At 44.0% G+C, this 72089-nt stretch overlaps 1 protein-coding gene across 1 annotated transcript; it reads left to right on the top strand.

Annotated features, from left to right (window-relative positions):
- Positions 1-37676: 37676 nt before the first annotated feature.
- On the top strand, positions 37677-43881 carry LOC141058065 (prostaglandin reductase 2-like). Its single transcript, XM_073554227.1, has 5 exons — positions 37677-37694; positions 37864-37945; positions 39466-39584; positions 42273-42464; positions 43711-43881. The coding sequence occupies exons 1-5, from the start codon at positions 37677-37679 to the stop codon at positions 43879-43881; spliced, it is 582 nt and encodes a 193-aa protein (XP_073410328.1).
- Positions 43882-72089: the final 28208 nt, after the last annotated feature.

The following is a 72089-nucleotide window of genomic DNA, read 5'->3' as shown; positions in this document are numbered from 1 at the left end:
TCACCTCTCGTATGATCTCTACTGCAGGGTTTGGGCCATAGAACGCCAATCTGTTCTTTACCTCCCTCTGGAATTCGGTCTCCTCCACATTCACATTGGGGGGCGCTGCACTGTCGTGTTCCATGATGGCTGCTATCAAATCCGCTTTTGCTTTGTTGCTGGCGATCAACCCTCGGGCTTCCACCAGATCTTTTAATGTAGCCCTCTTTAACTTCTGGTAGTTATTTTCCATTCACTCCTTTCCTCCTGTAGAAGGGTTATCATATCCCGCTGTCTGCCACCAGTGTAACGGGGTCTACCAAGCTGGAGCACCTCTTTCAGTACCACCCCGTGTTTTCAGAGGTCCGCTCTGCGTTGGCTGGAGTCAGAATGAATGACGCTGGCTGGAATTCCTTGGTTACATGGGCGCATATAAAAGATCACTGCTTCTCCACGTATTTCCAGTCCGACAACACTTTACTCACAGGACACATAATATATCACACAGATACAGAGGGCAGGCCAATAGAAAAGCGGCAGGCCAGACATGCATTACAAAAGCCGCAGGTGGCCGGAGCCTGCCGATGTTTACTGTGGGAATTACAAAGGTGGGGGGAGGGCGGACAAAAGGAGAATATCGTGTCCCCTCTGCCCAGGGGCGCAGCTTGTGGGCTGATGCATTAGGGACATGCATCTCACATAGAACCTATTATACATACATATAACTGCACAACATATTCTGGGTGCTGAGTGGTTCTGTAGCACGTAACAGTGAGTATAAAAACAGGGGTTAGGAACATTTAAAGCGCCACTCTAGCATTGAAAAAAAACCACTGAAGTGGTGTTGTAAGTACTTATAATTTAATGTTACAAACTTTGTGGCTTCCCCCATGTCAAGATTTTTTTGCAATTGTCTTATTTTATCACAATAATAAAATTCTGTGCTTTAGACTTGCAGAGTTTGTAAGTCAGGAAAAACTATTAAAATAAATTTAAAAAATTTAAATTAACCCCTTCACCCCCAAGGGTGGTTTGCACGTTCATGACCGGGCCAATTTTTACAATTCTGACCACTGTACCTTTATGAGGTCATAACTCTGGAACGCTTCCATGGATCCCGGTGATTCAGACATTGTTTTCTCGTGACATATTGTACTTCATGTTAGTGGTAAAATTTCATTCAAATAACTTGCGTTTATTTGTGAGAAAAACGGAAATTTGGCGAAAATTTTGAAAATTTCGGAATTTTCTAAGTTTGAATTTTTATGCCCTTAAATCACAGAGATATGGCACCCAAAAAACTTGATAACTAACATTTCCCACATGTTTACTTTACATCAGCACAATTTTGGAACCAAAATTTTTTTTTGTTAAGAAGTTATAAGGGTTAAAAGTTGACCAGCGATTTCTCATTTTTACAACACCATTTTATTGTTACGGACCACATCACATTTGAAGCCACTTTGAGGGGTCTATATGATAGAAAATACCCAAAAGTGACACCATTCTAAAAACTGCACCCCTTAAGGTGCTCAAAACCACATTCAAGAAGTTTATTAACCCTTTAGGTGCGTCACAGGAATTTTTTTGAATATTTAAAAAAAAAAAGGAACATCTAACTTTTTTCACAAAAAAAATACTTCAGGTTCAATTTTTTTTATTTTACCAAGGGTAACAGGAGAAATTGGACTGCAAAAGTTATTGTGCAATTTGTTCTGAGTACGCTGATACCTGATATGTGGGGGGGAACGACTGTTTCGGCACATGGCAGAGCTCAGAATGGAAGGAGCGCCGTTTGACTTTTTCAATGCAAAATTGTCTGGAATTCAGATCGGACGCCATGTCACGTTTGGAGAGTCCCTGATGTACATAAACAGTGGAAACCCCCTACAAGTGACCCCATTTTGGAAACTAGACCCCCCAAGGAACTTATCTAGATATGTGGTGAGAACTTTGAACCCACAAGGGCTTTACAGAAGTTTATAACATACAGCGGTACAATTAAAAAATCATATTTTTTCCACAAAAATGATCTTTTCACCCCAATTTTTATTTTCCCAAGGGTAACAGGACCCTAAAAGTTATTGTGCAATTTGTCCTGAGTACGCTGATACCCCATATGTGGGGGTAAACCACTATTTGGGCGCATGGCAGAGCTCGGAAGGGAAGCAGCGCCATTTGACGTTTTTGGCTGGAATTGAGATCGGACATCATGTCGCGATTGGAAAACCCCTGATGTACCAAAACAGTGGAAACCCCCGACAAATGACACCATTTTGGAAACTAGACCCCCTAAGGAACTTATCTAGATGTGTGGTGAGAACTTTGAACCCCCAAGGGCTTCACAGAAGTTTATAACATAAAGCCGTACAATTAAAAAATCATATTTTTTCCAAAAAAATGATCGTTTCACCCTCAATTCTTATTTTTCCAAGGGTAACAGGACCCTAAAAGTTATTGTGCAATTTGTCCTGAGTATGCTGATACCCCACATGTGTGGGTAAACCACTATTTGGGCGCATGGCAGAGCTCGGAAGGGAAGCAGCGCCATTTGACGTTTTTGGCTGGAATTGAGATCGGACACCATGTCGCGATTGGAAAACCCCTGATGTACCAAAACAGTAGAAACCCCCCACAAATGACACCATTTTGGAAACTAGACCCCCTAAGGAACTTATCTAGATGTGTGGTGAGCACTTTGAACCCCCCAGTGCTTCACAGAAGTTTATAACGCCCGTGAAAATAAAAAATTCGTATTTTTTCCACAAACATGATCTTTTAGTCACCATTTTTTTATTTTCCCAAGGGTACCAGGAGAAATTGGACCCCAAAAGTTGTTGTCCAATTTGTCCTGAGTATGCTGATACCCCATATGTGGGAGAAAACTACTGTATGGACACACGTCGGGGCTCGGAAGGGAAGTAGTGACGTTTTGGAATGCAGACTTTGATGGAATGGTCTGCGGGTGTCATGTTGCCTTTGGAGAGCCCCTAATGTACCTAAAGAGTGGAAACCCCCACAAATGACCCCATTTTGAAAACTAGACCACCTAAGGAACTTATCTAGATGTGAGGTGAGCACTTTGAACCCCCAAGGGCTTCACAGAAGTTTATAATGCCCGGGCATGAAAATAAAAAAATCGTATTTTTTCCACAAACATGATCAATTAGTCCCCAATTTTTATATTTTCCCAAGGGTAACAGGAGAAATTGAACCCCAAAAGTTGCTGTCCAATTTGTCCTGAGCACGCTGACGCCCCATATGTGGGAGAAAACTACTGTATGGACACACGTCGGGGCTCGGAAGGGAAGTAGTGACGTTTTGGAATGCAGACTTTGAGGGAATGTTCAGCGGGTGTCATGTTGCCTTTGGAGAGTCCCTAATGTACCTAAACAGTGGAAACCCCCCACAAATGACCCCATTTTGGAAACGAGACCCCCTAAGGAACTTATCTAGATGTGTGGTGAGCACTTTGGACCCCCAAGGGCTTCACATTAGTTTATAATGCCCGGGCATGAAAATAAAAAAATCGTATTTTTTCCACAAACATGATCAATTAGTCCCCAATTTTTTCATTTTCCCAAGGGTAACAGGAGAAATTGGACCCCAAAAGTTGCTGTCCAATTTGTCCTGAGTACGCTGACACCCCATATGTGGGAGAAAACTACTGTATGGACACACGTCGGGGCTCGGAAGGGAAGCAGTGACGTTTTGGAATGCAGATTTTGATGGAATGGTCTGCGGGTGTCATGTGCGTTTGGAGAGCCCCTGATGTACCTAAACTATTGAAACTTCCCACAAGTGACCCCATTTTGGACACTAGACCCCCCACGGAACTTATCTAGATGTGTGGTGAGCACTTTGAACCCCCAAGTGCTTCACAGAAGTTTATAACGCTCGGACGTGAAAATAAAAAAATCATTTTTTTCCACAAAAATGATATTTTTGCCCCCAATTTTTTATTTTCCTAAGGGTAACAGGAGAAATTGGACCCCAAAAATCGTTTTGCAATTTGTCCTGAGTAGGCTGATACCCTACATGTGGGGGTAAAACACTGTTTGGGCGCATGTCAGAGCTTTGAAGGGAAGGAGCACCATTTGACTTTTTCAACTCAGAATTGGCTGGAATTGAAATCAGATGCCATGTTGCATTTGGAGAGCCCCTGATGTGCCCAAACAGTGGAAACCCCCAATTCTAACTTCAACCCGAACCCCAACACACCCCTAACCCTAATCTCAGCCCTAGCCCTAACCCTAGCCCTAACCCTAACCCTAGCCCTAACCCTAACCGTAATGGAAAAATGAAAATAAATACATTTTTTTATTTTATTATTTTTCCCTAACTAAGGGGGTGATAACGGGGGGGTTTGATTTACTATTTATGGCGGTTTTTATGTTTGGCGGCTGTCGCACGCTAAAAGACGCTTTTTATTGTAAAAATAGTTTTTGCATCACCACATATTGAGAGCCATAATTTTTCGGTATTTTGACCCACTGAGTCATGTGTGATCTTATTTGTTGCGGGACGAGTTGACGTTTTTATTGGTACCATTTTCGGGCACGTGACTTTTTTTGATCACTTTTTATTCCGATTTTTGCGACGCAGAATGAACAAAAACCAGCGTTTCATGAATTTCTTTTGGGGGGGTGCGTTTACACCGTTCCGCGTGCGGTAAAATTGATAAAGCGGTTTTATTCTTCGGGTCAGTATGGTTACAGCGATACCTCATTTAGGTCTTTTTTTATGTTTTGTCGGTTTTATGCAATGAAAACTATTTTAGATAAAAAATAATTATTTTTGTATCGCTTTATTCTGCGAGCTGTAACTTTTTTTTTTTCGCTGATGATGCTGTGTGGTGGCTCGTTTTTTGCGGGAAAAGATGACGTTTTCAGCGGTACCATGGATATTTATATGCGTCTTTTTGATCGCGCGTTATTACACTTTTTGTTTGGCGGTATGATAATAAATCATTATTTTTTGCTTCGTTTTTTATTTTTATTTTTTAAGGGGTTCGCAAAAGAGGTTAACTAATGGGACAGTTTTATAGGGCGGGTCATTACGGACATGGCGATACCTAATATGTGTACTTTTATTTTTTTTTTTTTTATTTTCAAAAAATGGATTTATTTGGGGGAATATTTTTATTTTTTTTTGTAATTTATTTGGCGATTTTTTTTTTTAAATTATTTTAACACTTTTTTTTATTTTTTTTTTACTTTATTAAATAGTCCCAGGTGGGACATCACTGTTCTGTGACAGATCGCTAATCTGTCACATCACAGATCACTGTGACAGATCAGCGATCTGTCACAGGCAGTGCACAAGACTTCCTCATGCCTGCACTTTGCAGGCACTGAGGAAGCCAGCTTCCTGCAGGCCCCCGTCGCCATCTTGGATTCGGGGGCCTGCAGGAAAGGAGCCCCTGGCAGCAGCGCTGCACATTGCGCTGCCGTGGGGGGCTCAGGGAAGCACGGAGGGAGCCCCCTCCCTGCCGATGCTTCCCTGAGCCCCCCACGGCAGCGCAATGTGCAGCGCTGCTGTCGGGGGCTCCTTTCCTGCAGGCCCCCGAATCCAAGATGGCGACGGGGGCCTGCAGGAAGCTGGCTTCCTCAGTGCCTGCAAAGTGCCGCTGATCGCGGTAGACATACTATCCCATCCATGGGCATAGGGGCCCGAGTCCCATGGACGGGATAGTACGTCTGAAGTCAGGAAGGGGTTAAACAATATACACACGTGGTCAAAATTGTTGGTACCCCTCGTTTAATGACAGAAAAACCCACAATAACATAGTAACATAGTTATTAAGGTTTAACCCCTAAGCCCCAAGGGTGGTTTGCACGTTTATGACCGGGCCAATTTTTACAATTCTGACCACTGTCCCTTTATGAGGTTATAACTCTGAAACGCTTCCATGGATCCTGGTGATTCTGACATTGTTTTCTCGTGACATATTGTACTTCATGATAGTGGTAAAATTTCATTCATATAACTTGCGTTTGTGAAAAAAAACGGAAATTTGGCGAAAATTTCGCAATTTTCCCAATTTGAATTTTTATGCCCTTAAATCACAGAGATATGGCACACAAAAAACTTAATAAATAACATTTCCCACATGTTTACTTTATATCAGCACAATTTTGGAACCAAAATTTTTTTTTTGCTAGGAAGTTATAAGGGTTAAAAATTGACCAGCGATTTCTCATTTTTGCAACACCATTTTATTTTTACGGACCACATCACATTTGAAGACACTTTGAGGGGTCTATATGATAGAAAATACCCAAAAGTGATACCATACTAAAAACTGCACCCCTTAAGGTGCTCAAAAACACATTCAAGAAGTTTATTAACCCTTTAGGTGCATCACAGGAATTTTTTTGAATATTTAAAAAAAAATGAACATTTAACTTTTTTTCACAAAAAAAATACTTCAGGTTCAATTTTTTTTATTTTACCAATGGTAACAGGAGAAATTGGACTACAAAAGTTATTGTGCAATTTGTCCTGAGTACGCTGATACCTAATATGTGGGGGGGAACCACTGTTTCGGCACATGGCAGACCTCAGAAGGGAAGGAGCGCCGTTAGACTTTTTCAATGCAAAATTGGCTGGAATTCAGATCGGACAACGTGTCGCGTTTGGAGAGCCCCTGATGTAACTAAACAGTGGAAGCCTCCCACAAGTGACCCCATTTTGGAAACTAGACCCCCCAAGGAACTTATCTAGATATGTGGTGAGAACTTTGAACCCACAAGGGCTTCACAGAAGTTTATAAAATACACCCGTACAATTAAAAAATCATATTTTTTCCACAAAAATGATCTTTTTCACCCTCAATTCTTATTTTTCCAAGGGTACCAGGACCCTAAAAGATTTGGGCGCATGGCAGAGCTCGGAAGGGAAGCAGCGCCATTTGACGTTTTTGGCTGGAATTGAGATCAGACACCATGTCGTGTTTGGAAAGCCCATGATGTACCAAAACAGTAGAAACCCCCCACAAATGACACCATTTTGGAAACTAGACCCCCCAAAGGAACTTATCTAGATGTGTGGTGAGCACTTTGAACCCCCCAGTGTTTCACAGAAGTTTATAACGCCCGGGCGTGAAAATAAAAATATCGTATTTTTTCAACAAACATCATCTTTTAGTCCCCATTTTTTATTTTCCCAAGGGTAACAGGAGAAATTGGACTCCAAAAGTTGTTGTCCAATTTGTCCTGAGTACCCTGATACCTCATATGTGGGAGAAAACTACTGTATGGGCACACATCGGGGCTCGGAAGGGAAGTAGTGACGTTTTGGAATGCAGACTTTGATGGAATGGTCCGCGGGTGTCATGTTGCCTTTGGAGAGCCCCTAATGTACCTAAAGAGTGGAAACCCCCACAAATGACCCCATTTTGAAAACTAGACCCCCTAAGGAACTTATCTAGATGTGAGGTGAGCACTTTGAACCCCCAAGGGCTTCACAGAAGTTTATAATGCCCGGGCATGAAAATAAAAAAATCGTATTTTTTCCACAAACATGATCAATTAGTCCCCAATTTTTATATTTTCCCAAGGGTAACAGGAGAAATTGAACCCCAAAAGTTGCTGTCCAATTTGTCCTGAGCACGCTGACGCCCCATATGTGGGAGAAAACTACTGTATGGACACACGTCGGGGCTCGGAAGGGAAGCAGTGACGTTTTGGAATGCAGACTTTGAGGGAATGTTCAGCGGGTGTCATGTTGCCTTTGGAGAGCCCCTGATGTACCTAAACAGTGGAAACCCCCCACAAATGACCCCATTTTGGAAACGAGACCCCCTAAGGAACTTATCTAGATGTGTGCTTCACAGAAGTTTATAAACGCAGAGTCGTGAAAATAAAAATTCATTTTTTTTCCTCAAAAATGATTTTTTAGCCTGCTATTTTTTATTTTCCCAAGGGTAACAGGAGAAATTGAACAACAAAAGTAGTTGTGCAATTTGTCCTGCGTACGCTGATACCCCATATGTGGGGGGGAAACCACTGTTTGGGCGCATGGGAGAGCCTGGAAGGGAAGGAGCACCATTTTGGAATGCAGACTTTGATGGAATGTTCTTGGGGCGTCATGTTGCGTTTGCAGAGTCCCTGATGTGCCTAAACAGTAGAAACCCCCACAAGTGACCCCATTTTGGAAACTAGACCCCCAAGGAGCTTATCTAGATGTGTGGTGAGCACTTTGAACCCCCAAGTGCTTCACAGATGTTTATAAACGCAGAGCCATGAAAATAAAAAATCATTCTAAGGCTAATTTCACACTAGCGTACGGGCGAGGTGCGGAGGGCTGCAGACTCTCTATGCAGTTCCGCCCACAGCCGCACCTCCTCCCGTAAGCTCCGCCTACTTCGGCATGCGTACCCTATCTTTTGCATTAGGTATGCAGGCTGTGCCGATGTATGCGGATGCCTCCGCATGCGTCATTTTGACGGTGCGGCGACCCGCGTCAAACACCATGTTTTGGTGTGGTCGCCGCACTGTCAAAACGACACATGCGGAGGCATCCGCATACATCGGCACGGCCTGCATACCCAATGCAAAAGATAGGGTACGCTTGCCGAGGTAGGCGGAGCTGACGGGAGGTGCTGCGGCCGTGGACGGAGCTGCACAGAGGAAGTCTGCAGCCCTCCGCACCTCGGGCACATGCTAGTGTAAAACTAGCCTTACCCTAACCTTAATTCTAAGGGTGTGTACACACATTGCGGATTCTGCTGCGGATCCGCAGCGGATTTGTCCCTGTGGATCCGCAGCAGTTTCTGCTGCGTTGTACAGTACCTTCATTTTCTATGGAAAATGAAAAATGCAATGCACATGCTGCAGATTTTTCTGTGCAGATTTGCTGTGGTTTGAAATCCGCCACATGTCACTTCTTTATGCAGAATTCGCAGCGGTTGACACCTGCTCCATTACAGGTGTCAAACCGCAGGGGAAAAATGCAGGCTAATCTGCAATCCGCAGGTAAAATGCAGGTTATTTGACCTGCACATTTACCTGTGGATTTTGCCAAATCTACGCAGAAAAATCTGCAGCAGAATCCGCAGTGTGTGCACACACTCCCTAGCCCTAAGGGTGTGTGCATACGCTGCGTAATGCTCTACGGATTTTTCCCCGTGGATTTGAGAAAAACCGCAGGTAAATCCGCAGATCAAAAGTCCTGCAGATTATCTGCAGTTTTTCTGCGGTTTTGCCTGCGGATTTCCCCTGCGGTTTGACACCCTGTCATTGAGCAGGTGCCAAACCGCAGCAGAATCCGCACAAAGAATTGACATGCTGCGGATTTGAAACCGCAGAAAATCCTCACGGAAAAATCCGCAGCATGTGCACTGCGGATTTCATTTTAGATAGATTAGAATAGTACTGTACACCGCAGCAGAAACTGCTGCGGGCCCGCAGGACAAACTCTGCTGCGGATCCGCAGCAGAATCTGCAGCGTGTGCACACACCCTAATTCTAACCCTAACCACAACCCTAGCCCTAACCCTAATTTTAACCCTAGCCCTAATGAAAAATTTGAAAAAAAAAAATTATGTATTAGTGTGTGTGTGTGTGTGTGTGCTTTTTTTTTCTTTTTTTATTTTGATCACTGTGATCAAAATAAATGTATGGAATCTGCCGTTTGGCAGATTCCAGGCGGGCGCACTGCGCATGAGCCGCCCGCCATTTTCCAAGATGGCGGCGCCCAGGACCACAGGAAGGGACCCAGGACCATCGGTGAATATAAGGGGGGGATCGGGGACCCTATTTCTTTCTCCTCTGATGTGCGATCACATCAGAGGAGAGAGAAATTTAATTGAAAATCGCAGCTTTATTTTTTTTTTCGGTCGCCGTTAGGTTAATAACGGCGATCGCAAAAACGGGGTCGGTAAAATCTGACCCGATTCATGTTCTCTGGGGTCTCGGCTACCCCCGGCAGCCGAGACCCCGGAGAAAATCTGACACTGGGGGGCACTATTCACTTAAATCACAGCGCCGTTAATTATGGGCGCTGTGGTTTATGTACCCTTAATAACCGCCGTTAAAAGGCGTATCGGCGGTCGTTAAGGGGTTAAGGAAACTAGTGTATATACCCTGTAATATTATACTTTTCAAGAAAGGCATCCAGTCCCTTCTTAAATTTTAGTAGGGAATCACTCATTACAACATCATATGGCAGAGAGTTCCATAGTCTCACTGCTCTTACAGTAAAGAATCCGTGTCTGTGACTATGCTTAAACCTTCTTTCCTCAAGACGTAGAGGCTGCCCCCTTGTCCCTGTCACAGGTCTAAGAGTAAAAAGATCATTAGAAAGGTCTTTATACTGTCCCCGCATATATTTATACATTGTAATAAGATCACCCCTAAGCCTTTGTTTTTCCAAACTAAATAACCCCAAGTGTAATAACCTGTCGTGGTATTGCAGACCCCCCAGTTCTCTAATAACCTTGGTCGCTCTTCTCTGCACCCGCTCCAGTTCAGCTATGTCTTTCTTATACACCGGAGACCAGAACTGTACACAGTATTCTAAGTGAGGTCGCACTAGTGACTTATATAGGGGTAAAATTATGTTCTCCTCATGAGCATCTATGCCTCTTTTAATGCATCCCATTATTTTATTTGCCCTTGCAGCAGCTGCCTGACACTGGCCACTAAATGTGAGTTTGTCGTCTACCCATACACCCATGTCTTTTTCAGTGACAGTTTTGCCCAGTGTTCTACAATTAAGCACATAATTATACATCTTGTTTGTTCTACCCAAGTGCATGACCTTACATTTATCCCTTTTAAACCTCATTTATTTATTCCCATACGGTATATATTGTGCACGGGTCCTATTTAGGATGCTAATAAACATCTCCCATTTTCTTTGTGTATTTTTATGTCTCAGGATATCGCCCCAGTTAATTGCACCAAGATCATCTCTCATCCGTTGGAAATTTGCTTTCCTGGTTTAATGTCCTTGTAACACCTCTACTACACATCTTATTAAAGGATACATGAAAACTTATTAATTTGTGATCACTATTACCCAAGTGACCCTCAACCCTTACATTTGATATGCGGTCTGGCCTGTTGGTTAAAATTAGGTCTAGCAGTGCCCCCCCTCTTGTTGGGTCCTGAACCAGTTGTGAAAGGTAATTGTCTCTCATAGTTGTCAGAAACCCATTACCTTTGCTGGAACTGCAGGTTTCGGTTCCCCAATGTATTTCAGGGTAGGTGAAGTCCCCCATAATAATGACTTCTCCTTGAGTCGCAGCTTCATCTATTTGCTTTAAGAGGATTTTCTCTGTTGCTTCCATTATTTTTGGAGACTTATAATAATAATAATCTTTATTTTTATATAGCGCTAACATATTCTGCAGCGCTTTACAGTTTGCACACATTATCATCACTGTCCCCAATGGGGCTCACAATCTAAATTCCCTATCAGTATGTCTTTGGAATGTGGGAGGAAACCAGAGTACCCGGAGGAAACCCACACAAACACGGGGAGAACATACAAACTCCCTGCAGATGTTGTCCTTGGTGGGATTGGTGGGACTTATAACAAGCCCCTATCAGTAATTTATTATTTTTTTTCCCCCTCCCCTTATCTCCCCCCACAGGGACTCTACATTTTCATTAGATTCATATATATTATCACGCAGGATGGGTTTTAAAGATGATTTTACATGTAAATACACGCCTACCCCTCGCTTATTTGTACGGTCATTTCTGAACAGACTATAGTCCTGTAAATTAACCGCCCAGTCATGGCTCTCATCCAGCCATGTCTCAGATGTCCCCATCATGTCATAATTATGTTCCAACAAAATTAATTTTAATTCCTTCATTTTGTTGGCGAGGCTTCTGGCATTAGTATACATGCACTTTATGTACCTTTCTGTACCTCTATTCTATCTTAAATTATTAACTGAACTAACTCCACCCCCCACCCCCAATTTCATTATTTGTGCCCAGGTCTCTATCTGCACTGTCTACCCCTCCTATAAAAGGAATACCATCCCCTCCAGTCCCTAGTTTAAACACTCCTCCAACCTTCTAGTCATTTTCTCCCCTAGCACAGCTGCACCCTCCCCATTGAGGTGCAGACCGTCCCTAGCGAAGAACCTGTAGCCAACTGAGAAGTCGGCCCAGTTCTCCAGGAACCCAAACCCCTCCTTCCTACACCAATTCCTGAGCCACTAATTAACCTCCCTAATCTCCCGTTGCCTCTCTGGCGTGGCACGTGGTACAGGAAGTATTTCCGAAAATACCAGCTTGGAGGTCCTTGCTTTAAGCTTGCAGCCTAATTCCCTTAAATCATCTTTAAGGACCTTCCACCTACCTCTAACTTTGTCATTTGTGCCAATGTGTACCATGACCACTGGATCCTCACCAGCCCCTCCCAAACCCCATAACCTCCCTCTCCAACATCACTGAAGGAGAGCTTAATTGCCTCTTCTCCAAATCGCACCTCACAACCTGTGCACTTGACCCCATCCCATCCCACCTCCTCCCCAACCTCAACACCACACTTATCCCTTCCCTAACACACCTCTTCAACCTATCGCTAACATCTGGTACCTTCTCTTCTGCTTTTAAACATGCCACAATCACGCCTATCCTTTAAAAGCCAACCCTCGACCCAACCGCTATGTCCAGCTATCGCCCAATATCACTGCTCCCACTCGCTTCCAAACTCCTGGAGCTGCACGTCCACGCTGAACTTTCCTCCCACCTCTCATCTAACTTGCTCTTTGACAATCTACAATATGGTTTCCGCCCTCATCACTCCACTGGGACAGCCCTGACCAAAATTACTAACGACCTACTTACAGACAAAGCAAACGGACAATACTCTATACTTCTGCTTCTAGACCTGTCCTCTGCATTAGACACAGTTGACCATTGCCTCCTACTACAGATCCTCTCCTCCTTTGGCATCAAAGACCTCGCCCTATACTGGATCACCTTATATCTTTCAAACCGCACATTCAGCGTCTCCCACACTACCTCCTCATCCTACCCTCTCTCTGTTGGAGTCCCCCAAGGCTCTGTTCTAGGACCCCTACTCTCCTCAATTTATACCCTTGGCCTGGGTCAACTCATAAAGTCCCATGGATTCCAAGTACCACCTTTATGCTGACGACACTCAGATCTACCTCTCTGGCCCATACGTCACCTTTATGCTGCCCAGAATCCCAGAGTGTCTATCAGCCTTATCCTCCTTCTTCTCCTCTCGCTTCCTCAAGCTCAATGTGGACAAACCTGAATTCATCATCTTTCCTCCATCTAACAGATCTTCCTTACCTGACCTATCTATCACAATTAATGACATCACACTTTCCCCAGTACTGGAAGTCCGCTGCCTCGGAGTAACCCTTGACTCTTCCCTGTCCTTCAAACGGCACATCCAAGCTCTGTCTACCTCCTGTCGCCTCCAGCTCAAAAATATTTCCAGAATCCGTCCTTTCCTCAACCCTCAATCTACTAAAATGCTTGTGTACGCCCTCATCTCCCGCCTTGATTACTGCAAAATCCTTTTCTGTGGTCTCCCTGCTAACACCCTCGCACCTATCCAGTCCATCCTTAACTCTGCTGCCCGACTAATTCATCTCTCTACTCGCTACTCCTCCACTTCTCCCCTCTGCAAATCTCTTTATTGGCTTCCATTCCCTCAGCGTATCCAGTTCAAATTACTAATACTGACCTACAAGGCCATCTATAACCTGTCTCCCCCATATGTCTCTGAACTAATCTCCCGATACCTTTCCTCACGCAATCTACGGTCATCCCAAGACCTCCTTCTCTCCTCCACACTTATTCGTTCCTCACCCAACCGTCTCCAAGACTTCTCCCGAATAGCCCCCATCCTCTGGAATTCTTTGCCCCAACACGTCCGACTATCAACCACATTCGGATCCTTCAGACGGAACCTGAAAACACACCTCTTCAAGAAAGCCTACAGCCTGCAATGACCCCGATATCACCGCAACCAACACCGGAACTGCTGTAACCCACCAACCTACTGTCTCCTTCCTCACCATCCTGTAGCACGTAAGCCCGAAAGGGCAGGGTCCTCTCTCCACTCTGTATCAGTCTGTCATTGTAAGTTTGTTTACTGTAAGTGATATCTGTAATTTGTATGTAACCCCTTCTTATGTACAGCACCATGGAATTAATGGTGCTATATTAATAAATAATAATTATAAATTATGCACTATCAATTATATTCTTCTTATATGAGGTCTGTATTTTTATGGTAATTTCTATATCAACATATGATGTATATTCATTACTTTGATATTTAATATAAATTCTTGCACTATTATTTAATTCATTTTTTCAAATATTTATAGTGATTTTATTTTTCGGATGTGATATGAATTTTATTTAGTCACCTTTTATATTTATTATGCTTAATGTATTATTCATGGTGCTATTGGCCTCCTATAATTGATTTTTTAGCCCTGGTTTAATGTTTCTTGCCACCTGATCTGGCTGCTTTCTTGCCCCCGCACATACAATTCTTGGTTGTTTTTAATTATATTCAATAAATATTGTTTTTAATTTATTATTGAGCTATTGTGCTTCCTTTGTTTATTTTAAATATTGTTATTATATATATTTTTATGGGTTTATCAGTTGATGATTTCTTCACCCCTTCACCCCCAAGGGTGGTTTGCACGTTCATGACCGGGCCAATTTTTACAATTCTGACCACTGTACCTTTATGAGGCCATAACTCTGGAACGCTTCTATGGATCCCGGTGATTCTGACATTGTTTTCTCGTGACATATTGTACTTCATGTTAGTGGTAAAATTTAATTCAAATAACTTGCGTTTATTTGTGAGAAAAATGGAAATTTGGCGAAAATTTTGAAAATTTCGCAATTTTCCAACTTTGAATTTTTATGCCCTTAAATCACAGAGATATGGCACCCAAAAAACTTGATAACTAACATTTCCCACATGTTTACTTTACATCAGCACAATTTTGGAACCAAAATTTTTTTTTGTTAGGAAGTTATAAGGGTTAAAAGTTGACCAGCGATTTCTCATTTTTACAACACCATTTTATTGTTACGGACCACATCACATTTGAAGCCACTTTGAGGGGTCTATATGATAGAAAATACCCAAAAGTGACACCATTCTAAAAACTGCACCCCTTAAGGTGCTCAAAACCACATTCGAGAAGTTTATTAACCCTTTAGGTGCGTCACAGGAATTTTTTTGAATATTTAAAAAAAAAAAATGAACATCTAACTTTTTTTCACAAAAAAAGTACTTCAGGTTCAATTTTTTTTATTTTACCAAGGGTAACAGGAGAAATTGGACTGCAAAAGTTATTGTGCAATTTGTCCTTAGTACGCTGATACCTGATATGTGGGGGGGAATGACTGTTTCGGCGCATGGCAGAGCTCAGAATGGAAGGAGCGCCGTTTGACTTTTTCAATGCAAAATTGTCTGGAATTCAGATCGGACGCCATGTCACGTTTGGAGAGTCCCTGATGTACCTAAACAGTGGAAACCCCCTACAAGTGACCCCATTTTGGAAACTAGACCCCCCAAGGAACTTATCTAGATATGTGGTGAGAACTTTGAACCCACAAGGGCTTTACAGAAGTTTATAACGTACAACGGTACAATTAAAAAATCTTATTTTTTCCATAAAAATGATCTTTTCACTCCAATGTTTATTTTCCCAAGGGTAACAGGACCCTAAAAGTTATTGTGCAATTTGTCCTGAGTACGATGATACCCCACATGTGGGGGTAAACCACTATTTGGGCGCATGGCAGCGCTCGGAAGGGAAGCAGCGCCATTTGACGTTTCTGGCTGGAATTGAGATCGGACACCATGTCGCGATTGGAAAACCCCTGATGTACCTAAACAGTGGCAACCCCCCACAAATGACACCATTTTGTAAACTAGACCCGCAAGGAACTTATCTAGATGTGTTGTGGGCACTTTGAACCCCCCAGTGCTTCACAGAAGTTTATAACGCCCGGGCGTGAAAATAAAAAATTCGTATTTTTTCCACAAACATGATCTTTTAGTCACCATTTTTTTTATTTTCCCAAGGGTACCAGGAGAAATTGGACCCCAAAAGTTGTTGTCCAATTTGTCCTGAGTATGCTGATACCCCATATGTGGGAGAAAACTACTGTATGGGCACACGTCGGGGCTCGGAACGGAAGTAGTGACGTTTTGGAATGCAGACTTTGATGGAATGGTCTGCGGGTGTCATGTTGCTTTTGGAGAGCCCCTAATGTACCTAAACAGTGGAAACCACCCACAAATGACCCCATTTTGAAAACGAGACCCCCTAAGGAACTTATCTAGATGTGTTGTGAGCACTTTGAACCCCCAAGGGCTTCACAGAAGTTTATAATGCCCGGGCATGAAAATAAAAAAATCGTATTTTTTCCACAAACATGATCAATTAGTCGCCAATTTTTTTATTTTCCCAAGGGTAACAGGAGAAATTGAACCCCAAAAGTTGTTGTCCAATTTGTCCTGAGTACGCTGACGCCCCATATGTGGGAGAAAACTACTGTATGGACACACTATTCAAACTCCCCACAAATGACCCCATTTTGGACACTAGACCCCCCACGGAACTTATCTAGATGTGTGGTGAGCAGTTTGAACCCCTAAGTGCTTCACAGAAGTTTATAACGCTCGGACGTGAAAATTAAAAAATCATTTTTTTCCACAAAAATGATATTTTTGCCCCCCAATTTTTTATTTTCCTTAGGGTAACAGGAGAAATTGGACCCCAAAAATTGTTTTGCAATTTGACCTGAGTATGCTGATACCCTACATGTGTGGTTAAAACACTGTTTGGGCGCATGTCAGAGCTTGGAAGGGAAGGAGCACCATTTGACTTTTTCAACTCAGAATTGGCTGGAATTGAAATCAGACGCCATGTTGCATTTGGAGAGCCCCTGATGTGCCCAAACAGTGGAAACCCCCAATTCTAACTCCAACCCGAACCCCAACACACCCCTAACCCTAATCTCAGCCCTAACCCTAGCCCTAACCCTAGCCCTAACCCTAGCCCTAACCCTAACCGTAATGGAAAAATGGAAATAAATACATTTTTTTTATTTTATTATTTTTCCCTAACTAAGGGGGTGATACCGGGGGGGTTGATTTACTATTTATGGCGGTTTTTATGTTTGGCGGCTGTCGCACGCTAAAAGACGCTTTTTATTGTAAAAATAGTTTTGGCATCACCACATATTGAGAGCTATAATTTTTCCTTATTTTGACCCACCGAGTCATATGAGGTCTTATTTTTTGTGGGACGAGTTGACGTTTTTATTGGTACCATTTTCGGGCACGTGACATTTTTTGATCGCTTTTTATTCTGATTTTTGGGACGCAGAATGAACAAAAACCAGCGTTTCATGAATTTCTTTTGGGGGGGTGCGTTTACACCGTTCCGCGTGCTGTAAAATTGATAGAGCGGTTTTATTCTTCGGGTCAGTACGGTTACAGCGATACCTCATTTAGGTCGTTTTTTTATGTTTTGTCAGTTTTATGCAATGAAAACTATTTTATATAAAAAATAATTATTTTTGCATCGCTTTATTCTGCGAGCTATAACTTTTTTATTTTTTGCTGATGATGCTGTGTGGTGGCTCGTTTTTTGCAGGACAAGATGACGTTTTCAGCGGTACCATGGATATTTATATGCGTCTTTTTGATCGCGCGTTATTACACTTTTTGTTTGGCGGTATGATAAATCATTATTTTTTGCTTCGTTTTTATTTTTATTTTTTAAGGGGTTCGCTAAAGGGGTTAACTAATGGGACAGTTTTATAGGGCGGGTCGTTACGGACACGGCGATACCTAATATGTGTACCTTTATTGTTTTTGTTTTTTTTTTATTTTCAAAAAATGGATTTATTTGGGGGAATATTTTTTTTTTTTTTTGTATTTTATTTGGCGATTTTTTTTAAATTATTTTAACACTTTATTTTTTTTTACTTTATTAAATAGTCCCAGGTGGGATATCACTGTTCTGTGACAGATCGCTGATTTGTCACATCACAGATCACTGTGACAGATCAGCGATCTGTCACAGGCAGTGCACAAGGCTTCCTCATGCCTGCGCTTTGCAGGCACTGAGGAAGCCAGCTTCCTACAGGCCCCCGAAGGCCCCCGTCGCCATCTTGGATTCGGGGGCCTGCAGGAAAGGAGCCCCCGGCAGCAGCGCTGCACATTGCGCTGCCGTGGGGGGCTCAGGGAAGCACGGAGGGAGCCCCCTCCCTGCCGATGCTTCCCTTTAACCCCCGGTACACCGCGATCATGTTTGATCGCGGTGTGCAAGGGGTTAATGTGTCGGGGGCGGTCCGTGACCGCCCCTGACACATTGTGCCGGGTGTCAGCTGTGATAATCAGCTGACACCCGGCCGCGATCAGCGGCGCTCACCACGTGGGCGCCGCTGATCGCGGTAGACGTACTATCCCGTCCATGGGCATAGGGGCCCGGGTCCCATGGACGGGATAGTACGTCTGATGTCAGCAAGGGGTTAATCAATATATAAAAAAATATTTTTTTTTTACTATTGGTATTTCTTCTGTGTAGGATTTTTTTCTGTTTTATTTTGGAAGAGACCATTAATATGGATTATAGAAATCGTGAATCTGATTGGATGTCACAAATATCCTCAATTTTCAAAGATGCGGGAAATAATGGAACTAATGGGAATCCTGATGGTATCCATGAGGCTAAAGCAACTCTGAAGGAGATACTATATAAAAGAACAAAGTCATGGTGGAACAAGAATTCACTTGAACAGTATATGCAGCGTAATTTAATTCCATGTGGTTTACGGATACAGGTATTTCCATCCTTCCCATTAGAGGATGACATTTTATTGAAAATATGGGAAAATATGGGAAGTCACGAGGCTAGGATGGTAACCATGGAAAAGACAACTGAGGAAAACCATGAAGAAAACCAGCAAATCAAAGCTGAACTTACCCAGCTAAAAAACAAACTAGCAGACCTGGAGGACAGAAGTAGGCGAAATAACATAAAAATCAGGGGGATACCTGAATCTGTCACGCCTGGTAACCTAGAAGAATATGTTAAAAAGGTCTTCAAAAAAATTGACCCAACCTTATCAGCTCATGACATGACCATTGACCGCATACATAGGCGGCCAAAGCCCACTCATCTACCAAAAGACCTCCCAAGAGATACTATCCTTCGTATCCATTTTTCCAAATCAAAGAACGAATTCAAATCATAGTCAGAGACAATGGTGGGTTCCCTGATCCATACTCACACCTCAAACTATATGCAGATCTCTCAAAGGCCACAATTGAGGGAAGAAAAGCTTTCAGAGACATCACCACCCCACTCAGAGATAACAACATCCCATACAAATGGGGATTCCCGTTAAAGTTACTGGTCCACATCAACGGCAAGATCACAGCCCTGCTATCCATGGAGGATGGCAGGAAATTCCTCAAAGACCTGAACATCAAGCCCAGGAACAAACCAACCACCTTTCCGGATGGTAAGGCAGCAACTTGATCCATAAGTCTTGCTTGGAACTCTTCGTTGAGAAAGTCTAATACTGCGTCAAAATGTTGTGCATGATAACCTAATTTGCATTGCATTTCGGGACCTAGTTTCCCAAGTTTTTCTCACTTTTGGCCTGTAAAACAAAACAGGACTTACCATATAATAGTTTTCCTGTCTAGTTTATTTCCTATAGACTATAGGTTCGTTACTTCACCCGTTGGACCCGAGATGCCTACCACCAACATCATAGAAGATGACATCGGGGACACTCTTCCACGAACTTTTCCCCTAAAGTTTAAGTAGTGACCGCCGGTGCGGCCTACTTCAGGTGGCCTTTAAAATTTTCAGCCAAGTTTGCTATTGTATTACCTTGTGTTTTCTCTGTTCTATTGTTCTAATAGGTATCTACCAATACACACACCGGTACTATACTAAGGTTTCACTTAGTGTATGCTGTAGCGTGTCTGGTAACCACAATAACTTTTGGTTCAATCTATCACAAAACAGCGCCGTTCAGACATGAAGATCACCTTGTCCATCTACAACGTCAGAGGACTCAACAGCCCTAGAAAACGTATGTAATCCGTCATGAGGCAAACAAGTTGGGCTCTGACATTGTGTGTCTACAAGAGACCAAATTCAAACAGGACTCACACCCAAGCTTCTCACATAAAAATTTCCCACATACCTTTGAAGCCTCGGGTCCCAAGAAGAAAGCTGGAGTACTTACTCTAGTTAAAAATACAATTAATTTCAAACTTATTGAGGAAATTAAGGACGAAAAAGGACATTTCCATATTTTTATATGCTCTCTAAACGACTCAATTTACACCATTGTGAATGTATACGTTCCCACCCAAGGACAAATAAGATCCCTGAACAAACTACTCAAAAAAATTAGTAAAGTAAAAAAGGGTTCATTAATCCTTGCGGGCGACTTTAACATGGTCCCTAGCGGAAAGTTGGACTCAGCCCAAAATAGGCACAAAACAAAATCACTCAACAATTGGCTGTATAGTAATGACTTATTCGATCTATTTAGGTGCTTAAATACCACTTCCATTGAATATAGTCATTTGTCTGATCCCCACCATACTGCCTCAAGAATCGATTTGATCCTAACGGACATCTTCTCCCTCCCCAAATTCCACTCGGTCTCCATACTCCCAAAAACAATATCTGACCATGCCCCGGTAACTGCAATGTTTACAGAAGGCCCAGCCACCAATCTCAACTTCCTATGGAAATGTAATTCATCAATACTAAATATGCCACATACAAAATCAGAAATTGGTTCAGAATTATCAAATTATTTTGGGGCGAATGAAACAGGTCTCAATAGTCCCTATACCTGCAGGATCGCCCACAAAGCAGTCCTAAGAGGAGTCCTGATTCGGATCTCTTCAAGATTAAAAAAAAGAAAATAGGGAAAAAATAACAAACTTACAGAACCAAATAAAAGGTAAAGAAACACTCCTAACCAACAACCCCAATTCTAGCTCCAACATCCAAACAGAACTTTCCAAGCTCAGACAAGAGCTTAGAGCATTAATTTTCTCGTTCTATGATTCCGCAATCAAAACCAATCAATTTAAACACTACCAAAACCTGAATCGTGCCTCATAGTACATGTCATGCAGACTCAAAAACACTAGACGTAGGCATAGAATAGACGCTATCGCATCCACTAAAAACATCCTCCTGTCCCACCCACAGGACATAGCTAATTTATTCGAAGAATTTTATAAAAACCTGTACAACATTAACCAGGACTCCCCACAATCCCGCCCCAAACAATCCGAAATCAATGCTTTTCTGGCATCAACAAACCTTCCAAAATTAGAAGAAACCCATATAGACTTTTTGTCTGTTCCCTTCACAGTAAAGGAAGTTTTGGATACTATAAACCATCTTAAATCATTCAAAGCCCCAGGCCCAGATGGGTTCTCCAACGACTATTATAAATCCTTCACTGTTACATTAGCCCCACACCTAACTAAAATTTTCAACACCGCTTCTTACTCCGGACACTTCCCCAAAGAAATGCTAGAAGCCACCCTCGTCCTGATCCCCAAACCAAGTTCAGACCCAACATCAATGAAAAACTACAGGCCAATCTCTTTGATCAATACGGACATAAAAATCTACGCCAAAATTCTTGCAGACAGATTAAGCTTACTCCTACCGAAACTAGTAAACAACGATCAAATAGGATTTGTCATTAATAGGCAATCAACAGATGGTTCAAGAAGGCTGATTAACCTAATCAAACTAATCAACTTAAGGAAAACAAAAGCTACAATAATTTCATTAGACGCGGAAAAAGCCTTCGACCGACTAAATTGGGATTATTTAAACGCCACTCTATGAAAATTTGGCTTCTGCCAAAAATTTATCAGAAGTATTAATGCTCTCTATGATAACCCCTCGGCCAAGATTTACATGAACAACCACTTGTCACAACCCTTACAGATAGCAAACAGCACAAGACAGGGTTGCCCTATATCCCCTCTCCTGTTTGTCCTGGCCATGGAACCCCTAGCCCAACTAATCAGAGAAGACCCCGACATCACAACTATAAAAGTGGGCCATAAAGATTACAAAGTCAGCTTGTTCGCTGACGACATAATTTTAACCATATCAGACCCAACCAAGTCCATAGTTAAAATTCAAGACCTGTTGTCTACATTCTCAAGTGTCCTATTTCAAGGTCAACGAACAAAAATCCAAAATTCTCCCCCTAAATCTGGATGATAATCAAATAGAAACCATTAAACATCTATCCTCCTGAAGCTGGTCACCCGAGCACATCACGTATTTGGGACTAAAATTTTCAAACAACATCACATCCCTGATTCCGCTTAACATGAATTCCCTCAATAAAACCATCTCTGATGACATGCTTATCTATGGTAAAAAAAGCTTATCATGGTGGGGCAAAATCACCACTTTCAAAGCATACATTCTTCCAAAAATATTATATCTCTTCAGATCACTACCCCTACCTATCCCTACCTCATTTCTAACACATCTACAAACCAAAATCAGCAATTTCATCTGGGGGGGGGCAAGAGACCCAGGGTCGCGGCAAATACTCTCTACAGCAGTAGGAGATTCAGCGGAGCTGGCCTGCCTAACATATTGGCGTATTATTCCTCCTTCTTAGTTAAGCAAAGCCTTTATTGGTGGCCGACCCCCGCCCCTCCAGCATGGTAAGAACTCGAATACCTTATGAACAACAACAATTCTCCATCTCGTCTCATATTGGAATCAATTCTGCTAAAGAGGGACCTTTCCCCATCACACCCCATCTTCCGTGCCACACTGGACGCTTGGAAGTTACTCGCTAAAACAAAAAAACGATCTAACAATAATAACCCACTTAGATCCCTTTCACTCCACATCATTACATCCCTTTTTGGACAAGAAGTAGCTCCGGTATGGGCAGGTTATGGCATAAGAAAACTTGGAGACCTCTACGGAGAACACTCTAATACCCATTTTAGCGTAATAAAGGAAAATTTAGAATTCCCTCTTCCCTGTTTTTTCGAATATATAATCCTAAAAGATATAAGAAAATTCATAGGAATAAAATCGAAAATTTCAGCGCCCGCCATTAATATGATTAACAACACCAACCATAAAATCTTTTGGAGCATACCCTACATTTACATGTGGATGAATAATAACCACGAACTAGCCAAAACTAGCAACTTATTGAAATGGGAGCAAGAACTCCAGTTAACTCCTAACATATCAGATTGGGAACACGCTTGTTCCATCTCCATGTCCGCCACCATATCGATGTCTCTACTAGAGACCCACTACAAGATCATGTCTCGTTGGTATTATACCCCAGCTAGACAATCTAAAATTAACCCAGAAAACTCCTCACTATGTTGGAGAGGTTGTGGTCATTATGGAAACATTCTACACATGTTCTGGTATTGTCCTTTAGTGAAACCCCTCTAGAGATATATCCACCCTCATTAACTCTCTTCTCCCCAAACCAATCACACTCTCTCCTCAATTAGCATTGTTGTCTCTCAATTCTCAAGATATAGAACACTCAGCCATCCCGCTAATCATCCATATACTCCTAGCCACAAAAAGCTCCATAGCCTTCCATTGGAAGAGACCTGATCCTCCAAAAATTCAGGACATTAAAGAGAGAATCGCTCTCCACAAGTCATTTGAGCTTAAAATGGCTACTGTTAACAACAAACTTGATAAATTCACAAGTAAATGGTTCAGATGGAGCACCTTATTTCCTTTGAGTTAAAGTTATTCTCTGGACACTTAAATCAAGCTATTGCCCCATGTGGTTGCTAGATTTGCATACATGATTGCAAAATGTTATTGTTACTCTTATTGTTTGTAACATAAACTATCAGTTTACAATGAATATTTTAGGACCATTGGTCCCTCCTTTTGTTCCCCATCCCACCCCCTTCCCCCCCCACCCTCCCCTTCCCGTTCCCAATCTCTCTCTCCCTACCCTACCCCATTATTGTTGAAACCCTTCAATAAATTATTTGGAAAACGAAAATATGGGAAGATGCCTGTAATACATGTTCCCGCACTTTTAAGGAAATATTGATTGAAGTTGATAAAAAGAATATAGAGTCTATAGAAAATAATATTAAAATGTTTGGTATATATTATTAACACACTGGCGCCAATCCCCTTAAAAAGAGGAAGAAGTTCTAATATTCCCAGATGCAGCTGGTGGATAACAGGCTCTGTGCCAGTGCCTGTTTAAAAGAAGCTGGAGCTAATAAATAAGGAAATACGCCGCGCTATACTGGGAAATAAAAAGTCGGGTGACCCGTTACGCACTTGATATTCTGTGAAGGATCTCGTGGTAAGAGCTGTATGGCGGTATCCGAGATTGTTTACACTGTCACAGATGTATATTGCATCCCATTTGGATGCAAAAGCTTCTGAGTAGATAATATATAGGGTTAAGTAGAGATAAGTCTGTTTGTATATTTAACCCCTTCACTACCAAGGGTGGTTTGCACGTTAACTCCCGGGCCAATTTTTACAATTCTGACCACTGTCCCTTTATGAGGTCATAACTCTGAAACGCTTGCATAGATCCTGGTGATTCTGAAATTGTTTTTTCGTGACATATTATACTTCATGTTAGTGGTAAAATTTAATTCAAATAACTTGCGTTTATTTGTGAAAAAAATGGAAATTTGGCGAAAATTTTGAAAATTTCGCAATTTTCCAACTTTGAATTTTTATGCCCTTAAATCACAGCGATACGGCACACAAAAAACTTAATAAATAACATTTCCCACATGTTTACTTTACATCAGCACAATTTTGGAACCAAAATTTTTTTTTGTTAGGAAGTTATAAGGGTTAAAAATTGACCAGCGATTTCTCATTTTTGCAACACCATTTTATTTTTAGGGACCACATCACATTTGAAGCCACTTTGAGGGGCCTATATGATAGAAAATACCCAAAAGTGACACCATTCTAAAAACTGCACCCCTTAAGGTGCTTAAAACCACATTCAAGAAGTTTATTAACCCTTTAGGTGCGTCACAGGAATTTTTTGAATATTTAAAAAAAAAATGAACATTTAACTTTTTTTTCACAAAAAAAATACTTCAGGTTCAATTTTCTTTATTTTACCAAGGGTAACAGGAGAAATTGGATTGCAAAAGTTAATGTGCAATTTGTCCTGAGTACGCTAATACCTGATATGTGGGGGGGAAGCACTGTTTCGGCGCATGGGAGACCTCAGTAGGGAAGGAGCGCCGTTTGACTTTTTCAATGCAAAATTGGCTGGAATTCAGATCGGACGCCATGTCGCGTTTGGAGAGCCCCTGATGTACCTAAACAGTGGAAACCCCCCCCAAGTTACCCCATTTAGGAAACTAGACCCCCCAAGGAACATATCTAGATATGTGGTGAGAACTTTGAACCCACAAGGGCTTCACCGAAGTTTATAACGTACAGCGGTACAATTAAAAAATCATATTTTTTCCACAAAAATGATCTTTTCACCCCCAATTTTTATTTTTCCAAGGGTAACAGGACCCTAAAAGTTATTGTGCAATTTGTCCTGAGTACGCTGATACCCCATATGTGGGTGTAAATGACTATTTGGGCGCATAGCAGAGCTCGGAAGGGAAGCAGCGCCATTTGACGTTTTTGGCTAGAATTGAGATCGGACACCATGTCGCGTTTGGAAAGCCCCTGATGTACCAAAACAGTAGAAACCCCCCACAAATGACACCATTTTGGAAACTAGACCCCCCAAGGAACTTATCTAGATGTGTGGTGAGCACTTTGATCCCCCCAGTGCTTCACAGAAGTTTATAACGCCCGGGCGTGAAAATAAAAAAATCGCATTTTTTCCACAAACATCATCTTTTAGTCCCCATTTTTTTATTTTCCCAAGGGTATCAGGAGAAATTTGACCCCAAAAGTTGTTGTCCAATTTGTCCTGAGTACGCTGATACCTCATATGTGGGAGAAAACTACTGTATGGGCACACGTCGGGGCTCGGAAGGGAAGTAGTGACGTTTTTGGAATGCAGACTTTGATGGCATGGTCTGCGGGTGTCATGTTGCTTTTGGAGAGCCCCTGATGTACCTAAACAGTGGAAACCCCCCACAAGTGACCCCATTTTGGAAACTAGACCCCCTTATGAACTTATCTAGATGTGTGGTGAGCACTTTGAACCCCCCAGTGCTTCACAGAAGTTTATAACGACCGGGCGTGAAAATAAAAATATCGTATTTTTTCAACAAACATCATCTTTTAGTCCCCATTTTTTTATTTTCCCAAGGGTAACAGGAGAAATTGGACCCCAAAAGTTGTTGTCCAATTTGTCCTGAGTACGCTGATACCTCATATGTGGGAGAAAACTACTGTATGGGCACATGTCGGGTCTCGGAAGGGAAGTAGTGACGTTTTGGAATGCAGACTTTGATGGATTGGTCTGCGGGTGTCATGTGCGTTTGGAGAGCCCCTGATGTACCTAAACTATTAAAACTCCCCACAAGTGACCCCATTTTGGAAACTAGACCCCCTTATGAACTTATCTAGATGTGTGGTGAGCACTTTGAACCCCCCAGTGCTTCACAGAAGTTTATAACGCCTGGGCGTGAAAATAAAAAAATCATTTTTTTCCGCAAAAATGATATTTTTGCCCCCAATTTTTTATTTTCCTAAGGGTAACAGGAGAAATTGGACCCCAAAAGTTGTTTTGTAATTTGTCCTGAGTAGGCTGATACCCCATATGTGGGGGTAAAACACTGTTTGGGCACATGGCAGAGCTTGGAAGGGAAGGCGCACCATTTGACTTTTTCAATGCAGAATTGGCTGGAATTGAGATCAGACGCCATGTTGCATTTGGAGAGCACTTGATGTGCCCAAACAGTGGAAACCCCCCAATTCTAACTACAACCCTAACCCCAACACACCCCTAGCCCTAACCCTAGCCCTAACCCTAATGGGAAAATGGAAATAAATACATTTTCTTTTAATTTTATTATTTTTCCCTAACTAAGGGGGTGATAACGGGGGGGTTTGATTTACTATTTATGGCGGGTTTTTATGTTTGGCAGCTGTCACACACTAAAAGATGCGTTTTATTGTAAAAATAGTTTTTGCATCACCACATATTGAGAGCTATAATTTTTCCTTATTTTGACCCACCGAGTCATGTGAGAGCTTATTTTTTGCGGGACGAGTTGACGTTTTTATTGGTACCATTTTCGGGCACGTGACATTTTTTGATCGCTTTTTATTCCAATTTTTGAGACGCAGAATGAAGAAAAACCAGCATTTCATGAATTTCTTTTGGGGGGGTGCGTTTACACCATTCCACGTGCGATAAAATTGATAAAGCGGTTTTATTCTTCGGGTCAGTACGGTTACAGCGATACCTCTCATTTAGGTCTTTTTTTATGTTTTGTCGGTTTTATGCAATGAAAACTATTTTATATACAAAATAATTATTTTTGCATCGCTTTATTCTGCGAGCTATAACTTTTTTATTTTTTTGCTGATGATGCTGTATGGCAGCTAGTTTTTTGTGGGACAAGATGACGTTTTCAGCAGTACCATGGATATTTATATGCGTCTTTTTGATCGCGCGTGATTGCACTTTTTGTTCGGCGGTATGATAATAAATCATTATTTTTCTTTTTTTTTAATTTTTAAATGGGTTCGCTAAAGGGGTTAACTAATGGGACAGTTTTATAGGGCAGGTCGTTATGGACGCGGCGATACCAAATATGTGTACTTTTATTGTTGGAATATATTTTTTTTTTCTAATTTATTTGGCGATTTTTTAAAAATTATTTTAACACTTTTTTTTTTACTTTATTACATTGTCTCAGGTGGGACATCACTGTCCTGTCACATCACAGATCACTGTGACAGATCAGCGATCTGAAACAGGCAGTGCAGCAGGCTTCCTCGTGCCTGCGCTTTGTATTCACTGAGGAAGCCGGCTCCCTGAGGAAGCCGGCTGCGCTGCCGTGGGGGGCTCAGGGAAGCACGGAGGGAGCCCCCTCCCTGCCGATGCTTCCCTTTAACCCCGGGTACACCGCGATCGTGTTTGATCGCGGTGTGCAAGGGATTAACATGTCGGGGGCGGTCCATGACTGCCCCTGACACATTGTTTCGGGTGTCAGCTGTGATAATCAACTGACACCCGGCCGCGATCAGCGGCGCTCACCATGTGAGCGCCGCTGATCGCTATGACGTACTATCCCGTCCCTGGGAATTAAGTCCCAGGGCACAGGAACGGGATAGTACGTCATATGGGATTAAGGGGTTAAGCTATGATAGTTCCCATGACCATTATTGGGTTTGACATCTAAAATATGAGATGTCAGGGATGAATATTATTATTTGACCTTTGTATTGTGTAAATGATCTACAAACAATGATTGGTTCTACGTAAAACTTTGAAAATGTCCTCCCTGTTAAGCCTCACCCCATTTTTTTCACTTTTGCTGGTATTTTTGGTGAAAAAGGAAACAATTTTAGTGGAAGTGATCATCAAAGCGTATTTCCTGACCGTTCGGAGGGTGTAGGTGCAGCGTTAGGGGTCCTGTTAGCATAATTTCTGACCCATTACTTTGCTTGGAGGGACGCCATTGGCTTCATCCTCCTAAGGCTTCAAAATACCTTGTCCTGACCCTGATCATATTACTAAAGATACCAAAAAGCATGTTTGTATATGAGAAGAATCTAACCAAAAGCATCATAGATATTTTTATAAATATATATATATATATATTTGTGCATAAAAGTTGTTAATATTATGCAAATATGAAAAAGAAAGTGTGTAAATACAGTGACTTTCTGTATAAAGGAGCAGATGATGACGATTCCGCTTCTCGGGCCTTGGTTTGCTCTTGTGCTGATTTTGGATATCCAGGTCTGGATCACACATGACAGAGAGGAGAAGAGCAGGAATGTGTGACATGTGATCTGTGTAGTTGGAGTTTTCCTGGATTCCTACAGCATCGCGATCAACCATATGGCCTTCTGTCTGACCATGGGCAGGAAGGTGAAGGAGCAGCCGCTTCCTTCTATCTGTCCATGGCCTTGTAGGAGAAGGAGCAGCCGCTTCCTTCTGTGTATGTACATGGCCAAGTAGGTGAAGGAGCCTCCGCTTCCTTCTTTCTGTAATATCCGGTAGGTGAAGGAGCAGCCGCTTCCTTCTTTCTGTAAATATCCGGTAGGTGAAGGAGCAGCCGCTGCCTTCTGTCTGTCCATATTCGATAGTCTTCTCCTTACCACCACATTGTAGATGAGTCATCCAGATGGTGACATAGCAAGTATTGCTGAAAGAAGTCCTTCAATTTCAGCCTTTAATTACTTGCTATGTTGCTCCAGAGGAAGGCGAAAAATAACCCTTGAGGACTCGTTGATGGATTATCCTCATATCTAGGGAAAAAAATTCCTTCCTGATCCCAAATATGGTGATCGGAATAAATCCCTGGATGTTTGGTGCTCATATCCACATGGGTGTTATGTGGTGGAAGCTCGGTAGGTTTGTCACAGTCTGGTTAATGAGAAAGTCCAGTTTTGTCGTCTCATCCGATTAATGTAAATCTTCATTCCTGGATGTTACTGGAATGGGGCTGATTGTTATCAGCTTAATAGTCTTGCTGTAAAGGTACTGTCACACTTAGCGATGTACCAGCGATCCCGACCAGCGATATGACGCTGTCAGGATCGCTGGTACATCGCTAAGTGGTCGCTAGTGAGCTGCCACACAGGCAAGTCTCACCAGCGACATCGCTGGGGATGGGGATCGCTACTTACCTGTCACACCAGGCGATCCTGCGTCCTCCCGCCCGGCTCCACGCGTCGCTCGTCCTCACAGCAGGAAGCGCCGCAGGAAGCTGACGACGAGAAACAGTCCAGGACGTTCTCGCGTGATAAGCGATAACCAGCGGGGGAGCCGGTCGAAGGTAAGTATCAGACACAGAGATATCGCTAGCAATATCGCTATAACGTCACTAGTTATAGCGATATTGCTAGCGATATCTCTTAGTGTGACAGGCCCTTAAGAAGAGAAATATGCACGTCTGAGAATCAGCTCCTCACATTCAGTATATACAGTGTACTGGGGGATATAACAATAAGAGGTATAGTGGGTAAGTGCGTTACTGGGTAGTGATAACATTATGGATGTCCGTATGTGTTATACTTACATAGTAATATGGGAATGGTGGGTCGGATCTGCCGCTCTCCACATCGCTCCAGTCTATGGAGTGGAAGAACGGGTGGGACCTGATGGATGTTGTTATGGCAAATCGGGCAGATGGAGTTTTGCAGAGAACCTAGAAAATGAAAGAGACCATTAGTCATTAGATTATTACTGATAAGTTATTACACAATGTCTATGGACTGTCCACATCTTATCTTCTATCTTTTCTTGTAGTCCACCGCCATCTTTATCCATCTGATACTACTCACTCCTTTTATGATGTCAGTGGTATTCGTGCATATCCCTGGTGGAAAATAAGGGATGTGCTCACGCAGAGACTGGTGGTATTCGTCCAGTGAGCCTTTGCTGTAAAATGGCCAGTCACCTACACTCATCATATATAGGATGACTCCGAAGGAAAAGGAGTCTGCCAGATGGTTGTATCCTTCCTCATTCATTATCTGTGGGAACATGAGATTGGAGAGAAGCTGAATATAACGGGAAGAATGACACACAGAGAATATGAGTACCGGTCTGTGATTAGATGTGAGCAGGATACATTGAGATCAGATTATCCCTCAATCCTGCTATCGGCACCAATCACACAGAGATGTTCCTTACCTCAGGTGCTACGTAACCCTTAGTGCCAGCAATGTACCTCACTAGGTCACCCTCAGATACATTCACGACTGATAAGCCAAAGTCGGAGATTTTGATGTGTCCGGTGTCTTGGAGGAGGATGTTCTCTGGCTTCAGGTCACTGCAGGGAGAAGGAGCAGACACTGATTGTGAGGATTATTCATGAAAATAACTTTCTACAATAGATATGTAAGGAGACAACAGAGAGTCCCAGGTGACAGATTTATGGAGGTGAAATGATTACCTATGTATGATGCCGTGTTCATGCAGGAATTGTAGTCCGCACACCATCTCTGCCGCAAAGAGTCTGTGGAGATGAAAGTAAAAGATGGATCAGTGGTTACATACACAATCATACGGAGAACATGAGGAGATCACACACGTGTCCTTTTCACCTCACTATTTGCTCTTGTTGTCATTCTCCATTGCTCCAGGACTACATTGTGCGGGCAGCGGATTATTAAGATTCAGTATAAGACATTTACCTTGTTGTCTTTGTGTTAAACATCATTGAATCTTTCATGTGGTGAAACAGGTCTCCTCCAGCCATATAGTCCATGGCTATTGCATATTCCGTAGGTGTCTCCATAAACTCCCTCATAGACATTAGGTAGGGGCACCTGGCAGCCAGTGTCAGGACTTCTACCTCTGTAGAGATTATGTGCTCACAAGATCTCTTGTCCATGATCTTAATGGCCAGCAGTCCTTCATTGACCGGATCTGATGCCAAGCTGACCTGGAGAAAAATCACAACAGATCAGACCAAACTCCCATCTATTACTCTGTGATATGTCACTGGTTTATTCCAAGTATCATTACATATGAACATCCTGTAATGAATAAGTCCATCCCTCCTGTGTATCTGTGCAGGATACATTGAGGGTCACGGACAAATATAAATTGACACTTACTTTTCCATAGCCTCCTTTTCCAAGATCTTTCAGGAACTCAAGACTGTAAAGGTCCATAGGTTGGTCTGTGTGGACCAGTCCTCTGTGTGGAGAAATCTGTACACTGGCATCATTTCCACTCCATCGGTGGACATCTTATCCATTCCATCTGCAAGAGATGATACAAGATTTATTAGCCCCTCAGCGAACACATGATGGAAATGTTTGTCAGGTTGTGTAGTAAATGTATGGAGCGGGCTCAGGAGCTGAGCATGCATCGTACCAATGCCTGCTGTATTACATAGCTGCCACCTGCCTATAACTTCAGCGACCAGAGCGTTCTCCGATTGCTGTAGTTTATCCATTTCAATGCTGACAATTGTATTTAAACTAAGTGACTTCCAATTTGTGCCCACGCAATTGCAGGACATACCGTATTTTTAGCTTTATAAGACGCACTTTTGTTCCCCCAAATTTTGGGGGAAAGTAGGGGGTGCGTCTTATAATCCGAATATACGGGGGAGGGGGTGTATATATATATATGTACTGCAGGGTCCAGGGGAGGTGGGGGCAGCTTTGGAGCGGTGCTGTGAGCTGGTAAAAGCTGCCGAAGGGAGCCTTTGATCTCCTGCTCCCGCTCATATAATATGCACTGCCGCTGTCCATCACCATGGTGCTGAAACCGCACCACGGTGACTGGCTGGGGGAGCGGTGCATATTATAGCTGCCTGCGCCCTCCTTTGATCGCACATGATCCCCTGTGTTAGATATCGCCCCCATGCTGCTGCCCATAGTAAAATAAAAAACTCTTTCCTTACCTCCTCCAGCGCTGATCTCCCGGTGTCTCTGCTGCTGCTGTCATCAGCACTCTGCTGTGCTGATCACATGACCGGCTCTGAGAACCAGGAAGTGGAGGAGGAGCTCAACCACACTGAGGGAGACACAAGGAGGGACAGCGCTGAGAAGGTAAGGAAAGAGTTTATTTTACTAAAAGCAGCAGCATGGAGGCGATATCTAACACAGGGTGATGTGTGCCAGCCACAGGGGGGCCAGTGTGCCAGCCACAGGGGGGCCAGTGTGCCAGCCACAGGGGGGCCAGTGTGCCAGCCACAGGGTGATGTGTGCCAGCCACAGGGGGGCCAGTGTGCCAGCCACAGGGGGGGGCCAGTGTGCCAGCCACAGGGGGATGTGTGCCAGCCACAGGGTGATGTGTGCCAGCCACAGGGGGGCCAGTGTGCCAGCCACAGGGGGGCCAGTGTGCCAGCCACAGGGGGGCCAGTGTGCCAGCCACAGGGTGATGTGTGCCAGCCACAGGGGGGCCAGTGTGCCAGCCACAGGGTGATGCGTGCCAGCCACTGGGGGCCGTGTGCCAGCCACAGGGTGATGTGTGCCAGCCACAGGGGGGCCAGTGTGCCAGCCACAGGGGGGCCAGTGTGCCAGCCACAGGGTGATGTGTGCCAGCCACAGGGGGGCCAGTGTGCCAGCCACAGGGTGATGTGTGCCAGCCACAGGGGCCAGTGTGCCAGCCACAGGGTGATGTGTGCCAGCCACAGGGGGGCCAGTGTGCCAGCCACAGGGGGGCCAGTGTGCCAGCCACAGGGTGATGTGTGCCAGCCACTGGGGGCCGTGTGCCAGCCACAGGGGGCCAGTGTGCCAGCCACAGGGGGGCCAGTGTGCCAGCCACAGGGGGGCCAGTGTGCCAGCCACAGGGGGGCCAGTGTGCCAGCCACAGGGTGATGTGTGCCAGCCACAGGGGGCCAGTGTGCCAGCCACAGGGTGATGTGTGCCAGCCACAGGGGCCAGTGTGCCAGCCACAGGGTGATGTGTGCCAGCCACAGGGGGCCCGTGTGCCAGCACAAGGGGGCTATATTCAATATAAGGTGGCCATATCCAGATTAAGGGGGCTAATTTTAGGGTGGGGGGGCTATGAGGGACATATACCCTATATGATTTGTTAGACGGACACTGGCATTATAAGACGGACCCCATTTATTAAAGAATTCTCTATTCCTTCACCACATTTGGGGGTGCGTCTTATAATCAGGTGCGTCTTATAAAGCGAAAAATACGGTAATTGCTGGGGATGATTGTTTGAAATGACTACCTGGGCCTGCTGAAAGCCCCTGTCTCTCACTTTCCTTCTCCTGTGAAGACCAGCCTGGCTTAATTTCATATGAGAACATTAACTTAGCTATATACAGTTCTAGCACAGTATATAGTACAAGTGATCAGAAAATCACAGGTTCAAGTCCCCTAAGGAGACTAAAGAAAAGAAGTAACTGAAAAAATTGTTACAGAAGAAAACAGAAAATAAATGTAAAAACTTAAACTTTCCCATTAATAATAGCAATAATAATGATAATAATAATTTGCATCTCTATTATCACCACATCTATATTGGTCTGATACACAAAAATGCAATATTTATTATTATTAGCGCAAACCGTAAACACTGAAATGAGAACAAAATGAAAATAGATTTTTTTGAGAGTGCCCTATCCACCTAAACAATTGTAATGAAGAGATATCACAATGTCCGCTCTACCCAGGAAAGGTATCAATAAAAGCTACAACTCGACACGCAAAAAGTAAGTCCTCACACAGCTCCATCAAGCTATCAAAATCAAAAAGATACAATGTCTCAAAATATGGGGACACAAACCAGTTTTTATTTTAAATTCACAATTTTCTTTCAACATCAAGTAAAATGAAAACCCCTATGTATATTCAGCATTATCATAGTTGTCACTGATGTGGAGAAATATTTTGTGAGGTCATTTTTACCACTCAATGAACACAGAGAAAAAAAAATACAAGAATCACTTTTTTTTATCCACACTTTGAATCTTTTTCCTTATTTTCCAGAACATTGAATGGTAAAATAAATAATGTTCAAAACTACAGCTCGGTCCACTAAAAATACAAATCCACATACGGCTACTTTGGCAGAGAAATTAAAAATAGTTATTGGTTTTATAAGGAGTAAGAAAAAAAACGTACAGTTACCAGCTCAAGAAGGGGTTAACAAATATAGCTCCAGAAGAAATATTACAATTTTATACAGCATTATGTAAATGAGCAGGAAATGTCTAATATTTGGGCTCCCATTTCTCAAAACTGTCCATTAGCAAAAAGTTCTTGTTGCCCATAGCAACGAATCACAGCACAGATTCCATTTCTTAACATTCTATAGAACAATGAAAGCGCATTGTGATTGGTGGCTATGGACAACAAGGACAGTTTTTCTGCACTTTCGATAATTGTGGCCAGTATATAATATTAGAAGTATAATCCCACTCACCCCAGTCTTATTATACTGAGCAGTTTCCATCTTACCTGGTCCCTCGTTATCCAGTTAGGTGTTTGGTGGAGAATCACTCAGCTGTTTGTTCTCTGGGATGGAGATGTTTTCAGCTGATGTCCTGGACCTCTGTAATGCACCATTCCCATTTAGGCTGTGTGCACACGCTGCGGATTCCGCTGCGGATTAATCCGCACGGATTTTGCAAAAACCGCAGATAATCCGCAGGTCCAAAGACCTGTGGATTATCTGCGGTTTTGCCTGCGGTTTGGTCCTGCGGATTCACTATCTCCACAATGGTGGAGATAGGAACCCGCAGCGGTTTCCGCAGAAAGAATTGACATGCAATTCTTTCTGCGGATTCAAAACCGCAGCAAATCCGCGCGTTTTTTTCCGCAGCGTCGGCACAGCTTTTTTTTTTTTCCATTCAAATGAATGGTACTGTACACCGCAGCTAAAACTGCTGCGTGTCCGCAGCGGCCAAAACCGCTGCGGAAACGCAGCGGAATCCGCAGCGTGTGCACACAGCCTTATAATGGGTTTAGCATAGACGAGACCTCTTGTACATTGGACAACCCAGTCTCTGCTGTTCCTAATCCTTTTCTGGGCTACCGCTCTTTGTAGGTTCGCTGTCTCCAGACTTTCAGATCTGGAGGATGTGACATGTCTCGGTGTTTCTTGGAGAACCTCTTCCAGCTCTAACTCTGCGCTGATGTTTCTCCGCTTATTGAGGATGTCTTCTTTGTTCCTCCTCCGTATTTCAGGGACCAGATCTCCGATTTTTTTCAAGGAGATAAGAATGGCCCTCTGAAGTTCAGCGGAGGCTGCAGAGTGAGACTCCATGAGGGTCTCCATTTTCCTTTTCTCTGTAAGTATCTCATGTCTTTTTGACTTTCTCATTTTCTCCAGAGTTTGTTGTTTGGATGCCATTTCTGAGGCTTCAGTGTCCATGTCCGGTAATATAGAGTCTTTTCGCCCTAAAGCGAATAATGGTACCTGCTCTTCATTTATTCCTCTCTTCTCTCTCAGAACCTGATCTCTTTGGGTTCTTCTTCTCTCTTTATCCATTTTAGAATTAATTTTTGCTTCGTTCATCATGAAAAACAAAAGGGGTTGGCTCACCCTTGGGAGTCTGTAAGGCAGTGATTTCCCTTAGGCCGCTACAATAGAATATAGAATGTGAAGATGTCGTCACATCACTTGTGACATCGGTTTTATTATGATGTCACCATGAGAGAGATGATAGAGATAGACAGATAGCTAGATAGATAATAGATAGATAGAAATGAAATTTAAAGGACGATGAACCAAATTTTTGCGGATGTATGCATGTACATATACACCCTGTGTGCACAATTTGCATTTTTGATTCATTTTATTATTGAACAACTATTGTGCTGCTGATTGATTCAAAATGTTAATAAATCTGAAACCTGAATATTTAGGAAATTAAAAATAAAGTTTTTTCTTTCTTAGGAGAATATCTCTGTGCGCAGAAGTATTGAGTAACTATTATTGTACAGAATTCATTTGCAACTAAATGAAAAACATACATTTTCTCATCTCATTTGTTTATTTTCCTCTTACAGTGAGAATAATAATCAAGGAACTCAAAAAGTTAAAAAATACATTTCTGGCATTTAAACATATATATCAGTGCCCAATATAGCCTCCCTTCTGTTCATTAATAGACATAGGCCGCTCATCCATGGAGTCTGTTGCAATCAGCTTTTTGAGCAACACCAACCACAGCCTCCCAGACCCCGGCATTAGATGCATTGATACATAATGTTTTAGAGGTTCCCAATTCAATTCAGGTCTGGGCCTGTTTTGGAGGTGGTAGTGGCCCCCTAACCTCTTGGACCCCTGTGTGGCTGTACAAATTGCACCAGTTCTGGGGATCATGGACTCATCAATACCTTCATCATTCAGTAACTGCGTACCCAGTCTGTTCACATGAGGTCGAGTAATGTCCTGCACTAGGAGGAGCCCAGGGTCCACTGCACCGCGGTAAGGTCTGACAATGGCTCTGAGAATTTCATCCTGGTACCTAATAGCAGTCAGAAGCCGTTGGCTATCACATAGTACCCGTCCTACCAGGTGATTGTGCAGACTGCATAACATTCACCACGGCATCTCCAGACTGTCACATCTGTCACTTGCTCAGTGTGAACATGCTCTCATCTGTGCAGAGAACGTAGGACCGGCCAATTCTGGTGTTCTCAGGTTTGTGCCACTTGAATTACAAGGTGCTGGGCTGTTAGTAAGGAGGCTGTGAATAGGGAATTCAGGTGGGAGAAAGGGAGTAAGCGAGCCAGCAGAGGACCGGGCAGAGACAGGAGATTGGCGATATAAGTGTATGTGTTTTATTTTTTAACCAGTCTGTTTATTGTGCTTTTCATTCTGCAGAGACTACAAGAAAAAACAAAAACAAAGTAAAGGACAAATATAGATCGTGTTACTGAATATCTAAACTTTATTAACCAAACAATAGATGTGCAAGAGTAATACAACAAGATGACAGGGGGTGCATATCCAAATAATAATGTGAATAATCTAAAAACTATAAAAATTGTGTGTCCAAAGAAGCAGCTGAATACATAAATCCACTGATACACTTGGCACAGTGCAAATATGAGAACAACAATACATGTGAGCATATACTGGTAATGAACTAAATGGAAAAATAATCGAGGCAGCGCTCAATGATGGCCAGTTTACTAGTATAAAAAATGGCCATTGGAAAATGGTTGTGCATGTAGCAATGCTATTGTATTGACCCATGTAGGGTGATATAAGCACATGTTGATGTACGTGTTAGAATGACAAGGTGTTAAAGGTGCTTCTTGTTCCCATTATCGTCAGCAGCGCTGAAGTCAAGCTGGCAGAACTGCAGCCAATCAGTGAGCTCAGCAGCCTCTCCCAAACCGACAGCAGAACAGCAGCCGTGCCATCAATACTACAGGCAATGCTAGACACCAGGAGAAGTGGTGGAGACTCGGCGCTGGACTCAGGGAGGGAAAGCACAGATTGTCTTTTTTCAAGCAAACAGTAGCCGGAGGAGAGGAGGTTTCCAAAACTGGAAAATCCCTTTAGTGGTGCAATCATCGTGAAGTGGGCCCTATTCACACACGGGATTGACCAAGTTAAAAGAGAATCTGTCAGAAGGTTTAATCTGAGAGCAGCGTAGACTCAGTGCTGGCCATGGAGAGGGTGAGTAAAACTTTTTTTTTATTTAACAAACTGCTGTCGGGGAAGAGGAGTTTCTGAAACCAGAAAAACATTTTAATGCCTGAAATTATAATTATAGTTACTTTGCTCTCTGTTCTGTGCTAAGGGTCTTTACTAAACTATGCACAGAATGGTCGTCATGATGCGATAATTCACCCAGTGCTGTCAGATTAACACTAGAACACATTGTACATGGTGGTGCCACAGTAAAGGGAATAATTGTGTCAATGAATTTACAGTCCAGTCATCATGCACATGGTGATATCACAGGAGACGGAGTATGCACACAGTCATACCACAGTGCAATCATGAGCTACTTGCTGGAGACTGTACATTGCCACGCACAGTATCTCCATTCTCTTGACATATACGTTGCATCTGTTTTGCTCTTTTTTTTATGCACCCTTTTTTCAAAATGGATACATAAAAAAAGTAAATGTAAATGTTGTGACACTGGTTACGGTTTTCAGTGTCAGAACCAAGCGCCAAACTTGAGTGAACAGTGTGAAAGTGACCTGTGCTGACCTGTGACCCTGCTTTTTAGTCCGCGTCACATAAATAGGGCGTGTAGCTTAGATTTAGCGCATCACATCTCTATACCACCTGTGTCGCACAAATCGCACATACTGGAAAGTGATCTCCGCGGCCGCTGAATTCGGAGCAGCAGATGTTTCTCCTGGCTGGATGTGTAGCGCAAATGTCTGTCTTCTGTCCGCTCTTAGATTTTAGTAAATCCTTGAATATTCTATAAAAAATTACAACTTTGATTTTTTTTTTAAGAGCTCTGTTATTCTTCCTGGAAATAACTGGAAGTAACCTTTCTCTTTGCCAATAGGGTAGGTATTTTAGTGCCTGCTTGTCGGCCCGGATTTGACAGTGCAGAAACGCTTTACATGGTTTTTTAACATGCAGGAGCTCTGTCTTTAGGGCGCACAGGAGCACTGGTCTTTAGCGTGCAGGAACACTTTACCCAGATCTGAACTTATTTATACATTCCTAGGAGGATTAACAGAGGAACGGTGCAATGTACACTTCTGAGAAAATATGTTGCAGAAATTACATAAAATGTAAGAAAAAATTGAAAGAAGATGCATAGTCCAAGGAGATCTCCCCTTTTTGGCCTTTGCCCCTCTTGCCACCGATTTTAGCAAATGTGAATTGATACCTAGCAATGTTGTGTATTTTTCTTCAGGAAATGATGGGGAGCCAGTAACGGAAAACTTCCGCCTGGAGGAAGCAGATGTTACAGAGGAGCTGATGGATGGACAAGTGATGACCCAAACCTTGTACCTTTCTGTGGATCCTTACCTGGTGAGCAGTCTGTGCGTCTTTATGTACAGAAGTCGCCATCAGTCCCGGGTGGCTCCAATCGCCTCGCATGCACTTTTTTTTTTTTTTTTAGTTATTTTGGAAGAGACTTGCCCATTGACGTCTGTGTGCGCAAAAATATAAAACCGATCCCATATGTTTTCTAACAACTCCGCATTGTATGGTAACTCTGTTATTACCCATGGAATTATACAAAGAAATGGAGAAGGTGAGTGTCACCATGTGAAACGTCCTCTTACCGTGTCAGGCTTTTTCGGGATCCACACCTTCGACAGGGGAAGATGATTTTTCCCAGTTGTCAGGTTATTTCCCGGAGGAGTAAAAGAGGAACAACACAATATAGATAATTGTTATTGATGATAAATACTAATATACAGTAAATCAGATGTATATCATCATCAGTCTTTTTTATAACACTAAAATGTGGAGAGAATGATGAACATATATTGGAGACTGGGATGAAAACACTTTTTTTTGCATATTTAGAATAGTACAATTTTGGCTAGAGCTTGTTTTCCTGTAAAGACATATAGTAGAAATGTCTGGATTTGCATATCAGAATGCAGAATTGTTTTTGCCTGGAGCTAACGTTCTCCTACATTATACATACTGTATATTTTCATTTCTTACGGTGAGTAGGGAAAGTATTCAGACCCCTTTTAATTTTTCACTCTTTGTTTCATTGCAGACATTTGGTAAATTCAAGACAGTTCATTATTTCTCATTAATGTACACTCTGCACCTCATCGTGACTGAAAAAAACAGAAATGTAGACATTTTTGCAAATTTATTAAAAACGAAAAACTGAAATATCACATGGTCATAAGTATTCAGACCCTTTGCTCAGACACTCATATTTAAGTCACATGCTGTCCGTTTCCTTGTGATCCTCCTTGAGGCCTCTTTCAGACATCGGCGTCTCCAGCACGTTTGGTGACAGTTTTCAAATGTACGGGAGACACACACATAGACCCATTCAAATGAATGGGTCTGTGCCCATGTCAGTGTGTTTCCACGGACCGTGTGTCCATGGGCAAAACACTCTGACATGTCCATTTTTTACCATCATCACAGGTGGCAAAATGTCCCGCACATGGAGAACACACATTGATGTCATCCTTGTGACACGCATTGGCACCGTGGAAGAAGCGCTACAGTAAGTGCTATTCCTGGCAGAAGGTGCTGAAGGCGCTGTCATCATTCTCTCCTGCTCTGCCGGCGATCGGCACGAGCAGGAGAGAATGATGAGAGTTCTATTAAAGTCAGAACGATGGCAGCAGGTGGGGGCTTTTGGGACTATTACTCTCATCAAACTACACCTGTTGCCGCTAAGAACAGTGACAGCAGGAGCGCATGATGAGGGTATTCCTCACCCGCCTCCTTCGTTACAACTAAATGAATGAAAAACCTGGCGTGGGTTCCCCTTATTTTCTATAACCAGCCTGGCAAAACTCACAGCTGTGGGCTGCAACCCTCAGCTGCCAGCTTCAGCAAGGCTGGTTATCAAGAATAGAGGGGTCCCCACGCTTTTTTTAAAATTATTTAAATAAATAATTTAAAAAAACGGCGTGGGGTCCCCCCTATTTTTGACAACCAGCCTTGCTAAAGCTCACAGCTGGGGGCTGGTGTTCTCACCCTGGCAAGGGGTCATTGATATAGGCCCCCCAGCCTAAAAACAGCAGCACGCAGCTGCCCAGAAAAGGCACATCTATTAGATGTGCCAATTCTGTCTCTTTGCCCGGCTCTTCCCACTTGTCCTGTAGCGGTGTCAAGTGGGGTGATAGTGTGGGGATTGATGTAATCTTTGTATTGTCAGGTGACATCAAGCCCCAAGGTTAGTAATGGAGAGGCGTCAATAAGACGCCCCCATTACTAACCCCATAGTCACATTGTAAGAAAATACAGACACCCAGAATAAAGTCCTTTAATTGAAATAATGACACAGACTCCTTTAATAATCTCAATTAAACCATACGCACGACCTTGCCCAAATCCATCAAAGCTCTTGATCTCTTGTAATAAAAGTAAAATATAAAACCAACAATATACTTTACCTGTCTGTCGTTCTGTCCCACTCCATAATCCATGTCTGGAGGAGAATTAGCTTTCAGCCTGGACGGTGCCAAGATGCAATACAAAATAAAGAGCTTTTATTATACTCACCTGTGGGGCGGTCCAGTCTGATGGGCATCACTGGTCTTGGTCCGGCGCCTCCCTCCTTCTTGCTTCTTGTGGATGACGCGTCCCTACATCATCCACACAGCCTCCCCGGCACCGAAGTATGACATATTGACAAATTATTCATTAACTTCTTGCAATCAAGTTGGGCTTTGCCAAGCCTGACAAAGGAAAGAAAAGAACTTTTAGCAGAAAATTATAACAAAATAGAAAAGTCAAGAAGAGATCCCAAGGGGAGAGGAAGACATGAGCTGGGTTTATGAATAGAACTGGGAACTTTAAGCTGCTATAACAAGAGGAAGATGTTAACTATTTGTGCAATGATATATTTTTAATGATGTACAAAAAAAAATTGATAAATATCAACGTTTTGCTTAGTTGAAAAAAACGCTCCAAATGTGCGACCCTGGCGTTTGCTTTAACCAGAATATGCAGCAACATCTGCAAAATTGTGACCGCAGGTTATATAACGTAGTCATTTACATTTTCCAGCGCTGCCGCATGAACGAAGACACCGGCACAGATTATATCCAGGCATGGAAAATCAACGAAGTGCTGGACAGCGGTGGTATTGGCGTGGTGGAGCAAAGTAGACACCGGAACATTAAACCTGGAGAGATGGTTACACGTTTCAGTTGGCCCTGGCAGACAAAGTGTGTGTTGGAAGGCAACTCTCTGACCAAGGTAACCTGAGTGCGAATGATTGTACCTGCATAACGTCCACAGGGTCTAACCAGGTCAACCCAGGGGTGGACATATCACTGATACAACCTGGGCAGCCGCACAGGGACCCAAGAGATAATGGGGCCACTACCACCTACAAAGCGCATGGAATTGTGCATTATGAGGAGCTACTGGACTGAAAGGGCCCATAGACTTCGTGCAGAGGGCCTCATCTGTGTCCGCCAGTGGGTCATTCTATCCAAAATGTACCTGTCCATTAGGGCACCAGAGCTACTGACTAGTGATGAGCGAACATGCTCGGATAAGGTGTTATCTGAGCATGCTCAGTGCTAACCGAGGGTCTCTGGCGTACTCAAATAATATGTTCAGGTCCCTATGGGTGCATGTCTCACGGCTGTTCAACAGTCTCAACACATGCAGGGATTGCCTAACAAACAGGAAATCCCCATATGTGTTGCGGCTGTCTAACAGACATTCAGCCGCGGGGACTCAAACATATTGATCACCAGCCGACAACTATTGCTCGTGGCCCCCATATACATGCACACTCTTGGCCAAGTTTGCATGTGTTATATATGGGGAGAGGAGATATATACTGTCAGACGCTTCTGCTAGTAGCTTATATTGAGGGACATGGTTAACTGGTCCTGCAGACTTTACCCCAGTGTAAATGGGAGCCTTAAAGAGAACTTGTCATTATTTAGTTATTTTTTACACCTGAGTGGTATAGGTGCTTCTATCCTAAGAAAAATGATACTTTTTTTTGTAGAGATCGGATGTGCCAGGCATGAGGAATCTAATGTAGAAGCCATATGCTAATCAGGTTGGAAGTGCACTGGGGCGTGTCAGTCAGTTGGTAGAAGTAGTTCAAGTACACTGACACGCCCCCAGTGCACTTCCAGCCTGTTTTTCCTCTGACTTGTATACTAGAGAAATCTAGTGTTAACTTTACAAGGGAACAGCCACAACACTACTTTCAGATGTAAAAAAAAAAGCCTTGACATATTGCCTTTAAACCCTGCCTTGCTTGAAGTGTCTACCTACTGGCTACAAGGAGATCACTGAGAAAAGCAAAGCTGTCATTTTAATTATTACATTTTTCAATTTTTTTTTTTAGTGGATAAACATTTGTAGATCTTTACTTTGTGCAAAAACAGCCGAATATTGCAATATTTTTTTTAATGAAATTGTAAAATGATTGTGACCGTGTTTCATTTTCAACTGTTCAAATGTTTCTTTTTGAAAGCTGGACCCTAGTCTTGCGGACGGGCACCTGTCACATTTTTTGGGTGCGGTTGGATTAACCGGTTTAACTGCTTTTCTCGGCGTCAAAGAGAAAGGTCATGTAATTCCTGGCGGTAATCAGACGATGGTTGTTAGCGACGCTGCTGGAGCTTGTGGTTCGTTGGCTGGATAGGTGAGTCCTATAGAGGTGGATGACGGGAGCTCATTTTTTGGCTACTATGAAGTATGTGTAATTAAAACCTGAATTTCTAACTTCTTCTCCTATGTAGTAGCTACATTTACATAATAAATTTGCAATGAGTGTCAATCTTCAGTCTTCATTCATTTTCAGACCCCTCGGATATGCAGTTTGCAGCTTGGTTGAAAGCTCACAATTTTGTCTTTTGAGGGAGTGTCCCTCCCAGTAATATAGGCTGGATGCGAGCTCTGTGTATCTCCAGTAGTTCCTATATCAGCACATCTGATACTTTCCTTATTTGATCTTCATGTCCTTTCCCCCTTTTAGATAACCTGTTTAAGACTGTACATGCTTTCTTCCCTGTCCACATTGTGGAGATTGTTAAACAGCTCCCTCCTCCTACCTGCTGCTATATCGAACAGCGAGAGAATGGATGCGGAGAGCAAAAATGTCATCAGGAGCAAGAGCTGTCGGATATGTAAAATTTTTTTAAAATCACTTGGCTAGATAAAAAACTTGACAACACTTTGCAGCAATGCTTAAAACTTTTTAATGAAGGTTATTTAGAAAGTTGCTTAATTTTGCATTTCGGAAGCAAATGAACCATAATGGAAAAATATTATGAGACTTGGATCAGTCTTGGATGAAACTCTGAAAACAATCTCTGATGAAACAATCACTGTAGGTGCAAAACACGTAGGATGGCTGACAGAGCCCTAAGGCTTAATGCACATGTTGTCCATTTGATGCATATTTTCCGTTACATATCTGCAGAATTTCTGCATTTCCTCATCAAAATCTTCATTACATGCAGATTTTTATTGTGGATTTATTGAGGGGTTTCAGCCCATGTATTGAAGACTGCAATGACTTCCGCGCTAAGAATCGCCATGCTGCGGGTTTTACAATCCGCTTAACGAGTAGATTTACATGCGGAAAAATTCTGCAATGTGTAGTTGAGATTTTTAACTCTGGTACTGTATTATGCTGTGGTTTTTCTGCAACAAAAATTGGCACCATACCCATGTTATTTTAGCTGTGTGGCTAGGGTATTGTCTTGTTGGAAGGTGAACCTACAGCCAAGTTTGAGGTCCAGAGCACTCTGGAAGAGGTTTTCAGCCACGATATCTCTGTGCTTGGTCGCTTTCATGTTTCCTTCAATTGCAACCAGTTATCCTGTCCCTGCAGCTGAAAAACACCCTCATAGCATGATGCTGCCACCACCATGTTTCACTGTTAGGATTGTATTGGGCAAGTGATGAGCAGACCTGGTTTTCTCCACACATATCGCTTAGAATTATCACCAAAAAGTTCTATCTTCGTCTCATCAGACCAGAGTATCTTATTTCTCATAGTCTGGGAGTCATTCATGTGTTTTGTTTTTTTTTTAGCAAAGTCTATGCGGGCTTTCATATGTCTTGCACTGAGGAGAGGCTTCCATTGGGCCACTCTGCCATAAAGGCCCGACTGGTGGAGGGCTGCTGTGATAGTTGACTTTGTGGAACTTTCTCCCTCTTGGGGTTCTTCTTTACCTCTCTCACCATGGCTTTTTTCCCACGATTGCTCAGTTTGGCTGGACGGCCAGGTCTAGGAAAACTTCTGGTGGTCCCAAACTTCTTCCATTTAAGGATTATGGAGGCCTCTGTGCTCTTAGGTACCTTGAGTACTGCAGAACTTATTTTGTAACCTTGGCCAGATGTGTGTCTTGCCACAATTCTGTCTCTGAGCTCCTTGGCCAGTTCCTTTGACCTCATGATTCTCATTTGGTCTGACATGCACTGTGAGGTCTTATATAGACAGGTGTGTGCCTTTACAAATCAAGTCCTATCAGTTTAATTAAACACAGCTGGACTCCAGTGAAGGAGTGGTACCATCTCAAGGAGGATCACAAGGAAACGGACAGCATGTGACTTAAATATGAGAGTCTGAGAAAAGGGTCTGAATACTTATGCCCATGTGATATTTCAGTTTTTCTTTTTTTTAATAAATTTGCAAAAATGTCTACATTTCTGTTTGTTTTTTTCAGTCAAGATGGGGTGCAGAGTGTACATTAATGAGAAAAAAAGAACTTTTTTGAATGTACCAAATGGTTGTTGTTCTGTCTCCGACATTTAATTCATAATCCCTGATTATCTGCTTGTTAATGTTTACAGTGTTTTCTGGCTCCATCTAGTGACCAGAGTCATAACCGCAGTGTTAGGCCGGGGTCACACTAACCATCGCAAAATACGGTCAGTATTTTACATGTGTAATACGGATGAATGGCCCCTAAACAGTGCTCCGTATGTAATCCGTAAGCAAGGTGTGGTCGCGTATTTTGCGCATGTCAGCATCCGTATGTAATCCGTATGGCATCCGTATGGCGATATTTTCTCCCAGGCTTGCAAAATGGACATATAATGGAGCCCTATGACAGTTTTAATAAAGAAATGAAAGAATAGATATAGACACATAGAATGCATGTATATATATATATTTATATATATATATATATATATATATGTATTCTATGTGTCTATATCTATTCTTTCATTTCTTTATTAAAACTGTCAGTGTGAGTTTACTGTATAGCGCACTGAATTGCCGGCTTTGCTAAAAGACACCGGGTGCGTATTTCTCGCAAGTCACATGTGTGGTCCGTGTGTAATCCGTATTTTTTGCGCACCCATAGACTTGCATTGGCGTACTACGGCTGTAGTACGCTGACAATCGCAGCATGCTGCGATTGGCACAGAGCGTAGAATACGGATGAGAAATATACGGCTGGTGCGAGGTACCCCATAGAGAATCATTGGTCCGTGAGTAATGCGTGCTTTTAGCGCCTCTCACTCGGCCGTATTCCTCGCCAGTGTGACCCCGGCCTTAGGCTATGTGCACACGTATGAACACGAAATTAGTCCAAATATAAAAGCTATGGCACTTCAACATACATAAGCACACAAAATAGGGTACTGGTGTCATGAAACAACAGATCCAATGAAGAGATCCAAAGAAAAATGCATATAATAACAGTAGATTTTATTTCTATCATATAAATATGCACACAAACCATATGGCACGGAATATAAGCACAAAAAATGCAACCAGAAAAGCAACACTCTATAGATAATCCTGTGTACTTCCAATATGAAATAATATATTGCAAAGATTGAATGACCAGGCAAATCAGTTTAAATCAGAATAAATATACAGAGGTAAAAAATTCATACATTAAACCGAGTACATTATAGCACAACTAGACAATAAATGATTCCTATAGTCTAATGAGATGATGGCAAATAATATGGCGCTACAATTTCTCCAAGAGATTTAACTTGCCCCAAAATGCACATATAAAGAATCAAATACCCATAATAATGTAACCGCTACCAGGACCGCCATGTATATTACCTTAAAGGTTGCCGCAAGTTCAAAGGAGTGAGCCGTCCGTGCCCCGACGCGCGTTTCGCCCTCAGCTTCTTCCGGGGGCGTGTCCAACAGGGGTATGGGAGGGTTTCTTTTACCCTCCCATTTCTCCATTCTACCACGGTCAGTGTTTTACCCAGATATTACTCCCATTTGAGCATATGTGTCTTTAACCTACCCTTAAAATTATAGACTGTTCATGTCTTTGTCATTGGGCAAACTTACAAAAGGGATCAAGGGATTATATACTTATTTCCCCCACTGTATTGAGGGCATTTACTGAACATACATTTCAGAAGGCCAACATCTCAGATTTTAAAATAATTTTTCAAGCTGGTGTAATAAAGTGTTCTAATTTCCTGAGATAATGACTTTTGGGTTTTCATTGGCTGTAAGCCATAATTATCAACATTAACAGAAATAAACACATGAAATAGATCACTCTGTTTGTTCTGATTTTATATAGTATATGAGTTTCACTTTTTGTATTGAAGAACTGAAATAAATTTACTTTTTGATGATATTGTACTTTTGTGAGTAGCACCTGTAGGTGTGTTGTGTGCAGGTTCTCACTAGTGACGTTCTCTCTGATTGCCTTTCATTTTCCTTTCCTTTGCATTCGGTCCAGACCACCTTGACCTCTTTTTCCATCCATAACTCATCCCCACAAAATGTAACACACAGACATCTTCACTTTACTGATTTTCCAGGACCCTCACACTCTTCCACCTCTACACAAACCACAACTTGTGGTACCTTTATAATAAATCCCCTGTACCTCCTTTGATAATGCTACCCCTTTTCCTCTTATAAGAATGACCCTTCATCTCCTTATAATAATAAAAATATCCTCTGTGCTTTCTTATATTAATAATTCTAATGACTCCTTGCTCCCCTAAAATTATAACAATCCCCCATTGGGCCTCACAATAATGACCCTCAGTGCCCCTGTATTGCAATAATGCTCCTGAGCAGGGGCATACATAGAAATACCAAGGCGTCCTATAGAAAAAGTCCTATCACATCAAAGTAAAAGAAGAGCATATCTCCTTACTTTTTAAAAACAGAGAAGGAAATATATTTGATCACTTAGGGGCTTCAGTAGGAACAAAATAATTGTCTAAGTGATCTCACTATCATACCCCTTTCATGACCTCTGTAGACTGTGATGACCCCACACAGTGTCACTTCTCCACAAACCTTACACAAAGTATTATGCCCCACAGCACCGCACACAGTAAGATTGTCACAACAGCCTCCCTTACAGTATGGTATCCACCGCAGCCACTAATATACAGTATGAGAGGCACTACAGAACCCCAAACATTGTGATGTCCACCTCAGGCCCCTAAATGAAGTGTGATGTCCACCAAAGCCACCTGTACAGTATGAGGACCCCACAGCTCCCATACATTATGATGTCCCCCATAGCGGTCCCATAGAGTATGATGGTCACCACAGCTCTCAACATAGTATAATGTAACCCATAGACCTGCAGATAGTATAATGTCCACAACAGGAACCCCACACAGTATCATGTCCACCAAAATCACCAAATTTTAATCGGAATTCATTATCTTAGACTTTGAAAATCCCTTTAAGAAAGGCTGCATGATGCTATATAAAAGTTTTCCTGCCTAATTTGAAAATGACTTTTTATGATTTTAGGTCTCGCTGGACTCATAAAATGATCTTTTTAACTTGGAGAACTAGACTGCAATTTTGATATTGATTTTCATGGTAAGTACACCAGTATCATCAGATTTAGGAGATTTGCAGTGAGTAATGTGAAAACTGCTAACTAATCCACTTTGAAGGTATTTTCCCATCTTAGACATTTGTGTCCATAGAATATGCCATATATGTCTGACAAATGCCGTTCTCACATTTGTGCTCCACACCTTTCTTCAGAATGGCTGTTCCCTATCCTGCTTTTACGTCTATTTCCGTAACTCTCATTGAAATCAATGAAGAGGACCTTGAATATGCACGGCCATCTCTGTATTCATCAGAAATGGGAGTACATGTATCAGACAGTGATGACATATCCTATGGATAGACAATGAATATTTATGGTGGAAATACCCTTTTACTATACTGTTAGATCTTTCAGGCGGTTTCTATGAGTCAAAAAATTCTAAACCTGAAAAGTTTTTGTGTTGAAAATAATTTCAATGCGTTTTTTTCTTGCTTTGTTTATTATTTCTGGCCCCATTATCCTGGGCACATGCCACTCATTGGCTTTCAGGCTTGTGGTCACGTTGTCAGTTCAGCTTACTACAATTATAACTTTACATTGTGGCGTCCCGTTCCCACCATGTTTATTCTGCCGCTATACCTCCTTGTTCTGTAATTCCAACGATATCTCCTTTTCCATCTCTATCCCAGAAAACATCTCTTGCTGCACTAATATATCCTATTTCCATTACATCCCCTTGCACCAGGACCACCTTTCCATGTGTGGTGGGGTGGAGGCTACTGAGATGGTGCACGGTGTGGATTTTCTGTGGTGTAAGCACAGTGACTATGGAATATTGTGTCCTCTACATGATCTGTGATCTGCAGGGACTTTAGTGGAGGAGTCTGCACTTGGGGTAAAGAGCAGTCGCTGATGATGTTCGCTCTATCCCATGTACTATATGTGCAGGGCCAGGGTTAGGGGCAGGCAGACCAGGCAGCTGCCTAGGGCCCTCGCTCCTCCAGGGGCCCCCAGCCAACGGCATATCACATAGCCGCTATGCAGCACTTGAGACTCCCGCCGCCGCCGCATTGAAGGAGGCAGTGATGGAGGAGAGAGCGTCAGCTGACACTCCCTCTCCCATCATTCCCCGCTCTGCCTCTGACACAGCGGGGGCGCGATGATGTCATCGCGCTCTCACTGTGTGGTGTGCCAGACAGAGCAGGAGGAGACAGGAGCAGCCAGCAGTGCGGGCACAAGAAGAAGGTGAGGAGTGTTTTTTTTTTTTGTTTGTTTTTTAAATCAGTGTGAGTGCTGGACTGTGGGGCCACTCTGGGGGGGGGCTATATACCATGCTGGGGGGGCTATATACCATGCTGGGCTGTATTACACCATTCTGGGGGGCTATATACCATGCTGGGCCGTATTATACCTTGCTGGGCTGTATTTCACCATTCGGGGGGGCTATATACCGTGCTGGGCTGTATTATACCATGCTGGGCTTTATTATACCATTCTGGGGGGGCTATATACCATGCTAGGCTGTATTATACCATGCTGGGATGTATTATACCATTCTGGGGGCTATATACCATTCTGGGCTGTATTATACCATGCTGGGCTGTATTATACCATGCTGGGGGGCTATATTCCATGCTAAGCTGTATTATACTGTGCTGGGCTGTATTATACCATTCTGGGGGGACTATATACCTTATTGGGCTGTATTATACCATACTGGGCTGTATTATTCCATTCTGGGGGGCTATATTCCATACTGGGCTGTATTATACCATGCTGGGCTATATTATGCCATTCTGGAGGGGGGCTATATACCATGCTGGGCTATATTATGCCATTCTGGAGGGGGGCTATATACCATGCTGGGCTGTATTATACCATACTGGGCTGTATTATTCCGTTCTGGGGGGCTATATACCATGCTGGGCTGTATTATACCATGCTGGGCTGTATTATTGCATTCTGGAGGCTATATACCATGCTGGGCTGTATTATACCATGCTGGGGGGCTATATACCATGCTGGGCTGTATTAGACCATGCTGGGCTGTATTACACCATTCTGGGGGGCTATATACTATGCAGGGCTGTATTTTACCATTGTGGGCTGTATTATACCATGCTGTTATGATGAGTCACCGAAGGAGGAAAAAACAAAATACCAGCTAAGTCCAGAAAAACCAGAGAGGTTGGCAGCTATCGGATTGCAGACCCCTGAACCTATCCACAACAACTAGCAGTAGCCGTGGGGGGTTCCTACGGTGCCCTAGACCCCTCGATCACAGCTGGAGAGCTACATAGCCTAAAGACAGAAAGGGGAAAAACTAAACTGCCCCAGAGCAGACCCCAAAGCAATAGGCAGCCCCCAACATATAATGACGGTGAAGCAAGATGAAAACACTAACACAGATAGAAAGATAGGTTGAGCAAATGATGGGGCCCAAGCTAACTACATAGGACAGGATAGGAAAGCTGCTGTCTGCCATCCGCAAAAACCCTATCAAAATGAGCCAACCGACTGATAAGAAAAACAGGCCCAGAAGTCGCTAGGCTTCAAAAGACTATATCAGCACTCAGGTATATTCTGAAGACAGAGCAAAAGATCAACAGATCAGAGACAAAAATGGAATTCAGCTCACCCCCGGCCGGGGATGGCAGAACTCCCAAAAAACAAGGCAAAACAAAAACAAAACTGAAGAGTACAAAGCAGAGCAGAAAAACTTAGCTTTGAGATGCAGAAATCAGACTGGTCTGCAAGAATCCAGCAGGAAAATCACCAGCCAGGAAGAAGGGCGTCGGCAGCCTTATATCCAGTCCTCAATTCCAGCCACCCAGTTATCATCTAGCTGCCCAGATGTTTGGTAATCAGTCTCACTACCTTCCTTCACCAGAGGAGGGAGTTCATCAGACCTCAATGGTGAAGGGAAAAATGAACTCACAACAGTACCTCCTCCTTGAGGAGGGGTCACCGAACCCTTCCATGCCACCAGGACGATCCGGGTGAGCCCGAAGAAAGGCACGCACCAATCTTTCGGCATGAATATCAGAGGCAGAGATCCAGGAATTATCCTCCTGACCATAACCCTTCCACTTAACCAAATACTGGAGTCTCCGTCTAGCCAGACGGGAATCCAGTATCTTCTTTACCTCATATTCCATGTTACCTTCAACCAATATAGGGTCAGGAGGTGCCATCACAGGAACTACTGGTTTAACAAACCTCTTCAACAAGGACTTATGAAACACATTATGAATTTTAAATGTGACAGGAAGAGCCAGTCGAAAAGAGACCAGATTAATAATCTCCAAAATCTTGTAAGGTCCAATAAATCTAGGCTTAAACTTAGGAGAAGCCACCTTCATAGCGATATTTTTTGATGACAACCAAACCCTATCACCCACCTTAAACTGGGGACCAACGGTCCTACGCCGGTTGGAAAACCGCTGGGCCTTTTCCTGGGAGAGAGACAACTTATCCACTACTTGGTCCCAGATCTGGTGCATTCTCTCCACCACAGTGTCAACACCTGGGCAGGCAGAAGGCTCCACCTGCCCTGAAGAAAATCGAGGGTGAAAACCAAAGTTTCAAAAAAAAAGGTGACATCAAAGTGGCAGAACTAGCTCTATTATTTAAAGCAAATTCGGCCAAGGGCAAAAATGAAACCCAATCATCCTGATCGGCATAAATAAAACATCTCAAATACGACTCCAAAGTCTGGTTTGTTCTCTCCGTCTGCCCATTGGTCTGAGGGTGAAACGCAGAGGAGAAGGACAACTGAATTCCCAGCTTGGAACAGAAAGTCCTCCAAAATCTAGACACAAACTGAACTCCTCTGTCAGATACAATGTTCTCAGGAATCCCGTGCAAGCGAACCACCTGTTGCAAAAACAAGGGCACCAACTCAGAGGAAGATGGCAACTTAGGGAGTGGTACAAGATGGACCATCTTAGAGAATCTATCACAAATCACCCAAATAACAGTCATTCTCTGAGAGACAGGCATATCAGACATAAAATCCATTGAAATATGGGTCCATGGCCTCCTGGGCACCGGCAAAGGCATCAACAACCCACTAGAGCGAGAACAAGGTTTAGACCGGGAGCAAGTCCCACAGGACTGCACAAAATTCCTGACATCACGAGACAAGGCAGGCCACCAAAAAGACCAACTCACCAGATCTCTAGTACCAAAAATACCTGGATGACCAGCCAATGCAGAGCAATGAACTTCAGACATCACTCTCTTCCTCCACTGGTCAGGAACATACAACTTTCCACTGGGACAACGCTCAGGTTTGTCCTCCTGAAACTCTTCCAGAGCACGTCTCAAATTGGGCGAGATGGCAGAAAGAACTACCCCTTCGCCTAAGATGGTAGCAGGCTTAGTCACAACAGGAGAATCAGCAAGGAAACTCCTAGAGAGGGCGTCTGCCTTGACATTCTTAGTGCCCGGAAGAAAAGAGACCACAAAATCAAAACATGTGAAAAACAAGGCCCACCTAGCCTGTCTAGGATTCAAGCGCTTGGCCGACTCCAGGTAAATCAAATTCTTGTGGTCAGTAAGGACCACGACTTGGTGTTTGGCTCCCTCCAACCAATGTCTCCACTCCTCAAATGCCCATTTCATGGCCAACAGTTCCCGATTCCCCACATCATAGTTACGTTCGGATGGGGAGAACTTTCGGGAAAAGAAAGCGCAAGGATTCATTTTAGATGTCACAGGATCTTTTTGGGACAACACCGCTCCTGCACCAATCTCAGAAGCGTCCACCTCCACCTGAAACTGGAGTGAGACATCAGGTTGCCGCAAAACCGGAGCAGAAGTGAATCTTCGCTTCAGCTCCTGAAAGGAAGAAACAGCCTCCGGAGACCAATTCAGCACATCAGCACCCTTCCTAGTCAAATCCGTCAATGGCTTGGCAATACCAGAAAAATTAGCTATAAATTTCCGATAAAAATTAGCAAAACCCAAAAACTTCTGGAGGGCCTTCAAAGAAGTGGGCTGAACCCAATCATAAATGGCCTGTACCTTGGCCGGGTCCATTTCAATAGTTGACGGAGACAAAATAAATCCCATAAATGAAACCCTCTGTACCCCAAAAAGGCATTTCGATCCCTTGACATACAGGGAATTCTCCCTCAAAATCCGGAACACAGTCCGAACATGTTCCACATGAGAGTCCCAATTCTTGGAGAAGATCAAAATATCATCCAGATAGATAATCAAAAATTTATCCACAAAGTCTCAGAATATATCGTTCATGAAGCACTGGAAGACAGAAGGGGCATTAGTGAGCCCAAAAGGCATCACCAGGTACTCAAAATGTCCCTCCGGAGTATTAAACGCCGTCTTCCATTCATCCCCATGCTTAATGCGAATAAGATTATATGCCCCCCTGAGGTCAAGCTTGGTAAACCAGCAAGCACCTTTAACTCTGGAGAATAGATCAGAAATCAGGGGTAACGGATACTGATATTTAACAGTAATTTTGTTGAGGGCACGATAGTCAATGCAAGGCCTTAATGAACTATCCTTTTTAGCCACGAAAAAAAACCCAGCACCTAAGGGTGAAGAGGATGGTCTAATATGACCCTTCTCCAATGCCTCCTTAATATAGGATCGCATAGCCTCGTGCTCGGGTACAGATAAATTGAAAAGCCGACCCTTGGGGAATTTACACCCCGGGTTCAGCTCAATTGCACAGTCATAACTCCTATGAGGAGGCAAAGACGCAGACTCATTCTCACTAAATACATCATAAAAGTCAGCCAAATAGTCAGGAACATCATGCGACTGGGGAGAGGTGGAGAAAACAGGAGCATCACTAAGGGCACACCGACAACCCCAACTCACCACAGACAAAGATTTCCAATCCAGAACTGGATTATGGATTTGGAACCAGGGAAACCCCAGAACAATGGTATCATGCAAATTATGCATCACCAAAAATCTGCAATTTTCTTGATGGTCTGGGGCGACCCGCATTACCACCTGGGTCCAAAACTGAGGTTTATTCTTCGCCAAAGGAGTAGCATCAATACCCCTCAAAGGGATATACGTCCGCAGAGGTGTCATAGGAAATCCACAACGTTTAGCAAAATCCAAGTCCATCAGGTTCAGAGCTGCTCCTGAATCCACAAAAGCCTTGGCGGAAAATGTGGACAGGGAGCAGATCAGAGTAATTGCCAGAAGAAACTTAGGTTGAACACCACCCACAGAAAACGTGTGTGCACAACGTTTCTCTCGTTTAGGGCAGACAGAAATAATATGCGAGGCATCTCCACAAAAAAAGCACAGCTTATTACGCCTTCTGAACTCCTGACATTGCACCCTAGACAAAACTCTATCACATTGCATAGGTTCAGACATTTGTTCAACGGGCGGCAACATCTCTCGTGTAGTTTTGCGTTCACGTAAACGCCGATCAACCTGAATGGCCAATGACATAGAATCGTCAAGACCAGAGGGAACAGGAAATCCCACCATAGTATCTTTTACAGTTTCTGACAAACCCTTCCGAAAGAGGGCTGCCAAGGCACCATCATTCCAGGTAGTAAGGACCGGCCACTTTTGGAATTTTTGACAGTACATCTCTGCCGAATCCCGACCCTGGCTTAATGCCAACAGGGTCTTTTCAGCCTGATCAATAGCATTAGGTTCATCATACAACAGCCCCAAGGCTTGAAAAAATGCGTTCACATTATTCAGAATAGGATCATCAGGTTTCAAAGAAAACGCCCAATCCTGGGGATCTCCGCGCAGCAAAGAGATGACAATTTTAACCTGCTGCGCGGAGTTCCCTGACGAGTTAGGCTTCAAGGCAAAAAATAATTTACAATTATTCTTGAAATTCAAGAATTTAGACCGATCCCCAAAAAACACATCAGGAGTAGGAATCTTTGGTTCAACAGCATGTGAATGAGCAAGATAGGCGGAAATTCCCCGCACTTCAGCAGCGAGCTGCTCCACACGATCAGACAATTGCATCATCTCCTTTGAGAGAAAAATTCCCCCTATGGCCTCAGAGATATAGAGGAAAAAATATGCACACAAAATAAAAAAAAAATTCTGACACTTTTTTTTTCTTTTTTTTTTTAAATTCTCTCCTGCTATTGAGTACCCTAGGATCTGCGGTATGGCTGGTGATTCTGTTATGATGAGTCACCGAAGGAGGAAAAAACAAAATACCAGCTAAGTCCAGAAAAACCAGAGAGGTTGGCAGCTATCGGATTGCAGACCCCTGAACCTATCCGCAAAATCTAGCAGTAGCCGTGGGGGGTTCCTACGGTGCCCTAGACCCTTCGATCACAGCCGGAGAGCTACATAGCCTAAAGACAGAAAGGGGAAAAACTAAACTGCCCCAGAGCAGACCCCAAACCAATAGGCAGCCCCCAACATATAATGACGGTGAAGCAAGATGAAAACACTAACACAGATAGAAAGATAGGTTGAGCAAATGATGGGGCCCAAGCTAACTACATAGGACAGGATAGGAAAGCTGCTGTCTGCCATCCGCAAAAACCCTATCAAAATGAGCCAACCGACTGATAGGAAAAACAGGCCCTGAAATCGCTAGGCTTCAAAAGACTATATCAGCACTCAGGTATATTCTGAAGACAGAGCAAAAGATCAACAGATCAGAGACAAAATTGGAATTCAGCTCACCCCCGGCCGGGGATGGAAGAACTCCGAAAAAACAAGGCAAAACAAAAACAAAACTGAAGAGTACAAAGCAGAGCAGAAAAACTTAGCTTTGAGATGCAGGAATCAGACTGGTCTCCAAGAATCCAGCAGGAAAATCACCAGCCAGGAAGAAGGGCGTCGGCAGCCTTATATCCAGTCCTCAATTCCAGCCACCCAGTTATCATCTAGCTGCCCAGGTGTTTGGTAATCAGTCTCACTACCTTCCTTCACCAGAGGAGGGAGTTCATCAGACCTCAATGGTGAAGGGAAATGCTGTGCTGTATACCATGGTGGGCTGGGCTGTATACCATGTGGTGCTGGGGTATATACCATGTGTTGCTGGGCTATATATCATGTGGTGCTGAGCTATATACTATGCGGCTGTGTTATATACCATGGGGGGTACATTTTACATTGTATTCTATAGAGGGAGGCTGTGTTATATAATATGGGGGGCTACATTATATTCTATGTGGAGGTGGGCTGTATTATATTCTATTTGGGGCTACACTATATTCTATGGGAGGCTGTATTATATTATATTCGATGGAGGCTGCATTATACTATATGAGGAGGGCTACATTGTATTGTATGGAGTGGCTACATTATACTATATAAGGGGCTGCATTATATCCTATGAGGGGGTTGCCACATATTCTATGGAGGGGCTGCATTATACTATATGGGGGGTGGGGCTGCATTATATTCTATGGGGGGGTTACATTATATTCTGTGGAGTGGCTGCATTTAACTCTGGGGTAGCTGCATTATTCTCTAACGGGTGGCTGCATTATACTATAAGAGGGGGGCTGCATTATATTCTATGGGGGTTACATTATATTGTATGGCGGGGCTGCATTATACTGTGGGGTGGCTGCATTATGCTCTATGGGGTGGCTGCATTATACTATATGTGGGCTGCATTACTGTATCAAGGACTATGGGGAATACATTATATGAATAACTATGGGGTGCATTATGCTATGGGAAGTGAATTGTACTACATGGGTGACTATGGCAGTGCATTATACTATATGGAGAACTATGAGGAGTGTATTATACTATATGGAGGACTGAAGAGTGTATTATACTATATGGAGGACTATGGGGCAGATTATATTATATGGAGGACTATGGGGTGTAAACTGTAGATGTGCTGCTGATAACATGATACTGTATGGTGATCTGTTAGGGTGTGTGCACACGTTGCGGATTAGTCTGCGGCTTTTTCTGCAGAGAATCCATATCTCTTGGCAGAAACCGCAGGGTAAAACACATGCATTTTTCCTGTGGATTCCTAGCATGTGTACAGCGGATTTGATGCAGGTTATAGTGCGGTTTGGCAGTGCGGATGAGAGAGAGAGATTGATTGATTTGTATGTCCCGGAACGTACAATGTAGCTGCGGTTCCGCAAAAAAGAGGTAACATGCTGCAGAAAATAAACCGCAGCAAATCTGCGCGGAATTTTCCGCAGCATGTGCACGGCGGATTTGGTTTTCCATAGGTTTACATGGTACTGTAAACCGCATGGAAACTGCTGCGGATACGCAGCAAAAATCGCAACGTGTGCACACACCCTTAGTGATCCATTAGTGATGGTTCTGTCCCCATCATTCTTTCTCAGACGGTGGAAAGAGGCCGGGAAACAAGCGTTGAACGACTTCAATATTGTCGATCACACTCATTCAGCAGCCTGAATTCAGCGCTTGTAAATACAACAGAAATGCTTCTGTGTGATGTGCAATATGTTAGCATTTGGGGCCCCATTTTAAACTTTGCCTAGGGCCCCACGTTGCCTAAAACCGGCCCTGTACATGTGACTGATGATCTGGTGCACATTGGGGAAGTGACATCAGTCTGGGAAAGGCATATGACAGACGGCCATAACATCATTGTCATGGTGGAAAAGAATCGACAGCGAGATTACGTGACCCAACTCCCCGCAAAAACAAGGGATTCACTCTTAATTCCTTCCCATTTGTAACATTCACTAGAACAGACCAAAAATCTAATAATAATCTCAGCAAAATGAACAGAATTTAAAGAAGACACAGACACAATGAATAGAGTTTATTCATTTTTATTCTAATCTATTATCAAATTTAGTTTAATTTAATCATCCAGCGCCATTTATAGGATTTACTGCATAAAAAGGTTGTGACCCAGAGGAAGGCGAAACAACCCCATGGATGGGGAAAAATTCCTTCCTGACCCCAAGTACTGGCGATCGGCTAATCCCTGGGTCACTGCAGTGTCGGCTCTGGATGGACCTGTCACACTTTATAGGGGATATTTTATACATATCCATATTTCTATCTTATCTGAACATCTAGACTATTTAAGATTATTTTTATTAAATTTTAAAATATACTTATCCTTACTTATCTATAATTTTTTTCTTATTTTTTTTACTGAATATTAAATACCGTATTTTTCGCTTTATAAGACGCTCCGGATTATAAGACGCACCACAATTTTTGAGGAGAAAAATAAGAAAAAAATATTTTTTAATAAAATGGTGGTGCCTCTTATAATCCTTGCATCTTATTGCTTACCAGGGTTGGTGGCTGCGGTGTAGCGGGGTCCCAGGCTCGCTGCTGGAGGAGGCAGGCGTGGAGTGATGCTGCAGGCCGCATTCAGGGATGAGGGGGGGCTCCGATGTGTGCCGTTGCTGCTGCAGAGTCTTGTGCTGGTGTCAGGTTTCTCCACTTGTCCGGCGGTTGGAGGCCGGTGCTGTGGGTGCCTCCGGTGCGGCGTTGTGTGCCCATCGATGCCCGGGGCTCTACCGACATTGTTCGACAGACCAGACCCCCAGCATTTCCTCAGTTCCCTGTATACGTGCGCTGAAGTGCCGGTAAAAAAAAAAATGGCCGCCGGCACGTGCGCAGATGGGATCTCGGGACCCAGTTCTCGAGAGATAAGATCTGAAATCTCATCTCTCGAGAGCTGGGTCCCGAGATCCCATCTGCGCACGCGCGGCGGCCATTTTTTTGCAGGCACCACCGCGCGCACACAGGGAACCCAGGGAAAATGGCCGCCGGCGCGTGCGCAGATGGGATCTCGGGACCCAGCTCTCGAGAGATGAGATTTCAAATCTCATCTCTCGAGAACTGGGTCCCGAGATCTCATCTGCGCACGCGCCGGCGGCCATCTTTTTACCGGCACACAGGGAACCGAGGAAATGCCGGGGCTCTGGCCTGTCGCACAATGTTGGCAGAGCCCCGGGCATCGACGGGCACACAACGCGGCACCGGACACACCCGCAGCAGCGGCCAGCAACCGCCGGACGCCCCCGATCACAGCCTAGGTAAGGCATGTCCGCTTTGTAAGACGCACCCCTGTTTTCCCCCCAAATTTTGGGGAAAAAAAGTGCGTCTTACAAAGCGGAAAATACGGTATATTTATCTTTTCTTACCTATACTTATCCTTACGTACCTACATTTACCTATACTTAAAGGAAATCTGTCACCCCCTGGATGATTTTGATCTATTATTATGGGTATACAGGTAATAGAATGGTTAACCAGTCTTACCTGTATGACTCATAGCTGCGTTGTAGATATGGAGAAATTAATTTATAATCTTTTATATGAATGATTTCTTCCAGACTCTGTGGCGTGCGGTGCCTGGAAGAAATCCCTGTCTCCTGATTTCATTATAATGGTACCCCCTCCCATCAGCATCACACTGACCTGTTCGCGCTGTAATCCCACACATGCGCCATGCACACACGCAGTTACACAGTCTGTCTGCCCTTGTATGAGCAGTGTCTGCATTGATCTTCCTCGCCGGCGCCTGCGCAGAAGATTAGTGCAGACACTGCCCATACAAGTGCGGACAGGGTTCGCGTAACTGCGAGCGTGCATGGCGCATGTGTGGGATTACAGCGCCGAACAGGTCAGTGTGACGCTGATGGGAGGGAGTGCCGCTATAATGAGATCAGGAGGCAGGGATTTCTTCCAGGCACCGGACACCACGGAATGTGGAGTAAATCGTTATATATAAAAGATTATAAATTAATTTCTCAAGGTCTTCACTGCAGCTGTGAGGTATACAGGTAAGACTGGTTTAACCATTCTAAGGGGATGACAGATTCCCATTAAACTTTTCTACCTTATCTTTTCTTACCGACACTTACCCATACTTACCCATACTTATTTTTCTTACCTATGCTTAACCTTTTATACTTACACTTATCTTTTTATAACTACACTTATTCTTACTTACCTATACTTATCTTTTCTTACCTATGCTTAGCCTTTTTTACTTACACTTATCTTTTCATAGCTACCCTTATTCTTACTTACCTATAGTTATCCTTTATTACATTTATTAATATATACTTCTACTTTCTTACCTCTGCTTACCTATATTTATAATTTCTTACCTATACTTATCCTTACTTACCTATGCTTATAATAAAATAATAAAATAAATAATTAATAATAAAACTTAGTAAAGTTCTACCAATCAGTAGTGTTGAGCATTCCGATACCGCAAATATCGGGTATCGGCCGATATTAGCGGTATCGGAATTCCGATACTGAGTTCCGATACTTTTAGCATATCGGATACCGGAATCGGAAGTTCCCATAATGCTATGAGTCAGTTTGCTTTGATTCAGCCAATGGGAATCTTCAGAAGTGTGGGCACATCCTGTTAGGCATGTAGGCATGTTAACTAATGGCATGGCTGTGATTGGCTGCTGAAATGATGTCATAATGCACTATAAAAGCCACCGCAGCTGCCATTTCTGGTTCACTCTGCTGTGAATTCAGTTAGGGACAGGCTGCTGTTGAAGACTGTGAGGGACAGTTAGGCTGGAGTCACACTAACCTGCACAAAATACGGTCAGTATTTTACATGCGTAATACGGATGAATGGCCCCTAAACAGTGCTCCGTATGTGATCCGTAATCAAGGTGTGGTCGCGTATTTTGCGCATGTCAGCATCCGTATGTAATCCGTATGGCATCCGTATGGTGAGATTTTCTCGCAGGCTTGCAAAATGGACATATAATGGAGCCCTATGACAGTTTTAATAAAGAAATGAAAGAATAGATATAGACACATAGAATGTATATACACTCACTGGCCACTTTATTAGGTACACCATGCTAGTAAGGGGTTGGACCCCCTTTTGCCTTCAGAACTGCCTCAATTCTTCGTGGCAGAGATTCAACAAGGTGCTGGAAGCATTCCTCAGAGATTTTGGACCATATTGACATGATGGCATCACACAGTTGGCGCAGATTTGTCGGCTGCACATCCCTGATGCGAATCTCCCGTTCCACCACATCCCAAAGATGCTCTATTGGATTGAGATCTGGTGACTGAGGAGGCCATTTGAGTACAGTGAACTCATTGTCATGTTCAAGAAACCAATCTGAGATGATTCGAGCTTTATGACATGGCGCATTATCCTGCTGAAAGTAGCCATCAGATGTTGGGTACATTGTGGTCATAAAGGGATGGACATGGTCAGCAACAATACTCAGGTAGGCTGTGGCGTTGCAACGATGCTCAATTGGTACCAAGGGGCCCAAAGAGTGCCAAGAAAAAATTCCCCACACCATGACACCACCACCACCAGCCTGAACCGTTGATACAAGGCAGGATGGATCCATGCTTTCATGTTGTTTACGCCAAATTCTGACCCTACCATCCGAATGTCGCAGCAGAAATCGAGACTCATCAGACCAGGCAACGTTTTTCCAATCTTCTACTGTCCAATTTCGATGAGCTTGTGCAAATTGTAGCCTCAGTTTCCTGTTCTTAGCTGAGAGGAGTGGTACCCAGTGTGGTCTTCTGCTGCTGTAGCCCATCTGCCTCAAAGTTCGACGCACTGTGCGTTCAGAGATGCTCTTCTGCCTACCTTGGTTGTAACGGGTGGCAATTTGAGTCACTGTTGCCTTTCTATCAGCTCGAACCAGTCTGCCCATTCTCCTCTGACCTCTGGCATCAACAAGGCATTTCCGGCCACAGAACTGCCGCTCACTGGATTTTTTTTCTTTTTCGGACCATTCTCTGTAAACCCTAGAGATGGTTGTGCATGAAAATCCCAGTAGATCAGCAGTTTCTGAAATACTCAGACCAGCCCTTCTGGCACCAACAATCATGCCACGTTCAAAGGCACTCAAATCACCTTTCTTCCCCATACTGATGCTCGGTTTGAACTGCAGGAGATTGTCTTGACCATGTCTACATGCCTAAATGCACTGAGTTGCCGCCATGTGATTGGCTGATTAGAAATTAAGTCTTAACACACAGTTTGACAGGTGTACCTAATAAAGTGGCCAGTGAGTGTATATATACAGTGGGGAAAAAAAGTATTTAGTCAGTCAGCAATAGTGCAAGTTCCACCACTTAAAAAGATGAGAGGCGTCTGTAATCTACATCATAGGTAGACCTCAACTATGGGAGACAAACTGAGAAAAAAAAATCCAGAAAATCACATGGTCTGTTTTTTTTTCATTTTATTTGCATATTATGGTGGAAAATAAGTATTTGGTCAGAAACAAGCAATCAAGATTTCTGGCTCTCACAGACCTGTAACTTCTTCTTTAAGAGTCTCCTCTTTCCTCCACTCATTACCTGTAGTAATGGCACCTGTTTAAACTTGTTATCAGTATAAAAAGACACCTGTGCACACCCTCAAACAGTCTGACTCCAAACTCCACTATGGTGAAGACCAAAGAGCTGTCAAAGGACACCAGAAACAAAATTGTAGCCCTGCACCAGGCTGGGAAGACTGAATCTGCAATAGCCAACCAGCTTGGAGTGAAGAAATCAACTGTGGGAGCAATAATTAGAAAATGGAAGACATAAAAGACCACTGATAATCTCCCTCGATCTGGTGCTCCACGTAAAATCCCACCCTGTGGGGTCAGAATGATCACAAGAACGGTGAGCAAAAATCCCAGAACCATGCGGGGGGACCTAGTGAATGAACTGCAGAGAGCTGGGACCAATGTAACAAGGCCTACCATAAGTAACACACTACGCCACCATGGACTCGGATCCTGCAGTGCCAGACGTGTCCCACTGCTTAAGCCTGTACATGTCCGGGCCCATCTGAAGTTTGCTAGAGAGCATTTGGATGATCCAGAGGAGTTTTGGGAGAATGTCCTATGGTCTGATGAAACCAAACTGGAACTGTTTGGTAGAAACACAACTTGTCGTGTTTGGAGGAAAAAGAATACTGAGTTGCATCCATCAAACACCATACCTACTGTAAAGCATGGTGGTGGAAACATCATGCTTTGGGGCTGTTTCTCTGCAAAGGGGCCAGGACGACTGATCCGGGTACATGAAAGAATGAATGGGGCCATGTATCGTGAGATTTTGAGTGCAAACCTCCTTCCATCAGCAAGGGCATTGAAGATGAAACGTGGCTGGGTCTTTCAACATGACAATGATCCAAAGCACACCACCAGGGCAACGAAGGAGTGGCTTCGTAAGAAGCATTTCAAGGTCCTGGAGTGGCCTAGCCAGTCTCCAGATCTCAACCCTATAGAAAACCTTTGGAGGGAGTTGAAAGTCCGTGTTGCCAAGCGAAAAGCCAAAAACATCACTGCTCTAGAGGAGATCTGCATGGAGGAATGGGCCAACATACCAACAACAGTGTGTGGCAACCTTGTGAAGACTTACAGAAAACGTTTGACCTCTGTCATTGCCAACAAAGGATCTATCACAATGTATTGAGATGAAATTTTGTTTCTGACCAAATACTTATTTTCCACCATAATATGCAAATAAAATGAAAAAAAAACAGACAATGTGATTTTCTGGATTTTTTTTTCTCAGTTTGTCTCCCATAGTTGAGGTCTACCTATGATGTAAATTACAGACACCTCTCATCTTTTTAAGTGGTGGAACTTGCACTATTGCTGACTGACTAAATACTTTTTTTCCCCACTGTATATGTATTCTATGTGTCTATATCTATTCTTTCATTTCTTTATTAAACCTGTCAGTGTGAGTTTACTGTATCGCGCACTGAATTGCCGGCTTTGCTAAAAGACACCTGGTGCGTATTTCCCGCAAGTCACACGTGTGGTCCGTGTGTAATCCGTATTTTTTGCGCACCCATAGACTTGCATTGGCGTACTACGGGCGTAGTACGCTGACAATCGCAGCATGCTGCGAGTGGCACGGAGCGTAGGATACTGAGGAGAAATATACGCCTGGTGCGAGTGACCCCATAGAGAATCATTTGTCCGTGTCTAATGCGTGCTTTTTGCGCCTCTCACTCTCCCGTATTCCTCGCCAGTGTGACCCCGGCCTTAGAGATAGCGATTGTCAAAATAATCTTGTGCTTTATCCAGGCTACATAATCAACCACTGTAGCTTTCTTTTGCCTAGCAGCGCTGTTCAGAGCTGTCTGCAATGGCTGTGTGAGTGCAGCTCACGCTGTGTAGTGTGTCCTTCAGCCTCGTCTGGTTGTAGGCCGCCCAGCGTGCATCACTGCCTCATACATATTTTTCTTTTATTGCTGCTTATTTTTCATAAATTCTATATAGTGTGCTTCCATCCGTATCCATATTCGTTGGTTGCAAACACTAGTAGTAGACAGCGGAGCCTCTCTGCAGCCTTTCAGTGCTAGTGCCAAGTTATCTGCACTGTTCTTGGCTGTCTGTGAGGTCTCTGTGTGTGAGTACAGCTCACGTTGTAGTGTGTTCTGCAGCCACGTCTGGTTGTAGTCCACTCAGCTTGCATCACTGCCTCATACGTAGTCCTTTTTTTTATTTTTTGCAGCTCATTTTTCCTGATTTTTTTTCTCCTATATTAGTGTGCTTCCATCTGCATCCATCTACATTGGTTGGTTGCAAAAACTATGTAGGAGTAGATAGAGGAGCTTTTTTTCTGGCTTATGCCCTGCAGGCCCAGCCAGATTAGTATTACCCTATTTTTTGGAGCCTCATCTATTGCATTGTAGGTTTGCTTCCTGCATTGTAATAGCTCCAAAAAGTTTGTGATACTATCCCTTTCACATCTGTCACATCCTTATTTTTTTTTTTGAAAAAAAAAGGAAAAAAGTTAACCAAACACTCCACTTTACAGTTGTGTAGGCCACAGTAGCTTATATTAAAGTGTAGTCCACACACTTTATAAAATTAGTGTTTCTTATACCTGTTAGCAGCTGTTCAGGAATAAGCACACTAAGCCCCCCTTTTTTACTTTTCTGCCTATCTTTATCAGTCTACCAAGATGAAGAAGGCAGGGAGTAAGGCACGTGGTCGTGGGCATGGAGTTGCAGCAGGGAGAGGACTTGGGGATTCAGCAGGGAGAGGACGTAGGGATTCTGTGCCTGCTGCGGGCACCAGTGACCCAGCATCCCCCAGTTTTACCAGGCAACAGTCCTTTATGCGCAGCTTAGTAGGACCTCGCCGTACCCCACTGCTGCGTGACGAACAAATTGAAGCCGTTGTCGGATGGATGGCAGCGAACGCATCGACGTCAATGACTTCCACATCCTCTCAGGGCCAGAGCACTAAAGAGCAACCATCTGTCTCTTCACCACCTGCCAAATTGCCCAGGCAGTCAGAGAGCCCTGTACAGGAGCCATCTCAGTCTCTACTTCTGTTCTCTGAATCTGTTGGCTTGGAAAGAGGGGGCCAGCCAAGCAGCATTCTAGAATGTGAATAAGAGAGAGTATGCAGTGATGCGCAACTGCTTTGTCCCTCTGAATCTGAAGAGGCGGGTGGGCCAGTTCCTATGGGCAGTACACTTCAGTATGCATCAGATGATGAGACTCAGGTGCCACTTTCTGGTGCATACGGTGCTGGCGAGACTACCCAGGAGAAGCACGTGTTTGCAGAGGGGAGTGTAGATGATGAGGTCCTTGACCCATCATGGCGTGAGGAACAGGAAGGTGGTGGGAGCAGCTCTGAGGAAGAGATTCCCCGAACGGCCAAAAGTGGAGGGAGAGGGAGGGGGCAGACTTGGTTGCCTGTAGCCTCCTTTTCGGCACCCGTTAGGAGCACTCCTCTTCCAAAACACAAAACGGGCGCTCCCAGGACTTGCAGTGCGTGGTCCTTTTTTGACACAGTTGCAGATGACATTTGCTTAGTCAAATGCAAGCTGTGTCATCAGAAAGTCAAAAGAGGGAAAAGTGTCAGCAACCTCAATACCACAAATATGAGGAAACATGTGCGGGTCAAGCACGTGTTGGAGTTACAAAGACACACTGAAGACGTAGGCCAACCTACAGCACCACCTACCACCTCTTCAGCTCGTGTTGGTGCCTCTTCCTCCAGCTCACACACAGCTGGTTTGGCTTCCTCACAGGATCGCCATGGAAGAACCTCTAGCACTGTTGTCCAGAGACCCAGTGACATTCCACCCACAGCACCACGTTCCCAGTCATCCTCACACTCCCAGGCCACTCTACAGCCATCGGTAGCACAGGCACGGGAGAAAAGGCGGCCATACTCGGCAAACCATCCCCGAGCACAGGCTCTGAATGCTGGCATTGCCAAACTACTGGCCCTTGAAATGCTGTCATTCAGGCTGGTGGAGACTGACACCTTCCGGAACTTCATGGCATTGGCAGTCCCACAATACACCGTGCCCAGCCGCTTTTATTTCAGCAGGCAAGCCGTCCCTGCCCTGCAAAAGCATGTGGAGGGAAAAATAAAACATGCGCTTCTAAACGCCGTCAGTAGCAAGGTCCACCTGACCTTCGATACCTTTCTCTCACTGCCCATTGGGTCAATGTTGTGGAGCCGGGTACAGATCTGGAGAGTGGCGCTGTACATGTTCTGCCAACTCCAAGGATTGCAGGAATCCAGTCTGTACACATTGACTCATCCTCATACTCCAGTTCCTCAGAATCAGCGCAGCAGGAGCCTGTTACGGCCAATATGAGCACAGCCGTGGCCAAACGTCAACAGGCCGTACTGAAATTAATTTCTTTGGGGAATCGAAGCCACACAGCGCAGGAGCTCTGGAATGCCATCAAGCAGGAGAGCGACGTGTGGTTTGTGCCAGAGAATCTCCAGCCAGGCTTGGTAGTGTGTGACAATGGCCGAAATCTGGTGGCAGCGCTGGGCCTAGGCAACCTCACTCACATACCATGTCTGGCACATGTGCTCAACTTGGTCGTGCAGAGCTTTCTGAGGGACTATCCGGATCTTGATGCACTGCTGCACAAGGTCCACATAGAGTGCGCTCACTTGCGGCGTTCCAGCATGGCAAGATCGCGCATTGCAGCTCTGCAACGCCGATTCCGCCTTCCGGAACATCGCATCATATGTAACCTCCCCACCAAGTGGAATTCAACGTTACATATGTTGGAGCGGTTGTGTGAGCAGCAGGCAGCAGTAATGGAGTACCAGCTGCATCAGGCGCAAACAAGTCGCACTGTGCGCCGGTCACACTTCAGCACCACAGAGTGGGCCACTATGAAGGACATCTGCCAAGTTTTGCGTGCCTTCGATTCCACGCGGATGGCGAGTGCAGATGATGCACTAGTCAGCATGACTGTCCCCCTTATCTGCCTGCTTCAAAAAACACTGCAAGCACTAAGGGACGAGGTTTTGGAAGAGGTGGAGGATGAGGAGTCACAAATGCCATCTGCTTCTGGACAGTCTGCGCAACGTGGTTCTTCACAAAGGCCTAGGCAGGGGACACTTTGTGAGGAGGATGAGGAGGAGTCAATGGAGGAGGAAGACATCTCTCCAGAGGAGGGAGGTACACAAGGCTCTAGTAGTCAGTATGTACAACGAGGGTGGGGTGATGCAGAGCAGGCAGAGATGACGCCTCAAGCAGGGGACAGCGTTTCTTGGCCAGTTGGGAGTCTTCAGCACATGGTTGATTTCATGCTGCAGTGCCTGAGAAACGACCGCCGCATCGCCCACATTCTCCACATGACTGATTATTGGGTGTACACCCTCCTAGATCCTCGCTACCAGGACAACTTACAAAGCCTCATAACACCGTTGAACTGGGAGCGTAAAATGCGGGAGTACCAAGACACACTGGTGCAGTCCATCGTGTTCTCCATTCCACCCGAGAGCAGTGCTGTTTTCAAAGCAGCTCTGTGCATTGAGGCAGTGGAGGAAGCTCTGCACAAAGAGGGAGCAGAGGCAGCGCCGCAGCACAAGGCAAGACCAGTATGGCCCAAATGTGGCAAAGCTTTGTGTGCCCGCCAAAAATGGCTACACCATCACAGACGGCTCCAGTCAGGAGGAGGCAACGTTTCCGTCAGATGGTGACAGACTACATGTCTTGCCTGTCAGTGTACTCCCAGACGGCTCTTCCCCCTTCAAGATGTGGGTCTCTAAGCTGGATACATGGCCAGAGCTTAGCCAGTATGCATTGGAGGTGCTGGCTTGCCCTGCTGCCAGTGTATTATCGGAACACGTCTTTAGTGCCGCAGGTGGTGTACTAAAAGACCGTCGCACGCGACTATCCTCCGATAACGTTGACCGGCTTACTTTTCTGAAAATGAACAAGGCCTGGATCTCCCTGGAATTTGCCAGTCCTCTTCCAGAATAAATAATTGGCTGGCAAAAGTATCCAGGTCTCCTGTTGTGTTTATGTTTCTACCACCTGAACTGTAATACCTGGGCTCCAACACTGCCAGTTGTTGCTCAGAAGTGCTTTATGCACAGAACAAAACACTCATTCCTGTTTAAGTGGGGTTCAGTAACGTCAGCTGTTCCCCTGTTGTGTGTACGGCAATATCTCCTGCTGCCTCCAAAATCACACTCACTCAGATATTAAACTTGCTCCTAGTAGGCCTCAGCCTACACCCTGATTGTTCCTGGGCTCCAACACCACCAGTTGGTGCTCAGAAGTGCTGTAGGCACAGAAAAACACAATCGCTCCTGTGTAAGTGGGGTTCAGTAACGTCAGCTGATCCCCTGCTGTGTGTACGGCAATATCTCCTGCTCCCTGCAAATTTAAAGTACATCATACATAAAAATTGCTCCAAGTAGGCCTCATCCTACACCCTGATTGATCCTGGGCTCCAACACCGCCAGTTGGTGTTCAGAAGTGCTGTCTTCACAGAGAAAAACACTAGCTCTTGTGTTAGTGGGGTTCAGTAACGTCAGCTGTTCCCCTGCTGTGTGGACGGCAATGTCTCCTGCTGCCTCCAAAATCACACTACATCAGGCCTCAGCCTGCTCCATGCTTGATCCTGGGCTCCAACAACGCCAGTTGGTGTTCAGAAGTGTCGTCTTCACAGAGAAAAACACTAGCTCCTGTGTTAGTGGGGTTCAGTAACGTCTGCTGTTCCCCTGCTGTGTGGACGGCAATATCTCCTGCTGCCTCCATATTCAAAACACATCAGGCCTCAGCCTGCTCCATGCTTTATCCTGGGCTCCAACAACGCCAGTTGGTGTTCAGAAGTGCTGTCTTCACAGAGAAAAACACTAGCTCCTGTGTTAGTGGGGTTCAGTAACTTCTGCTGTTCCCCTGCTGTGTGGACGGCAATTTCTCCTGCTGCCTCCATATTCAAAACACATCAGGCCTCAGCCTGCTCCATGCTTGATCTTGGGCTCCAGCAATGCCAGTTGGTGTTCAGAAGTGCCGTCTTCACAGAGAAAAACACTAGCTCCTGTATTAGTGGGGTTCAGTAACGTCTGCTGTTCCCCTGCTGTGTGGACAGCAATATCTCCTGCTGCCTCCATATTCAAAACACATCAGGCCTCAGCCTGCTCCATGCTTGATCCTGGGCTTCAACAACGCCAGTTGGTGTTCAGAAGTGGCGTCTTCACAGAGAAAAACAATAGCTCCTGTGTTAGTGGGGTTCAGTAACGTCAGCTGTTCCCCTGCTGTGTAGACGGCAATGTCTCCTGCTGCCTCCAAAATCACACTACATCAGGCCTCAGCCTGCTCCATGCTTGATCCTGGGCTCCAACAATGCCAGTTGGTGTTCAGAAGTGCCGTCTTCACAGAGAAAAACACCAGCTCCTGTGTTAGTGGGGTTCAGTAACGTCAGCTGTTCCCCTGCTGTGTGGAAGGCAATATCTCATGCTCCATCCAAAATCACACTACTACTGATTTTTAACCGTGCTCCAATTAGGCCTCTGGCTCCACTGTCTCTAGTATTTCCCCAGGCCTCCAATACTGTCAGTTGCTTCTCAGAAGTGGCGTCTGCACAATCAACACTTGTTCCTGTGTTACTGGGGCTCAGTAACGTCAATTGATCCCCTGATGTGTGTCCGGCAATGTCTCCTGCTCTGTCCACATTCCCATTACTAGTTGTGGGAATGTGCACATTGCAGGAGACATTGCCGGACACACATCAGGGGATCAACTGACATTACTGAGCGCCAGTTACACAGGAACAAGTGTTGATTGTGCAGACGCCACTTCTGAGCAGCAACTGGTGGTGTTGGAGGCCTGGGGAAATACTAGAGACAGTGGAGCCAGAGGCCTAATTGGAGCACGGTTAAAATCAGTAGTAGTCTACAACCGATATAACATTTGTTGCAATTAGGCCTCAGCCTGCTCCATGCTTGACCCTGGGCTCCAACATCGCCAGTTGCTGCTCAGAACTGTCTTTGGCACGGGTACTCCCTCCTGCCCAGCCTGGTTCCAGCACGCCTGCTGTTTCCGGGTAGTGTCAACGTCACTTTTCCACCAATACGTTGTCCTGTCGTGTTGCGGTTGGGTTAGCCGAGTCTATGGTGCCTGCAGTTTAGGTGCTTCCTATGTGGGCTGTGGGTTCTGGTAATAAAGGCTGGTTCCGTAGTGCCAATAGGACAAGCACCCACTGTAGGACTGTGGGTTTCGGTAACTGCGGCTGGTTCGCGGCCTTGCAACTTTGTTTTTCATGGGTAGCTTCTGCTACCCATCCGGGTTCCAGTACCGTCAGCTGGTTGTCGGCAATGCCTTTTGCTGAGGTGCCTCCATCTCGGTATCCGAGTTCCAGAAACGTCTGCTGGTGCTTGGCAGTGCTTTCTAGCACAGGTACCTCCTGCTTAGTCACCGTGTTCCAGCACCGTCAGCTGGTCCTAGGTAGTGCCATTGGCTCTTGTTCCTTCAGCTGCCACTCCGGGTTCCAGCACCGTCAACTGGTTCTCGGTAGTTGCATTGACTCTTGTAGCTTCTACTACCCATACGGGTTCCAGCACCGTCAGCTGGTTCTCGGCAGTGTCTTTGGCACGGGTACTCCCTCCTGCCCAGCCTGGTTCCAGCATGCCTGCTGTTTCTTGGTAGTGTCAACGTCTCTTTTCCACCAATACGTTGTCCTGTTGTGTTGCGGTTGGGTTAGCCGAGTCTATGGTGCCTGCAGTTTAGGTGCTTCCTATGTGGGCTGCGGGTTCTGGTAATAAAGGCTGGTTCCATAGTGCCAATAGGACAAGCACCCACTGTAGGACTGTGGGTTTCGGCAACTGCGGCTGGCTCGCGGCCTTGCAACTTTGTTTTTCATGGGTAGCTTCTGCTACCCATCCGGGTT

Source organism: Dendrobates tinctorius, unplaced genomic scaffold, assembly GCF_039654945.1.
Source record: "Dendrobates tinctorius isolate UK_male_01 unplaced genomic scaffold, ASM3965494v1 ptg000208l, whole genome shotgun sequence".
Taxonomy (NCBI): Eukaryota; Metazoa; Chordata; class Amphibia; order Anura; family Dendrobatidae; genus Dendrobates; species Dendrobates tinctorius.
This window is presented reverse-complemented; position numbering and strand designations above follow the sequence as displayed.

Excerpts from the sequence above, each read along its gene's own strand:
- LOC141058065 (XM_073554227.1), top strand. Across the intron at positions 37,946-39,465 it reads GGCAGAACTGCAGCCAATCA|GAAATGATGGGGAGCCAGTA; the intron begins GTGAGCTCAGCA and ends ATTTTTCTTCAG. Across the intron at positions 42,465-43,710 it reads AAGGCAACTCTCTGACCAAG|CTGGACCCTAGTCTTGCGGA; the intron begins GTAACCTGAGTG and ends TCTTTTTGAAAG.